This window comes from Lotus japonicus, chromosome 2 (genome assembly GCF_012489685.1).
Source record: "Lotus japonicus ecotype B-129 chromosome 2, LjGifu_v1.2".
NCBI lineage: Eukaryota > Viridiplantae > Streptophyta > Magnoliopsida > Fabales > Fabaceae > Lotus > Lotus japonicus.
In genome coordinates, this window is record NC_080042.1 from 67,655,943 (window position 1) to 67,728,031 (window position 72,089).

Sequence of the window (72,089 nt, forward strand, 5' to 3'; positions counted from 1 at the left end):
TTTTAGATATGTAACAATACATGAATATATAATTATTTTTTAAATTATTAAAAATACACTTAAGTTATAGAAAAAATGAATTTTTTTAACTCCTACAAATTTTCATTTTACATATAAAATGTTCCTCCCCGTGAGATCTCGTAACTCTAATTTGTTAGCACTAATAAATTTAGGTCATAATTTTATAGTACATATGTATTAATATTTTTTATTCCTCGTACTTTTCTTACTATCCAATTATTATAGTTATAAATATATATAAATATACACTCTTAAAATTTTGAAAACAATACTAAAATTAATTATATTAAATTTTTCTATTAAAATAATACCAATCAATTAGTTTAGAATATAATGATTGTATAAAAAAGTATAATGATACTTTTTATATAAAATAAAATCTCACGTAGGTAGCATTATAGTAGTTTAAAATTAAAACATATCAATTGAAAATTATACGCAAATACAAACAATAGCCGCTTTTAGGTTTCAGAAAGATAAGCAGTAGAAAATTGTGTGCATCTCAAGAACAAATATTTCTAGTGTTTTTACGGTGAAATTTGCTCTTGTGTTTGAGGCATGGATCAATACTTGGTTCATTTCTAGCTTTTTGCCCCGTAGAAGCTTTTTCTGTTAATTTTACATGAATTTTCATGTAAAATGTTCATACCCGTGAGAACTCTTAACCCTATAGTTTAACTTAAACAAAAATACACTATATATGTATTAATGTTTTCTAATCTCCGCACGACACATTTTAATCATCAAATTATCATGCCTTTATATTTATTTCTTTTTAAAATTTTCAAAAAGTTATGAAAAAAGTAATGACATCATATTGATTTTTTATTTACCACTCATAGGAATTAGATTTCGACCTATAAGTTCAAACAATCACTTTTTTATCTATGTGTTGCACGAAGAACTTTCTCTTGTGCTTAAGACATGTTCAATACCATACTTTAGCAATATTTTCAGATACTAAAGGACATACTTAATGAGAGATATATAATGCTACATAATGTGTTCCTCTAATTTGATTTCTCTCTATTTATAACTCATCTCGTTCTAGTACTAAGTAACTACTATAATAACATCTAACTAACTTAGCAGTCCCTCATTAATTTCCCCTTCTGTTACATCCTTACATGAGTTTGAAAATTTAAGTAAACACAGTTCTCTTAGGTGATAAATGGAAACAATATAGAAACAACAGCAGTCCGCAGCTAATGAGAAACTCTGCCAAATTCACCTAGCAACCATCAAATCTCTGTGTGTCCATGGTAGCTCTGTGGACCCTCAGCACCAAATCAGCTCCCTTTTCCTTGAATTAATATTTAATAAAAATAAGACAAATTAAGAAAAAAATCAAGAAATAAACAACATAAATCCTATTCAAATCTAAAATTTAAAAAGGTACTAATTAAAGATAGATAAAAACTATCAAAATCTAGCAAATCACAATAAAAACTTATAAAATTATAAATTAAATAAAAATCCGAAAATTCAATAAAGACACCATAAAAATTAATTAATAACCTCAAAATAAATCAAAAATAAAATAAAAGATCCAAGATATAATCAAGAAATAAACAATATAAATCCAAATCAAATCTAAAATTTAAAAAGGTACTAACTAAAGATAAATAAAAACTACCAAAATCTAGCAAATCACAATAAAAACTCATAAAATCCTGAATTAAATAAAAATCTGAAAATTCAATAAAAATACGATAAAAACTAATTAATACTCTCAAAATAAAATAAAATACCCAAGAAAAAATCAAGAAATAAACAACTTAAATCCTAATCAAATCTAAAATTTAAAAAGGTCAACATGTGCTTGGATAACTTGTTGAATTTTTCTTCATATTTTTTGTCAACATGTGATTTTTTTTATAAATGCCTTAAATTTTAATCGAGTTACCTATTTAAAAAATTAATTCAAACGGCTTTTTGTGTTTTCCAATATACAATTTTTTAAAAAAAATATACACTAACTATTTAGAATTATTCAATTTGTATATACTAGTGTTTTTTTACCTACGCGTTGCACGGGGAATACGTCTATTGTATTCGATACGTCAATTAATACCTTGATTATTAAAAATATTAAAGAACGGATGAAATAGAAGAGTCAGAAATAGTAAGCAAAGTGGACATAAAGACTTCTCTTCTAAGCCTGATTGAGATCAACCGGAACTCGCTTCACATTCTTTGTGAATATGAAGACAATAGCACAAATCATATAGATATAAAGAATTATCAACATATATAATCTTAAAAAAAAATGAATGTGATAGTAGCACAGATCAGGATTGTGTAAGATAAATCATAAAGTATGACATTATTGTGTTTATTCCAACTAAGTAGGGATGACAATGGGTAGGGTACTATAGTACTATCCTCATACCCGCGTTTTCAAAAATTACTTGTACCTGTCCCCATACTCGCGTGGGTAGCAACTCGAAGCTCTCCACCTTTAAACAATTCAATGTCATTACAGGAAGCTCTCCATCTTTGCCAAAATCTAAATCTATGGATGGCAATGGGTCTCGGACCCATAGGGTACCCGCAAAAAATTTCCACTATGGATAGGGTAAACAACCGCTAAATAGGTATGAGGTTGGGTATAGGTAAATTACTCGCAAAAAGTTGTGGGTATGGGTGCGGATAAGGGCACTATAGTACCCAACCGGCCCCGTACCTGCACACATATGTTATTATTATTATTATTATTATTATTATTATTATTATTATTATTTTATTTTTGGTAATATATATATTAACAAATTAACTTAAGCTATAGCTTTCAAACTCACTCTTTTTAAAAAAAAGTTAGGGATAAATTTTTCTTAGCCATAGCTATAAGAAAAGAAAAACACTCTAACAAATATATCAAAAGAGGATGATGAAAATAATCTAATTACTCAACAACATTTATGTGAAACACTTACACAATTATCAGCACCACATGAAGTAAGTTGCATACTTGAGTGATCTTCCTCATTTTTCCTCCATGCCAACATGGGAGGCATGTAGGGGAGGAAATGGCTGATATAGTATTAGTAAGGAGTAATCTAGGTAAATCTTAGATAATTAAGACAAATCTATTAAGATTATAATATTTTATGAAAAAATTTCTTAGATTTAAAATTACCTTTAAATAATCGGTTTCAAGATTTGTTATGGAAATAAATTTTAGGTGAAGAAAAAGTTTATTTTTGCAGTATTAATTAAACTAGTGTTTTTTACCCGCACGTTGCACGGGGAATACATCTATTATATTTGATAGGTCAATTAATACCTTGATCATTAAAAATATAATAAACAACTGATGAAATAGAAGAGTATGAAATGATGAGCAAAGTGGACAAAAAGTCTTAAATTAAAACCCTTGTTGCATAGATTGAACTTCGTACAATTGAATAACTAATAAAAAAAATTGGTTAACCAAATCTCAAATTATGCAAAACATATTAGGGGATGTGGTTTAATGATGGCTAATAAACAATAGCTGATTTAATCTACAATGAAAAAAAGAGAAAAGATTCTTTATGTACGTGATTATGCGAGTTCATTTTTTACACAATAAAATAAACTAAGTTTGACCCATATCAACATGAAGTCGTTTCACATTCTTCATGAGCCTAAAGACAATAACACAAATTATAGATATGAAGAATCACCAATAAAGCATTCAGAACACATTTTAATCTTAGAAAAAAAAGAATGTACCGCGAAATTTGTTATTGTATTTGATACATTAATTAATACTTAATGAAGGTACTTTCTTGTTAAAATATATTTCTTCCCGTAGGAGAATTTAACACCTATAATAATTTTTACAAAAAAATTAAAGTTGACTATATTATTATGTAGTAAAAAATTAACATCAAACTATATTATATTATGTTTTTCTTGTAACAAAAAAAAAATTCCGATGAAATCTTATTAACATTTATTTTTATGTAGAAGTATTTTCATGTAAAATATTCTTCCTATATATAAAAGCTTTTAGGCTCTTTCTAATACATTTAGATCCAGCTTCTCCTTACTCTCAGGATGCCTGAAAGTCTTTTCTCAAGTCTATCTGGTGGGTAATATCGATAAAGATGATGACACCCACCATACCTTGCTTGCTTCAAGGTCGATCTCTTGTATCCTCCTCCTGCCGAAGACTTTAAGAGTAAACCTTGCCATTCCAACTTTCATCGATCGAGTTTCAGTTGCTTTTTCTGTTGATCCAGGTGAGAAAGCTTACTAAGGCAACCTCTGCTTTTGTCTATCTCCCAATATAAGAAGCATGTTGCTTTGCTCTTATAGAACTACTAATGGGCGTACTTTAGAACAAATTTCTAGCGAAGGTCTTGACAGTTTGGAACTAAAAGGTTTGGTTCATTAATAATATCTAGTAGTTTCATCATGCTATGCTTCTTTTGAGCTTGTTGTACTTACCGGAGCATTTATACGATAAAAAAATTCAGAATAGTATAGCAGTCGTAGTATGCTCCCTTTACTTGCTCTAGTGCTCAAGTGATAGCTGAGTGCATACTGTTTGCATCTGAATTATATATAAAAGACTCTTAAAAACAACTACTTAATTCTTCATTACAAAGAATATACATTACATCAGAACCTAATTATTATTTGTTAGTGACATAAGTGTCGAAAATAATAGTAATGGAAATTTCGAATGGTGTGGATAAGGGTTAAAAGTCCAATCTCATAAGAAAGAAAAATCTCCATTTACATCAAAATCTCTCTCAGATTTCTCTACCTCACTATCACCACCGTTTTTCTTATAAATTATCCACAAACACACTCACAAATTCCACACAGTACCTAACATCATATGCAAATTTTGTTTTCACCGCAACCAGAGTCTATTCTCTGGCATAAAAAAGCACTTCATAAAGTAAGAAGGTATCACATTTTGAATTTAAATCATTAAAATATTTATTTCTAATTAAAAAATCAAATGAAACTTGCTTCCAAATCAGGAGCAATCCTAGGTGCTATTCCTGATTGTTGTCCAACTTTAACATGAATTAATATGAACTCATGCTAATTCAAATGAAACTTGATTCCAAATCAACAGCTTCCAGCCGTATCTGCATTCTAAGTAACAGAAAATCAAGAACTCATGAAGTGAGATTGATAGACATGTTAGAGTAGGATAGACTAAAGACCACCAAACATAATAGCAATATGTGCAACATCAATCTAGCTATGATAGTGCAAAGATAACAATCAAATTTGCAGACAGATATGAAAGCCAAAGAATGAATTGAAGCCACTTTTTGGCTATGACCTTCCAGTGGTTTCCATAACCAATCAGATATATTTGTAAGGGGAAACTAATCACATGCTACTAAAGAAGATGAATGGAAGAAAACCCCTCTAGAAATTTTAGACCCATTATATTTGTTGAACGGCTAAAACAACTATTTACTTTATGTAGCACTGTTGTTGAAAGTACAATAACCAAATTAAAAACATATGCTGATACTAAATCGTAATGTGATAATTACACACTCATGCAAGCAAGACTTCCAATCACACTAAAGTTTGATTAATTGAACCATAGTAGAACAATGATTAATTATAAAATCTAATATTGCCTTCGAAAAGTGACTTTTAATATATGTAATGATGATAGATAGATGTAGAATTGATGAACTAAGTCAGTAAAACTATATATGCATCACATTAGTGCAACACCAAACACACATCTCTATCTCTTATCTGGTGAATATATACATATAATGGACTGAGAAAAACCTCCATGAGTACTGGTCTCACATGTTTCGTGGCTTACTTGAAATGAGAGCAAGATAATATCTTGAGTCATCAATCATGTTTCATCTTCAGCTAGCTGAGAATCAGAGAGTGTAGTCAAAAAAAGGTATGCACCTCTCATTGTCGTTTTGTACCTACGGATAAATGCATGTCAAATGTTTCCAGGGAAGCCAAGGAAATCAATTTATTGTTAGAACATTGGTTTAGGCGTTTAGCATATTAGAAAGGATAACACCAGTTTTAAAAGTCTAACCTCAATAGTATAGCTTGAGCGAACAAAGATAAGCAGTAAAATCTCATCCATGATATGTAGTTCTGTAGTTGTAACGGCAAGCACCAACAATAATAATTAATTTCCTCGCTGCAAGAAGCAGGCAAAAAGAAAAAAATCACCAAATAAAAAAGTTGCAAGAAAAAAAATCTACAACTACTCCTTTCTCTCCCCTCAATTCTTTCACTCCCTCAATCCACTTCACTGACAATGATTAGGTTAATCAAAACATACACAGATCAACGTTTCACCTCCTATAACATAGGACACAAATTTTAGATGCAAATTAAGAAAAACGAATAAAATAGAATCACATACAAAGGAGAATCAGAAAACATAAAAATCAAATAAAAATATTGCAAAATTTCATATAGAATATAAAATGGCCTCACCATCCATGGCTTCCAAAGAATCTCTTTTGGTGGAATACATATAAAAAAAAAACCTGAAGAAAAGAATTTGAAATTAGCATGGCAAGTGATGAACGAAATTGACCTTGAAGTCAAACATGAGTGAATGAAAGTTAAAGGTAAAGTAAAATAAAATTGAAAAAAACCATAACATATTATGCAAGCAAAGGAAGAAAATAATTTGAAACCTCCATCTGCAACCTTTCCAATCAGTCCAAGGCAACAAATCGGAGGGATGCGATTGCAAGTCGATGGCAAAGTGGTTCCGTTGAGAGATGAGACGATTTTGTGGGGGTGGTTCCGTTCAGTGAAGAGATGAGATGAAAATTGCATGGAGGAGATGAATTCCATGGAGGAGATAGTGGAGGTAGGCAGGGTTTTAAGAGGGTTTTTGCTGATGGGATGTATTATTGATTTAAATCACTTATCACATATTTTATATTAAGATAAAATCATGAAATAAATAACATAAATCTTAATCAAATCTAAAATTTAAAAATGTACTAAATAAATATAGATAAAAATTATCAAAATCTAGCAAATCACAATAAAAATTCATAAAATCCGGAATTAATTAAAAATTCGAAAATTCAATAAAAATACCATAAAAATAATTAATACTCTAAAAATAAATAATAATATAAATTAAGATAAAATACAGAAATAAACAACATAAATCCTAATCAAATCTAAAATTTAAAAATGTATTAAATAAAAATAGATAAAAACTATCAAAATCTAGCAAATCACAATAAAAACTCATAAAATCCGGAATTAATTAAAAATCCGAAAATTCAATAAAATACCATAAAAATTAATTAATACTCTAAAAATAAATCAAAAATAAATTAAGATAAAATCAAGAAATAAAAAACCTAAATCCTAATCAAATCTAAAATTTAAAAATGTATTTTTTATTAAGGAGAAATAAGGTAAGGAAAAATCAGGGCACATGTGGCAAGTGGGGCCAAGGAGAAAGAGCTTACATGTAAAATATTAGGTGAGAATTAATCTGGGAGCGACACGTCACTAACTTGGCCTGTGAGAGCGACACGTCATGCTAGAAGTTGTTCTTTTCTAATATATATTGATTAAATTTTATGTTATTTTTAATGAATTTAATTAAATTAAATTTTATGTTATTTTTAATGAATTTTAGGATTTTTATTTAATTAAGGATTTTATGAGTTTTTATTAATTATTTTTATTGAATTTTTAGTTTTTTATTTAATCTAGGTAAATCTTAGATAATTAGAGCAAATATTTTAAAATTTTAATATTTTATGAAAAAGTTTCTCAGATTTAAATCCTAATCAAATCTAAAATTTAAAAAGGCACTAAATAAATATAGATAAAAACTACAAAAATCTAGCAAATCACAATAAAAACCCATAAAATCCTGAATTAATTAAAAATCCGAAAATTCAATAAAAACACCATAAAAATTAATTAATACTCTAAAAATGAATCAAAAATAAATTAAGATAAAATCAAGAAATAAAAAACCTAAATCCTAATCAAATCTAAAATTTAAAAATGTATTTTTTTATAAGAATTAACCAGAGAATGACACGTGAAATTTTTTTTATGAGAATTAACGTGAGAATGACACGTCACTAAGAATTAACGTGAGAATGACACGTCACTAAATCAGCCTGATATGAGTTCTTCTTTTCTAATATATATTGATTTTATTAAAAACAACATTCAATACGATGTTATAACTAATAAAATAGGGTCAGGAATAACAAAGTGAAGTATGCAACTTTAGATGACACTATGTCATTGAACTATATCACTGTTGATTAAACAACAAAACTACATGCATATGTATACAATAACAAACACTGAAGTTGTTAAATTCTAGAGTGCAGTCCACAATATAGAGGAGCCAAATCCAAGAACAGAAATGTGAGCAATAACAATGATCACAATTCAAATAACATATCAAAAACATAAAACACAAAACAGTTTCTATTTCTATGTTAGCTTACCTCTTCAATCAATTTATTCCTCATTCACGGTCTCTGAAACAGACAGCTTGAAGGTCATCCTTGAGAAGGATATGTGCGAACATAGCAATTTCAAAAATTCTCACATCGAACCTGAATCAAAACACGTTTACTCTTTGTCAGTCAGGAAAAAATTAAGTAAAAGTCAATCAAGAAGGTAGTCTCCATGGATTAAAGGTAGCATAAAGCAGCAGAAATAGAACAAAATATTGTCTATGAAAAGGAAACAAAGCAAGTTGTACGAATAGAGAAGATGGGGAAGAAGAAAGTCCTAAAAATGCAGAGAAGCCAAAGACATATAAGGACTGTATTGAATATCTGTTAAGATTTAGTTTATTATTAATCTAACAAAGAGATAAAAAGAAACTAAATCTATCTAAACATATATCTATTTAACTATTTAAGTAGATACTAATCTAAAATAGAGTAATAAATCTAAACTATATCTCAATGAGATAAGACTAATTATAATTAATCTAACAAATAACAATAAAAACAAAACAAAATCTTAAAAAAAAAAAATTATGTAGATACTAATCTAAAGTAGAGAAACAAATATAGATAAAAACTACCAAAATCTAGCAAATCACAATAAAAACTCATAAAATCCTGAATTAATTAAAAATCCGAAAATTCAATAAAAATATCATAAAAATTAATTAATACTCTAAAAATACCTGAGAATGACACGTGGATTTTTTTTATGAGAATGACACGTCACTAAGAATTAATCTGGTGCTGACACGTCATGCTAGAAGTTGTTCTTTTCTAATCTCAATGAGATGAGATAAGACTAATAATAAACTAATCTAACAAATAACAATAAAAACAAAACAAAATCTTAAAAAAATATTTTTTTATGTAGATACTAATCTAAAATAGAGAAACAAATATAGATAAAAACTACCAAAATCTAGCAAATCACAATAAAAACTCATAAAATCCTGAATTAATTAAAAATTCAAAAATTCAATAAAAATACCATAAAAATTAATTAATACTCTAAAAATACCTGAGAATGACACGTGGAATTTTTTATATGAGAATGACACGTCACTAAGAATGAATCTGGTGCTGACACGTCATGCTAGAAGTTGTTCTTTTCTAATATATATTGATATTGATATTGATTTCTTACGTGAAGTTATCGTATTAATTGGTTGTGCTCTAAATCAAATGATCTAAACCTAAATATGAAATTCAATAATTAAATGTGATATAAACATAATATAATTTTAATTGGTTCTTAAATGTGAATATATACTACTCTTACTTGTAACCAAATACTACTCTTACTCATATCATATGAACAGATCCTAAATCCACTTAGGCTTAATTGCAGTTTTGGTCCCTGATGTTTGACCTTTGTGCAATTTGAATCCCCTTTGTTTAAAACGAGCGATTTTGATCCACCAGAGATTAATTTGTGACAATTGAGTCCTTCTGTTAGTTGCCGTCCAATTCCAAACTGAATTTACACGCGTGACACTCATTAATGACATGGCCTGACATATTGTACCAATTAGATGCCATGTAGATAAAAAGAATTAAAACATTTTCTATCATAAAAAAATGTAAGAGAAAGGGAAGGCAACAGATTGAATCTTCATCTTCATCCTTATGCTTATCTCCATCTTCATAAACAAAACGCAAAAAATCATAACTCAAACCCAGAAAATTTAAACCACATTAAATCACCCAAACCCACAAAACTAAAGTCTCCATCTTCCACATATTATTAATAACCTCAACATTCCCAGCAAAAAACAAGAAAAAAAGGCAGGAGAGAACCCAAATCAAAACCCTTTTCCCTTGCAATCGAACCCAGTTGCTCACCCTTTTTTCGTTCAATCAAAACCCAGGTGCAATCGAACACTAATCTGTATCCTCTGGATATGAGGTGAAACCTAGGTGAAACCCTTCACCACCCTCATCCTCTTACTTTCCTATCTGAGTTTTGGCTTGGGTATTTTCTGGAAATGAGGTAACATTCATGGAAATGGGACGTGTTATGAAGAGATTGTCATGGTGACAGCGGTGAGGAGCTTGACGGAGAGTGCGGCGGCAACCAGGGGTTGTTCAATGGTTGCGAAGTCCCGGGACGGTGGTGCAGGTGTGACTTGATGTGGCGGGCAGAGTGGCGCATATGGCAGATCCGGTTGGAGCTTTGAAGGATTTCGACCCGGTTGGAGCTTTGAAGGATTTCGACGCCTTCGACACAGTGGATGACATCTCCGACGAGGTCACTTCCGCGATCGGGATTGATGACGACAGGGATCTGGGTTCGGTTACACTTCATGGGTTACGACAAAGATTGATTTTGGCTTGGCTGGTTGCGGCTGAGAAAAGGGGTTGAAGGTTACTGGGTGTTTGCAAAGTGAAGAGAAAGGGGTTGATGATGGGTTTAATTTCATTTTTAGTTAAATTATATTGTTTATGTTATTATTTATTTTATTTATTTGCTGATGTGTCATAATATATCTGGTGTAATTAGTAAAAAGGAATCAAAACAAGAATATTCTGTTTGGAATTGGACGGCAACTAACGGAAGGACTTAATTGTCACAAATTAATCTCTGGTGGATCAAAATCGCTCATTTTAAACAAAGGGGATTCAAATTGCACAAAGGTCAAACATTAGGGACCAAAACTGCAATTAAGCCATCAAATTAATAACAATTATCCAACTAATAATATTTTAATATTGATATGTTAATTTTAAATAAATCATTTATTGAAAATAATTTATTCTAATATATACATATAATTTTATTTATTATTATTTTTGTTTGACCAAGGTATCCTCACAAACTCACAGTTGAGAGTCGTAAGACTAATCTCTTGCCTCACAGTCAATGCACTAAGCGGTAAGGTGTTGGCCAATGAGTATCATATTTGAAATACTATTTATTATTAATTTTAGTAACTAAAAAAATATTTTTACCCTACATCATACGAGCTAAAATGCTAATTTTTAATATGTTCTGTGAAATTTTTATTAATAACTTTAAAATATACTACTCCTAAAAAATCTGGATTGCAAAATTTTCATTGAAAAATATAATATTTAATGCTGGAACAGAGAAGGAATGGAGAAATTACAATGTCATATTTCAAGGCCATCATCACAAGAGAACAACTAAAATTCCTAAAATTCTTAGCACAATTTAAAGCACATAACATAACTAACACTGATTTAGGGTCTTTAAGAGTTTGAGAACTCTCACAACTTCAGTCAGCACAATCAATGGTTCAGCAGTGGTGTCAACTCCAACCATGGCAGCCAATAGTTCAATTTTCTTCTTTGTTTTTCCATCAAACCGCAGCAACTCATCCAAACTCACCTCTTCATCTGATGCTTCATCACCACCAGCCTCACTTGAAGAATCTTCTTCACTTGGAGTGAAGGAATTGAAATTTTCTCTGTCTGCCTCAGCCCTTGCATTATTTATCTTAGTGTTAAATTCCATGGTAGAAAACATGGGGCTGAGTTTGTTGAAATTGGTGTGGTGATTTGGGGTGAAGAAGCTGAAGGAAGGGTAGTGAAAACATGGTGAAGTATATTGTTCTTGTTTCTCTCTAAATGGCTTTGAGATTTCTCTGCCATGATCCATTGCTATGATGCTAAGGAGGAATATTTGAAAAGAAGAAAGGTGTTGTTGATATATAAGCAAATCAGTTACTTCTTTCTTCCTGAAAGGCCATAATGACGACCGTTATCAAGTTAATTAGGAGGCCAAGTGAAGAAAACGTACAAGACAGTAAAAGTCATAAGGTAATTATGGCCATAATTCAATTGGGCCCTGGTTTTAGAAATTTGGGTGAGGCCTAATTCTTTTTAATCTTCTTTGAGTAATTATGGCCCATCTTTGCACAAAGCTGTTCTTCTATATTTGACTTATGTAGCTTGGTAAAATATATTGTATGTTCTCTTTTGTTTTGTTGTAAGCATGCGACTACTGTTTACAAATAAGATTTAATACAATTGGTAGATAGGTAAACTTTTTAAGCATCTAATGCAGGGTTCGGTTCCTGAGTGATAGATATGTATAAAGAATGATTTGTTGGAAGAGTCATATATGTACTTAATGTAATCACCGAGTCTCAAAAAAATTAACTGCCGTCATAGAAATACTTTAGAAAAAGTGTATACTATTGAAATTTTCCATGAGGAGTAATGTTGTGCAAATATATTCTTGTTTGCGTGGCTGACCCAATAGCATCGCAACCAAGTCAATGGTCTTGCAACCAAGCAAGCATCATAGTGTCGAACCATATGACTTAATAAAGGATTTCATTCCAGCATAGGCCAATCGGCGTGACTCAGACTTAATTTAATAACATTTACAGTGCTACCCAAGCTAAGATCCCGAACAACTTTCAACAGGTCTTCCTAAAGACTAAGACTTTGAGAGACAATTATGATGGACACGGAACCTATAAATACACTGGCAGTCATTTATTTATGTATGCATTACTATTACGCAAACTTTGAGATTTTCTAAGATTATTTTCTCTTTGCTCTCTCATTAACTTTAATATAAGAATGTATTCTGTAAGTACATTTCTATGAAACTCCATCGTAAAAGAAAAATAAAACAACCAAAACCACACACCGCCTTCAGAGACGAGAGATTGGATCGATCTCAATTCCATAAGATCGATTCTCAATATGTCTACCCTATAGGAGATCTTTAAAAAGTTGGAAGCTTTTATATTTAGTATACCAACTGCCATAAAAGTATTATATATTTAGTTCTAGACATGTGTATGTATGGCTTGCCATTAGAATGGTTTTCAATGCGTGTAAATGGAGAAGTATATCTCTTATAAGCAAATAAACTTTTGAGCTTTCCTATATCCTCCAAATATCTTTCTATAAAAAATCTTTCAAAGTTCATTCGTACAATTGATAGAAAGTGGAAAAATTAACATGAATAAATACTCCACAATAGAATAGTGGTAACATGTTAAAATTAAAAGGAATATAACATTCTTCCGACCCTCATGAATTTGACATGTTGTCACTGTTGTCTTGTGAAATATTAATTAATGTTAATTTTTTATTTTTTTATAAATTGTTTGAGGAATCTTTCGGTGAAGAATATTCCAAGAATATAGCAAAGCTCCTACTATTGTATTTACCATCGTGCGTTTAGAAGTGTTATTTACTTTACCGTTATTTTTGGTACATAAAATTTGATCAGTTATTGCAATGAAAATTAAAAAAAGTGAAAGAGGGGAGGGGGAAATACATAAATGCTGGGACCAGGTGAGGTTATTCACATTTATGAATCAGGGGACAAAAAGAATAATAACAATTGCCTGAAGAAGAGTCATGAATGGGAATCTAATATGTCATTTTCAGCTTTTTTGTCCACCCCAAAAATCAAACCAAAATGATGCACATAACAGTAACTAGGAAGGTAAAACATAACTTCAGTTTTGATTCAACATAATTGTTCCCTCTTCCCTCTCATTCACACTAATGAGGCTTAATCCTACTAGAAATCAAGTCAACTCCTCCATGGCCAACAATCTTTGCGCAATTTCAAGTTGTAGTGCGCTCAATTCTAAAGCTAAACGCATTCATTACTTCTAGCTGTTAATTTTCTGAGACATTATAGAGAATCATAGTGACATAAGTGAAAAGATATGGTATTTTCATTTTGAGTTAACTCAAGTAGGTCTGACCATCTTAAATTTAGAAGCATTGTCAAATTAGTCCCTTGGTCACTAATGGCACTCTTGTTTGAACTCTAGATATTCACATGATTGTGGATTTTTTTTTCTATACACAAGACTCAAACCCGACACTTTGAATAAGGAAATCAATCATGTATCACTTGAACCAACTACCTCGCTGAGAACCTCTCAAAGGTCTTAAATATCAACAAATTAGATTTTGGAGTTCAGCCTTTTAATTTGGGATTTGTATTGTCTAAATATATAACCAAATGTTTTTTTCTATGTCACCACTTTAGTCATTCATATTAGTCACTCATATTGACAAATATGGTGAGTGGTGACATTTTAGATTGTTGAGGGACTATCTAATGAAAAAAAATTAAAGATGAATGTGAAAGAAGTTCCTACAAAGTGAAAGAACACTTTAGACATTAGTTAATAGTTACTGTGTTAGTAGTCTTTAGAATTAAATATGCTTAGTTTAGTAATATGGCTGTTTTAGTCTTCTTTCAATGATACCAAATTATCAATCCTCTATCCAAATACTCATACATTTGGTCTATTTGGATAGGACTTTTTTTAGTTCTTATTTTTCTAAATCCAAAACATTTGTGGATAATGTCATTTGTTGTGATTGTGAATCCAAAACAATGTTTACTGTTGCAAAGATAAACAATATGTGCCATGATAAAACTCTGAAACAGTTGATAAAATTCTTACTATTCAACAAAAATCAGTGTCATGGTCAATATGAATAAAACTACAGAAATTTGCTGCAAAGGTCAATCTATTTAGGCATTATTTCATCATCTACAAAAATGGATTTGAGTATGATACATTCATTCCCGAAGCAAACAGCTACAACAAAGACTACCATTTCTTCACCAGAGCCCTGAAGTCAAGTCTCAAAAAATTGCCATGATCACCTATCCAACTCCTTAAGAAAATCAACATTATCTACAAACACCTGTACATTAGAGGTGGAGAGAACAAATTAGTCACAAACTTTCATTACCAGAACTGAATAAACAAACAAACTGAAAATGTCCACGGAGCCATACCGTCTTCCAACCATCGGGATCCTCGCAAACTGTAATATGCGTGTCCCTACCAGGTATCGGTCCAGGTTCCCGGGTAATCGTGCCTCCAGCAAGTTTAATTGCTTCTGCAGTTTTGTACACATTATCTGTGCCTATTGTTAACTGTAAAAGGGAGGAAGAGAAAAGAGAACAAGTATAAGAAATCATCTTAAATGAAAGACAAGAAACAATTAATAGAGAAACAAAAGGTAGCAAACATTTCAACAAAAATCTCATATGAAGACAATAGGCACATATAATCAAATTTTGTGGGATATTATTGACAATGAAATTGTGTTTAACAAAAAATATCATATGAAGACTCCACTATTTCTTTAATACAGAAAATAAGATTTAATATCATAATTGGAGTAATGGAAACCACTTTAAGAGATTCAAATAATATGAAAAGTAAAAAAAGAGAGGAGCTTCTGTCTACCTGCGCATAAGCATCTCCTAAATCATATTTTGTGACTCCATAGTTGTAAGTCAATGCCAGAACAGGAGATTTTTCTTCAGGACCATAACCCAGCACTGCAATGGTACACTGTCAAAAAGAGAAGAAAAGCCATCAAAATATGACATATGAAGCAGAGGCGATCACATGCCCAATATATCAAATAAGATCATGGTTAACAATTTCTGTGCCAACAAAGCAAGCAAGATTAAACCAGAGAATTTTAAACATGGCTTAAAGTTCGAAAGCACAATAGATGGTACATATAATAAAAAAGAACCATAAATTGGAATACTATACCCGCATAAGTCAGTTGAAGATGCAATTTTTTTCATAAAAATGAGTAAATAAATTGAAAGAAGATTGATAGGGCTACAAGTTCATAATTATATTAGAACACAGAAATTTCTTTATGCAAGGTGCTTCTCCTATTAGTTGAATACTCGTTTGCTGATCAAGCTATCCTATTCACAGATAACTTTGAAGGAAACAGGGTACATAGACAGTGCAGTGTAGTCTAAAAACTTAGGCATTAGAGCCCCCAATTTGAATATACACCCTAAATGCTGATTATCTTAATTGTTGAGAGTTTAGCATATTAGTTGCAAAAAATATTTCAGTGCTAAAATAGATAACAAGAAGGAAGCCCAGATACCTTTGATTCTGGATAATCTCGCTTACGATGTAGGTCCATACCAAAAGCCTAAACAGAAAGAAATCACACAAACAGTTTAATGTTGTGAAAGAAAATAAGAAGAGTGTAAAACAACATAAAATTGCATTGAACCTCACCTTCTCATAAAATTTTATAGACCGATCAAGATCACCAACCCGAAGCATTACTTGGCACAAGGGCTCACGAGAGGGAGACCTTTCCAAAAGTTGAAATTGATAACCATCAGGATCTTCAATAAATGCAATATTGGAGCTTCCTCCTTCGTCAGGACCAGGTTCTCTAATTACTTTGCCACCCCTTAATCTTGCAATATTGACTATTCTCTTAATCTAATAGATGATTAAAAAGACAACGAAATGTAAGATATAATTTTCAATAATCATCAAATCAGGTTTCAAGTTTCAAATCCTAATATTCATTTATAAAGATTAATATGGTTTTCCAAAATTTCGTAGTTATTGGTTATGCTGCATATCACACTAAAGTTAGATATCATAATTCCAACACACAGAACACCAACCGAACGAGAAAGAAAAAAAATCCTTAATTGCAACTTTGGAGTAAGAATTAGTTCTAAAATCATATATGAAAGCTTTGATACCAAATACAAGATATAATTTTCAATAATGATCAAACTGGGTTTCAAGTTTCAAAAATTCATAGCTCTTGGTTATGTAGATGACATTGAAATTAAATATCATAATCGCAACACACAGAACAACAACCGATTTCATGAAATTCCATCAAATACATTGGTTAATTAACAGTTTAGGAAATCCTATGTAATAACTAGAACTGCATCTCCAATCCATGCCTAAGAAAATAACAAGATACAACTAGAATAGTTCATAGACAAAAACAAATGTCACAAGTAAAGAATAAAGTTAGAGAAGGGAAATATGTTTATAAATGATTTATGCATAGAAGTTTGGCAAACTAACATCATCAAGTGCAAGACCAAAATGGCCGAATCCAGTTCCAATGTCATAGCTGTCAATCCCATAATCTGAAACATTGTGAAAACAAAATCAGTATTAGCAGAAGAGTTTCCACTGCTCAGGAATGTTGAAAAGACTAACTCAATTAAGAAATCAGAACATTTTTTAATAAGTGAGAGAAACATATTGATGTTTTTTAATTTTTAAATAGACCAATGATATAAAGTGTGTAAGAGAGTATGTGGCTAGCACTTCTCTTTAGTTAATGCAAAGGTCTGCAATTATCAGGAATGAAACAAGTTATTCAGACTCTTACTATATGTAAGTTCAATAGAAAAGTGTGAATGCTCATGCCCATATCCAAGAAATACATTAGTATATCTATCATCTGGATTGTCTTGTCTTCTGAGCACCTTCATTCCCAGGCACTCTCTATAAAATCTGAAATCACCAAAAAGAATTAATTTTTCCATGAGAATGACTATGGTAGGGATAAATTAATTTCTAATCCTAACCAATTGAATTTTAGTACTTTATGCTCTTGTCCAAGTCCCCAACACGATATACAACATGAAGCATTTTTCTCCTGTCCAGTTTGGCCCATTCTAGAGCATTTTCCTGTGTAGCAGCCAGGGAAAGGTTCCCAGATGCCGCCATCACCCTCATGCCGCGACCATCATTTCTCAACGACGACCTCGATGATTTCAGGCCAAAATTATGGGAATGTCTAATACCTGCATAACAAGTAACAACCCAGATCAGTTCATGAAATTGTCACATACCCCTTATTATGTAATGTCAATACATATTGGAAAAACTAGCACAATTCTATCATGGAAAATAATTAAAGTAAAACAATTTTTGAATTGGGAATGTCTAACAACTGCATTACAACCCAGAAACAATCTTAATTCATGACAATGCCAATACATGATGGAAAACAAATGCCAAAATAATGACAAATGCAATCTAATTGATAAACTAGCACAATTCTATTCTGGAAATAATTGAAAAAAAACAATATTTGAATTGGGTATAATGATCAAAAGGGTGCATGAAAAAGAAACAATTATGGGATTTTTTGCAAAAGGATCAGCGACAGAGAGAGGATGGATTCACTCACCGCTACCCAGATGAAAAAAAGAGAGCTTTTGAGAAGTGTTGCAGGAATGGAGAGAGGGTAACGTGAATGAAGAATAGGAGGGACGAATTGAAGAAGAAGCCATCGAAGGGTGTAATCAGTGTACACAGTGAAGGTGGTGGAAAAATAAAATGTAGAATAACAAACTTGAAGATGAAATTATATGGAATGATAACGATATAGATTTGTGATTTAGATGATTTAGATATGAAAAATCAAAATTCAGAAGATGTTGATCTAGTTTGTGTTTCTGTAAAACTATGTAGATGATTTAGATTTCAAAGTAAGAATTCAGATAAGTTGATCATGTTGATCTAGTTTGTATTTATCTTAAATTAAACTATCAAGTTATCATAAATTGCACCTGTATTTCAATATTTTAAATATAAAAATTAAATTAAATTTTTTATTTTAATTCAATATTTTTAATAAATATTATTATTGATAGATAGTTTTTTTTTGAAATTTTATTGATAGATAGTTATTTTAATTTATTTTTGTTACAATGTGACCTTTCTATTTTTGATAATCTTCAACCTAGATTGAGGACATACTAGTTATGGAATTGTTAGTTTTGTAGGTTTTTCTGTTTAGATTTTCTACTAAAAAAAACTGAGTCGGTCATTGATCTGAAGGCAAGTGGCTAGATCAAGAAGCAGAGTGAATCACTACAAATGTATATGCTCCATGTGACAAGGATGAAAACAGACGGTTGTGGGGGCATAGACATTCTAGGAGACTTTAATGCAGTAATATCTTTTAATGATAGGAGGGGAGCTATTGAGCTAGTGCTAATTCATATACACACAAGTGAGAAACTGGGGACTTTACCTATTTCATTGAAGACATGGAAGACTTAGATATGCTTTCGATTGGGAGAAAGTTCACTTGGTTAAGACCAAGCGTCCATGTAATGAGTAGATTGGAGGAGGTGTTGGTGTTTGTAACATGGTTGTCTAGCAAGGGCCAGGTTTCATCTAAGAGGTCCTAAATAGTGAATTTTCATATCACTTCCCCTCTTGCTTGGAATGTCAAACTTGAATAAGGTGTTGAGGCCATTCCGTGTCCTATATTGTTGGTTCCAAAATCCAAGGTTCACAGGCTTTGTGGAGGAAACTTGGCACGGTATTCAAATACAATGATAGAGAGCCTACGTGCTAAAGGAAAAGCTTCAGATTATGTAGTCAAAACTGAAGCAGTGGATTTGGGAGTTTTGGGGGGATCTGAATTGAAAATTGAAGGAATTGGTGATAAAATTAAATGATCTACACAAAGAAGGCCGTTGAGTTGCAAAATGGGAAATAATGGAGTGTTAGCAAGAGGAATTGAATGTTGTGAAGGAGGAGGTGAAGAATTATTTTGCCAAATAAGTTAAAAGGGGTGAATGCTCAAGTTGGTCCCTGAATGTGTCATGTTTTATCACCTTTGTCCTTAAACTTTTTAAAATGCTTTATGTAGTATGTGAAAGTGCCAAATGTCGGTCGAGTTAGTCCATCCGCCAATTTTGATCTACTAACAGAGGTGGCATGACTGTTAAATGTTGTTGTGGAAAACGCTAGTCAAGTTAGGGAGAGGATTCAAAGAACTTGGGGTGGCAAAATAAGCCCTTTTGTCAATTGAGTCAAACAACTAATTGGTAATAATGTGAATTGACTAATATTTAAACTATAACAACTAGATGACAATTCATTGTGCTGAAACAACTCTTGTTGGGGAGACACCATACTTGGATCGCATGGCTCAATATCAAGAAATTCTTGGACAACAAAACTCATTAAAGAGCCATGAAATCATATATCTTACTGCTGACAAGAATAATTTGTAATAGTGATTTGTAATATTGTAATATTACAATCTTGTTTATAATTTAAGGACAAATCAACATTCCAAGTCATTTTAGTTATGTTTAATAATTCTCACTTCTCAATCATCTGTTTGTATGACAGAACGTATTTTCAAGTGAGATACACACTTGAAAGTGCGTCATTTTTTCACTTGAAAGTGCGGCACAAACGCGAGACACTTTTAAAGTGGGAACCGAAAAAACACTAAAAATCTTTCAAATTTTACGAATTTAAAAGCGACATTAATGGAATTCGGGTGATGCTAGTACAATTAGAAAAGTAGTAATGAAAATGCAAAACAAATGCCCTAATCTATTTTACTGATAATATTTCCTAGTCCTATGCTATATACTATTTCTGAAACCAAAGAGTGACAACTCCGACGAGTGTCACCTCCCTCATTCTATGTCTTTCTCCATAAGCTTTCTCTCTCAACCTATAATTAGTAGGTAGATGATGTCATATTTATATTTTCTGATTTTTTAGTAATTTAAATATTAAATAATTCTATATTTTCGAAATTAATGAATGTATTAATATCGCATTTAATAGTTATTAATGACATTAGAATAATTAAAAAAAGTTGATTGTGAATTTTTGCAAAAATAACTACTGTATAAATTTAAAATTTAATAATTTTTAATGACATTAGAATGATTAATAAAAGTCAAATGTGTGTAATATCATTAAGATGTACGATGACAAAGGTTTTTTTTAATGATTATAGGTATTTTCTATATAACAAAATAAAAAAATTGTATGTAAAATCTTACGTTAAAAATGATATCAAATATGTCATCAATATACTGTCAAAAAAAATATGTCATCAATAAAATTGATATTAAATAGTTTTAAAAGATTGATTTGGAAATTAACTCACAATTTTTGTAGTTTATCTTTCCGATGTAAAAAAAAAAGAGAGAAATTTGTAATTCTAGTTTTTTTTTTATTTTTTTCCAAAAAATAAATATTATCCTTTTAAGCATTTACTCACTTTTCTTATTTGCTCATATCCTAGTCTCAATCTTCCACTGATCTCTGCAGAGAGATGACTTGACCTAGGGTTTGATCATTCCTTCCTCTTCCCAAATTCAGGTATCTCCTTCTCTTACCTATTGATCTTCATCACTCTCCAATCACTGCCATCTGAAACCCTAATTTTGTTTTTTTATTTGATATATCTTTTACATCATGTTTTCCCCCAATCATGCACCTCACAGATTAAGCCCTGAAACTCCGATCGGAGCTTTACCCATTTTTTCTTAATCTTCAAGCAACGAATTGAGATAGGAAAGTTTCAAAATTGATGAGAAATAGAGCATGCTCATGTTGCTACTGATTTGCTCTATCTTGTAGCTTTGGGCAACTCCAGACTGTGGTGGCAGTATAAAGTTGTTCAAATCAGTTGAGAGAGGGGGTGGGGAGATCTGGATCAGGAGTGAGGCCAGGTTTTGACCTGATTCACAGTTTCACACCCTAGCACCTTATAAATTTGCTGAATTTGTTGTTTTTCTGAGTCTATTTTGGTTATTTACTAGTTCTTCTAATCTGTAGTAAATTTCATAGTCTGTTATGTTATGTTCAATAAGGAAATAATTTTTTATTGGGTTTTGGTGGATTCTGGATTGTTGTTGTTATTATTATTATTATTTTAAGCAGACCCTGGATGGTGTATGATGCTCCAGGGAAGCCTTCAGCAACTGCAGTATTACTGCAGCCACAATTTCAAAACCATAATTTATTTTTAATGGAATCTGACCTGTGACCTGTCCTTGGGTATAGAGATTGCAACGAGTTATTCGTTTTTAATTTTTATGTCTGATATTTTAGATGAAAACCATGATGATGTTAATATTTTCCTTATATGAATCTGTGCTATACAATTGATATGGCTTGCCTTGCCTTGTTTGACATCAAACTGATTCACTGAATGCAGATTTTTGTGGATGGTTACTTATGGTAAATAGGTGGACTTATATAGCGAGTTGTATAGAGGATACGGCGATCAAGCTGTTTGATTTGTTTTGAATTTTGATAGTGGTCATTTTATTACAACATGGAAGATGATGGTGGGCTTGAGCTCAGTTTGGGTTTATCTTGTGGTAGCTCATCAGTCAAGCCGAAAAATAAGAATGGTAGCTCCTTGGATCTTAGAGCAGAAGAAGTTGGTAAAGGGAACAAGATGGCTGATGACTTTAAGAGCATATTTGATACCGATAAGCCAGATTCAATCACTGGCACTCGAAGAAATGAGTCTTCAAAGCCTGAGGAGAATTTCTTTAGTGACCTTTCAAAGGTTAAAGAAGATAATACCTCTTTGAATTTAAATGCGAGAGGATTTCTGGGTGCAAACAGTAGTAGACCTATTGAAATCGAGGAAGATAAACGGTTGGAAACAGTAAGTAAGCGGAAAATATCTTTCGATGAGATACGTAATCAAAAGAAGCATGACAGCGATGTTCATCATACTGATTTACATGACAGGACAAGAACATCTCACATTTCTGTAACAGAAGATGGCTCAACTGCAGAAAATGAAGATGTGGCTGATTCTGAAGCTGAGAACTCCACCTCCAGGCCTCTCTCACACCATAGTGATGGTTCCAAAGGATTCATCAGAGTTGGTGCTACTAGTGATGCTCCAAAAGAGGTTCGTGGAGTTGCTGACTCCAATGCCACTGATTTTAATGGGCAGAAGAGATTTATTGGGTCATCAGAAAAAGATTTTAAACATGCAAACATGACTTATGGTGCTTCCTTCTCTGTTCAACCTATTAATATGAATATGCCTTACCCTTCTCCAGTTAAAGAGTCCAACTCTGTCGGGGCACCAAGCCCTCAAATTCCTGGAATGATGCATATGATGTCTACAGCTACTGGTGACCGCACAGGAGCCCAATCTGTGAATAATGGGAACTTGCCAGCTATGTTTGGATATCCTCCTGTTCAGCTTCCCATGTTGGATAAGGATAGCTCATGGGGTTTGGGTTCTCGCCCTCAACAGTTACACCCTTCCTTTGTTGGGAGAGGTCCAACTAACCCAGGTAATTGTTATTTGGATGGAAGATATTCTTAAATAATCAATTTTCCTTGCTTGAACTTCCAAGATCTGTATGTCAGATTGATAAACTGTTCAAATGTCTTGGATTGTGTATACATTATACTATTCATCATAGCCACACCCACAAGATTGATAAATTGAACCAAATATTCTTAGACGGATGGAAGACTTGCATATCAATTTGAGTTGGAGCCATCTGTGTCAGAAAAGTTTATGTGTTACAAAAGTTTGTTTTTCAGTTCGATACATTATTGTAATAATTACAATGAACTCTATTTATAGTATGATGCTTACTGAATTTTGATCGGGAATGACATTATGCCGTTGTTATGTGGTTACAGCTTCTCTACACATGATGTCAAACAATATATCTGAGGCTGTGCCATATGAGGGAAGGCCGCTAGAACGACTCAAAGGAGATGGAAAACAGCGCGTCACTGAAGATGGCTCCTCTTCACAACATGAAGACGTAAAAGGAAGTAGCACCAACCTCAGGGCCAAAGATGTATCAGACCAGCCAAAAGGAGAAGGCTCCGCTGTTGATTTTTCAAATATTAAGCCAGGTCTTGCTGCAGATGTGAAATTTGGCGGAGGTGGTTCCTATCCAAATCTGCCTTGGGTATCCACCTCAGGTTCAGGCCCAAATGGAAGGACAATATCTGGTGTTACTTACAGATACAGCTCTAACCAAATCAGGATAGTCTGTGCATGCCATGGGACCCACCTGACCCCTGAGGAGTTTGTTCGCCATGCAAGTGATGACAAAGCCAATCAAGAGGGAAATGCAGTTTTGGGGTCGGTACCTAATGGTAATCCTGCTGCCTCTTCTCACAGCTAGATTCTTGTACCATTTTAAGTTGTACTTTACTATTATAGTTCTCAACAAAAGATTCAGGCAAAGGGCTTTAATTTTTCTTTAGATGAATGAGATTTGTACCATTTTTCTGTGTACAATTTAATGACCTATTTTGCTATTCCTCTTTAATTACTTGTAGCAGCTGCAATAGAGATTGCAGTTGTATTTGTATGTAATGATGGACCATCTTCATCTGTTTTCAAATAGTAATTAGAAACCTGCTTTTATTGCTAGCAGTCACAGTCACAGTCTTTCCCTTTTTAGTGTTAGGATCAATAGTAATGCTGTTTTCAGACTGCTAAGGGTGTGTTATGCATCAAATGGCAAGTGCTTATAGTTATTTATTTTTTTGTAAACCAAACAAGCCTTTAGAGACTTAAGCTCAACAAGTACAACATGAACTATCCGTAATCACAGTTTGCTGATGCACATACTTATTACAAAATTGTTTCCTAAGATACACAATCTTGAACTCAGGCCAACCTTTTACAAGATTCAGAGCAAAATTGTGACTACAAGTATAGCTGGATGAGTTCATCACTAACAACAGATGGAGTAAGAACACCTAAATCTGTGAAAAGCAGAGTCAGATATTGAGGTTTATTTATAATCTCTTCGAAGTTATTTAAACAAAATTCTCAAATAAGCTCACAAATAAGCATTTTTTATACAAGTGCCTATAAATTATTTATCTGAAGACACTCCCAAATTCCTTATGGCTGTTCTTTTTAAGCTTCTGGCTCCTCCAACATGTGTAGTTATTATCGTGCATAACCCTGCTAAAAGTATTGCATCCCTTTGCATCTTCAATCATCAAACTTCCAGTTTCAACAATACTTGCCTCTATTTTCCTCTTTCAAGTTGACCCTGTATTCCCAGTTTTGCACATTCTTGGCATGTGCCAAGGCCATTGAAAGAGGGAGTGGGCTGAAATCACTTTAAAACTTCTATATTTATGAACTAGTGGCCCTCATGAAAGAACTGCCATTTCCCTTGGTTCTCTCCATGGCCAAACAGAGTCTCATTTATTGCAAAGGATAATAAGTCCAAAGAGACAAAAGTTTGTGCCGACTTCTATTTTTAGGATATTACATTTTACACTGCCTCTTTCTTCTAATCACATAATCCTCCTAAGTTTCTATAAAATAATTTTCAGAAATTTTCAACTCTTAAAAACTTCAATGTTAGAATACATATGGGTGGTGTGATTAGAAAATAGGGGTGAAAATAGTAATAATAGTAAGGGTTTGTTTGATTTCCTTTTCAGTTTTTTGAATTTAGAAAATGTTTTGAGGAATAACTTTTTACATTTTTTCAGAAGAAGGAAAAAATTCGAGTGATATGCTTTGAAGCTGAAAAGGAAAACTGAAAACCACTGGGATTCTATTCAATTTTCGGTGGGCTGACATGTTCTTCTTTTTTTTTTTTTTATGAGGGGTTGCCTGTTCAAGAGAAGTCCATTGTTGCTTTGAAGGAGACATTGTTTTATCAAGTTGTAATTGGTAATGTGCTAGCAATTACATAGTTTTTAAAAAATTGAAAACTGAATACTAAAACCGAGATTTGTTTCTTAAATTTTCAAAACTTAAAACTCAACCATCCCACACAGGGTATAAGATGTTTGGTTTTTCAGTTTTAAAAACTTTAAATTAAAATTGTTTTGACGAACGGTTTTTTTTTTTAAAAAGAATTTTAACAACAAATTAAAATAGTTTCTTAAAAATAATAAAAACTGTTTTACAAAACAGTAATCAAACATGCCTTAATTCTCATATTTTTCTTTTCCTTTTGGTATGTTCATCTAGCTACCCACCCGTTGTGCCGACATGTAATTAATTTACAATATTATATGGAGATTTGGAAATGTTTTTTTTTTAAAATTAAGTTCAGCAAGTATAGTAATTTTTTTTTAGCAAAATGATATCTATAATCTATCTATAATCTATAATCTATCTATCTATAATCTATAATCTATCTATCTATAATCTATAATCTATCTATCTATCTATAATAATATATATAAAAGAGAAGTTCATGCAGCATAGAGGGTAATTTTGTAATTCACTTTATTATTACACATTGTTGTATTTTTTCATGGTCATTACTGTAATTATGTTTCTTATTGAATTAGAAATCAATCAGGACCGTTCGTTGGTTTTGATCTTAACATCCTCTTTCAATCTAGGCCACAAGTTTTGAACACTCTTCAAATTATTATATCTACACATAGGTGATTTTTAGCATTCCATCTCATTAAATTTATCATACTGCTTTAATGTAATACATGTTTATATTCCTAATAAATTTAACGTTTTTAATTTAAATATTAATTAATGTGTGAATATTAATAACATTGATTTTTCGTATTCCATTAGATTAATCAACAATGCTTTAACAAGCATGCATACTAATTTTAAAAAAATATTTTTAATTATTATGTGATTTTTGTTAGTAATACAAATATGTTATTTTATTAGCACATAGTTTTTTATTTATTCTAAATTTTTAGAATTTATGTATTTTTCCCTTCCAATTTCGCCATTTGTCTAGTTAAATATTTATTTATATTTTTATACATTTTCTAAAAAAATATATATTTTTAATTCATCTCTTATGAAATTGATTTTAAAATTTGCTAACACAAATGATTTTATGACTTTAAAAAAATTCTTGACCTTTCAATATTCTAATTGTTTCAACTTTTCTAAATGAATTATTCATGACTTTTCATTGTCCAAAACTCCTATTCCCAATTTCAATTAATTCTAAAATGAATAATATTCAATGAATGGAATGAGGAAGATGATTTTTTAGGCTTTTCATATCCTTCATGGTTTAGTCTTTAGGTATAAATACTCTTCATCTATTTGGTTTGTCTGCATCTTTTCTTTAACTTCATCTACATTTTTTAGCTCCAGAGTTGTCAGTGACAGAAAATCATAACACAATGCAGGGTTTGTTTTGCTGCTGTGAAATTGGTGAGCTACTAACTTATGTTTTAGGTTTCAAGTTTTGTAAATCATGTACAGAACATCAATGTGGTCTTTAGATAGTGTTCATGTTCTGTTTTGTTCTTTATTTTTTCTAGATTTTTCTATAAGGATGTAAGATGTCAATATTTTCTGAACAATGACTTAAATTTGGTTGAAACCTTGAAATCTTTAATGTTACGACCATAGAAAATATGAGAAGTTCATGTTTATCGATTTCATTTTTGTGTGATTTATTTTTCTATCTTCGTGTCAATATGTTTCTAATATGCATTCTTCTTGGTTCAAAAACTAGTCCAAGATGTTAAGTCAATATCTTCTTATCTGAGGTCAATTGTTGATGTCGATCTACTCTTGAAGGTATAATGTAACCAATGTGAAGTTTCTTATCCTAGGCTTGGTTAGAGCCATTAAAAAGTTGTACATCTCGAGGTAGCAAACTGATTAAAGTTTATGAACTCTCATCTTTTATATAGTTTTTTTATATCATTAATCTTAGTTTGATTCAATCTTTCCATTGTATATTTATCATCCTTAAGAAATTTGGTATATGGCATGGAGAAGCTTTTGTGAACATCCTCTAGAGGCTGGAAGCACCTGCAAAATTGCTTTTCAGTGACCCAATTATTCATCCATATCATTTAACATCTAAATTATCATCGGATAATTTTTTAAAGATTGTTTTGTAGGTTGACAGCCATTTTATTTGACTTTCTTTGTCAATTGTGAAGGTATGTTTCGTTCAGTGTGATAGATATATTTTTATGTCAAATTTTAGCTTTCTTTGTCAAATTAAGAAAAATTGTTCCTCAATTTTTATCTTCTTATTGAATAAAAATTTATGCTTTTGGAAAAAGTCCACTTAGAATGTAGATCTATCATGAAGGCATTTTTGTTTGAATGATTATATGACAAAAGAATTTCTAATTTCAAGTTAAATTTTCATAATAAGTGATTTATTATTTACAATTTTTTTATTAATGAAATTTTCTAGACCAAAAATTGAAGAATATTTGGCTTATTTTCTTTTTAGGGTTGAATTCTTATACTTACAAATAAAAATTGAATAAGATGATTGTGTTTAGTATTGAAAAATATTTCATTGAAATGCTTAGTCACTATCAGCAACTACTATCATTTTCAAAAAAAAAAGCAACTACTATCCAATAAAACATCAAAAAGTAAAATCATAAGCATATGGGAGAAAAACAAATGTGAATATGAAGAAAACTCATTAATATACTTTCGGAGTTATATAGGAGTTAGAAAATTCAAACTTTAAAAATTTAATTCAAATATCACTTTAATGTGTCTAATGATAACACAAAAATAGAGAATTTACTCTATCGACTTTTGTACTTCTATGATTCCATTCACATATTCTTACTATTATATAGATGTTGTTTAATTTTCTTTATATCGTACTTCATTTTTTTATAAATTAAAAAATATTAAATTCAAGAATAAAATAGTTTTAAAATAAAAATTTAATTCATAAATAAAACTAAAATTAATATTTAAAAATTCAATGCCTATTCACCTACATTTTTTTTAATATTAATTACACACTAAATAAAATAAGTTAATATTAGTTATAGAATTCCATGAGACATGGTAAATAAAAATTTATTTGTTGAATATTTTAATTAGTATTAATATTAATCTTTAATAATTAAAGGTAGGAGTTTTAACATTAAATTTGATATGAATGCCAAAATAAACATAGGAATAACCTTTTACTTTCACCAAACTTTGTTTGTAAGATCATAGTTAATATTAGTTACACACCAAATAAATATCAGTTATAGCTTTATTGAGACACACGTAAATTTGTTTTTTGGAAGTCCAAATATATTCATATTTAAAAAAGTGTGAAGAGATTAGGCTCGGAAAGACAGAGGGGATAACAAAAACAAAAAAACTGTAACCATCCACAAGACTACACAATTGCTTAATCACCCTAAAAAAGAAAACAAAAAAAAAGCCACCCTATATGAAAGAAAGAACCCAAGGAAGCAAAGCGGAAGACCTAGAACCAAAACCAAGAGCGACACATACACTCAGGGTGTCACATACACTGAGACACACATAATTAATTAGTTTTAATTTATATTATAATTAATTAAATAAAAATTAATATTAATATTAATCTTAAAAGTTGAAGAGGTGATTTTAATATTAAATATGATATCGTTTCAAAAAATAACCTTCTCACTATCACTTTCCATTGAAATTCTATTTGACAGTTTCAATCCTCTTATTAATGGCATGCTATATCCTTCTTCTATTTACTCAAAAATATAAAAAAAAAAGTGTTTATCATGATTTGGTTCATATGAGTTAGGAAATTCCATAGGGCACACAAAGTTAGTTTTAGGTTATAAAATTATTAGTTAAATAATAATTAATTTTAATATTAATTCATAAAAGATAAAGATGGTGGTGGGCTTAATATTATATCAAATGCAGAAGATAACCTTCTCATTATCCCTTTTCCCTACAACTATATAAGTAATAAAGTAAATAGTTTTTAATTCTATTAAAACTTTAATTATTTACCTCGAATTTTTTGCAAATGAGTTTATTATTTTTTAGCTCATTATTATTTAGTTAATATAATTTAGAGAATTCCATAGGACACAATTAATATGTTTTGATCTAGAGAATTTTTAATTAGTTATTAATTAATATTAATATTAAGACATAAAAGTTAAAGGTGGTGGTTTTAATATTAAATATGACCATCACTCCAAAAAGTAAATTTTCCACTAGCCATCCCTACAACTATATAAATTAGTAACACCGCTCATTCAAAATGTGCACGTCATATAGCGTGAGATGACGTATTTGCATTGAATTAAGGCTCAAACTCAGCTACATATACACTTGAGATTAGATGTTGATGTTTTAGCTTAGAATGTCTAAATGTGCTATAATTTTCTCTTTAATTTTGTCATGATTTCCTCTTGATTCAATCCTACTTTTTATACTGGACAACTTCCTTGGTCTACAAATTGGTTTTTTATTTCATGTTTTTTTTTTTCTCGGTAATTTTTTTTTCAAATTTATGATTTCTTCTATCTAGATTTAATTTTATGATTTTAATTCTTAAAATTTATTTTGATAAAAGTAACAAAAATAACAAATATTTTGAGAAATTATAGGCTATAAAAAGCGAATATTATCTTATGCTAAATATTACAGAAGGGCTCATTCATTTCCAGACATAAGAAAAGTATATGAAGTTACATATGACACATTCAAGGACGTGTGTTATACAATGAGTTTATTAAACGATGATAAATATGACATTGATGAAGTAATAGAAGCTTTGAATTGCAGTACTGCAAACAATCTTAGAAGACTTTTTGCTACTTTACTCTTATCATATCAGTTTTTAAAGGCATAATTTGTTTGGAAAGAAACTTGAGAGTATTTAAGTGGTGGTATTTTACATAAACAAAGACTTATTATGCAACGTAGTGGTGAGTACATTTTTAATCAAAGCTCATACAAAAATAAGTAAGTACAAAATTCATAAAAAATAAAATTATATTGCTTCTACAAAATAAAAACAATACATTCATCACTTGAAAAGATACAAATTTATGTTTGATGTTTAAAATTAATTTTATTCTTTTAATTCATAATAAATTATATTTTAATAAACATAAAAATAACACAAATTTAGAAAGAAAAAAATATACACGATAAACAAAAATGAATAACCCCCATGCATCGCACGGGTAAAAATACTAGTATATAGATAAAGAAGATGTTTTTAAAGATCGTAAAGTACAAAGGCCCTACAAGTCATAATGTACAATATAGATTGAACAAAATTTCAACCACTAAAGATAAATGAGAGAATCAATAATTTATATTCTTATGACTGAGTAATTAATTATATGTTTTATAACGTCTTTAAATTAAAAAATAAATAAATGTTTTCTTTTAAATTAGATTTATAATGAAAGTTATATGTACAATAGTGAAAATTGAAAGATCTTCAATGAAAGCTTACGACTAAACAAAATGGATGATGTGACCGAAACAAATACATACGTGACAACGCTACATATTACGTTTGAGTTTTAATATAGTGGAAATGAATGATTAACTCGGTAAAACTAACACTTTTTTGTTGGTTTAGCCATATACATCATTTATTAAGACAATCATGATCAACTCATGTTTGATAAAGGAAAATGTCCGCCTAAGAGTGTATCTCTTGACAATCGTACACTCGATCTTAAGGGTTCAAACAACTACTTTTAACCCCTCGTCAACCATTCAGTGTAAAACTAACTCTATTATTTAGTCATGTAACATGATTAGAAGAATTTGACATAACAATTGTTAAAGAGCAGCTACGCACGACTCAAACATAATATTAACGAAATTTTATCCAGCAATCTACAATAGTCGATGATGTTGACATTGGTAGAATACTAACCGATTATTTTGTGAATTTATTTTCTTCTTCAGGTCCGGTTCGGATTGAGGAGGCCACTTCCTTGGTAGCTGGCCGTTTAACTCAGGGCCATTTGGACATCTTAAATGATCCCTTTACGCGGGAGGAGATTGAGGAAGCTTTGTTTATGATGCAACCAACTAAGGCTCCCGGGGTGGATGGCCTTCCGGCTTTATTTTTTCAGAAGTATTGGAATATAATTGGAGATGATGTGGCACTTTTTTGCCTTCAAGTTTTGCATGGCGAGCTATCACCAGGTATCATTAACCAAACTCTTATTGTTTTGATCCCAAAAATTAAGAGACCTATGCATGCAAATCAATTTAGGCCAATCAGTTTGTGCAATGTGTTGTTTAAGATAATTACCAAAACTATGGCAAATAGGCTCAAATGTATATTGCCTGGTATTATATGTGGCACACAAAGTGCATTTGTTCCTGGTCGGTTGATTACGGACAATACATTGGTTGCCTTCGAATGTTTTCACTTTATGAAAAAGAAAATTTCTGGTCGAAAAGGTGTGATGGCTTTAAAATTAGATATGTCAAAAGCCTATGATATGGTCGAATGGCCTTTTTTGCAGAGTGTTGTGGTCCAAATGGGTTTCCCGCCAGCTTGGGTCTCTTTGATCATGGATTGTGTCACTTCGGTGCGCTTCCAAGTTATGCTGAATGAGAACCCACAGGTACCCTTTGACCCCGTGAGAGGCCTTCGGCAAGGCGATCCCCTTTCTCCGTACCTTTTTATTTTATGTGGTGAGGTTTTCTCCGCTCTTATAGAGAAGGAAATGGCTTCTTCTGCGTTGCATGGTATAAAAATTGCCCGTTCTGCTCCTGTTGTTTCTCATCTTCTTTTTGTAGATGACAGCATTGTTGCTCGGGCCAATCGTGAAGAGGCGGAATGTATAAGGAATATCCTTACAGTCTATGAACGAGTTTCTGGCCAAGTCATTAATTTGACAAGTCGATGCTCTCGTGTAGCCGCAATGTTCCTAGTACCTGTTTTAATGAGCTGAAAGAGTTGTTGGGCGTAAAGGCAGTAGAGAGCTACGATAAATATCTGGGTCTTCCGACGATCATTGGTAAGTCTAAGCGCCAGATATTTAATTTTGTTAAAGAAAGGGTTTGGAAGAAACTCAAGGGCTGGAAGGAGCGCTCTCTGTCTCGTGCAGGGAGAAAGGTCCTGATTAAGGCTGTAGCACAAGCCATTCCTTCTTATATTATGTCATGTTTTATTTTACCAGATGGTTTATGTGCAGATATTGAGCATATGATTAGCAGGTTTTTCTGGAGCGGGGATGCCTCCCGGAGAGGCATTCATTGGCTCAAGTGGGATGCTCTCTGTCGTTCCAAGATGGAGGGGGGTATCGGTTTTCGTGATTTTAAGGCCTTCAATTTGGCCTTGGTGGGGAAAAATTGGTGGCGCATATATCATAATCCTCACTCTCTTTTGAGTAAGGTTTTCAAAGCAGTGTATTTCCCTTGGTGCTCCTTACTTGAAGCTAAAAAGTGTAACATCCCGACTTGACGACTAGCCTCACGGTAACAACACGAGTCTTTTCACTGCGCTTTGTCCTCACTCGCACACTTCTTGGGAAAACTTCCCAGGAGGTCACCCATCCCAATATTGCTCTAAGTCAAGCACACTTAACTATGGAGTTTTTATGAGTTGGGCTCCCGAAAAGAAGATGCATCTTGTTGTTATGAGTAGTACCAATCAAATCCTTTATGCCCTCCTTGACTGTATAGTCCCATACCTATACAGCCTCGGAATACCTATTGTTCGGGTGCGAGATCGGTTCATTCATGTGCCCCTCCGCCTAGAAGCCTGCCAGGAGCCGCTCCTTGTCCGTGCCTCACTGCACCAACGATCACTCCCCGCCCTCGTCGGCCCCGGGCGTCACAAAAAGCATGGACGTCCTAGTTATACTTGGACGAGCATCTTCCGTTCAGGATGGATGTTTGAGGATGGAGCACGGTGGAGGGTGGGTGATGGGAAGAGTATTGAAATTTGGAAGCACTCTTGGTTACCAAGTGGTGTTCCTCTTATTTATAGGGAAAATATTGTTCATGAGACTAATATTTTACATGTTTCAGATTTGATCTCTCATGCACCTCAGGCTTGGAAGAGGGACCTTATTGAGGCTGCGTTTTGGCCACCAACAGCAAGGGAGATACTTCAGCTGCCTCTCCCTTTGGTGCCTAAGCAGGATGTTCTCATGTGGCCAATGACAACAGATGGGGTGTACACTTGCAAATCTGGGTATCCGTTTGTCAGGCAGAAGAGGGCCAGCAATTCACCTTCATCTTCGACGGGACACCCACCACCAGCTAGCTTCTGGAAAGCTCTTTGGAGAGCTGCCGCGTTGCCTAGGTGCAAAGAGCTCGCTTGGAGGGTGGCTGCCAACATTCTGCCCGTGAATGGGGCTCTTTGCAGGCGCGGTATAGAGGTTGATGATGCTTGTCCTTTTTGCAGGGATGGGGTTGAGACCGTTTGTCATGTTTTCTTCACTTGCCCGGTGGTGGCACGGTGGTGGTTGGCAAGCCCCTTTGGAGTGCGCTTCCGGGACGATGGTGGCGGAAACTGTGAGTTCCTTGCTCAGATTCTCCGGTGTGATGATGCTGATGCTGTGGGAGGTGCGTTCACGATGCTGTACACCATTTGGGAGTGGCGAAATCGTGTTATTTTTCAGGGACAGAGTGCGACCACCGAGGGGGTGCTTCAGCGGCTACAACAGTTGGTCGCTCCACCCATAGTGACGGTGCCACCGAGGGTCGCTGCGCATGGTGTGCGGTGGAGTCCACCAAGTGCGGATGTGATTAAGATCAATTTTGATGTGTCTTTTGTGACAGGTGTTGCGGGTCTTGGCTTGGTAGCAAGAAACCATGAGGGGTTGATCATGGCAGCGGCGTGCGCTCATCCGGTGGACACCACGACAGCGCTCTTGGCTGAAGTTTTGGCTTTCCGGTGGGCTATAACCATGGCTCTTGATCTTCATTTTCTGGATACTTGGTTTGAGACAGATTGTTTGCAGCTTTTTCAGTCTTGGAATAAAGGAAGAAATGACTCTTCCTATTTTATTTTTGTTCTTAGTGATTGTAGAGACTTGATGTCTTCTTTTAACAGCTTTCGTTTGTCGTTTGTTCATCGTTTCGGGAACTCTGTGGCTGATCGCTTAGCCAAGGACTCTTCTAAGTTTCCCAACTATGTTTGGATAGAAGAGGTTCCCCGGAGTATAAGGATTTAGTTCTTTCTGATGTAATTGCCACTTTGGCCACTTCGATTTCATTAATGGATTATGTTTCAAAAAAAAACGAAATTTAGCTGCAATTAACTTCGTACATTTTGGGCCACCTAGTTTAAACATGATCAGATGCCAAAGGACAATATTTCACGCATAACAATTTCGTATTTATCACGTATTATTATTAGCATTATCTTTTCTGCTTGTGTTGTTGTCACTTGTCACCTTCAATTCAAGCAATGGAATTTTTTTGCTTTGACCAAACGTGTTTAGCTAACCTTCTAACTCTTTGCTACGAAGTCTCGGAACATTACAGCTTTCATAAGGAAACAGCAAGACAAGCATGTCTTCTTTTCTTTCTTGACTAAGTGTCCCTATTTCCCACCGCCGATTGTTGTGAGATTATAATCTTTCATTCCACCATCAACATACTAAACTGTAGGGGTTAATTAAGTAAATTTTTATTCACAAGACATAAGAATCGAATTTTCAATCACTTGATTAAGTGTGGAACGGCTAAACTAGAACCCCTGGAAAAATCTACTTGATTTACAAGCATGTTCTTTATTGATGTGTGTATTATAATTGACACAATCAACTTCGAATTTGTGTATTGACATCATTTTTTAACATTTTATTTTTTAAGCTTATTTTAGCAGAGTCAGCGCAACAACTAATTCAATTCACTTGGTCATCGATTGTAAGATCCAAAACCTAACAGGAATATAACAGGTTGTCTGGGGAGGAGAGTGAAGATTCATGATCATGATCATTGAAAATACGCCAATTCCAAATAAAGCTACTAGATGCAGACAGATCACATTATTTCTTTCTCACTTAATTTAATTTTTCATGCACTTTTAGGTTGATTATTAGATCATAATCATAGCATCTTTTGAAAGCTTGTGGCCTTTTAGTTGAGTTAAGAACCATGCTTAGCTTTAAAAAAAAACCATGCCTTTATAGATTCCCTAAGATGCAAGAGTAGCCATAGAGATTGAGCTGAAAAAAAGCTTGTAAGTATATCATAAATTTATTTTATAAGCTTTTCAAACGGTTGCTTAAGTCGTTATCCTATAAGATAAACTTAAATAAAGCTTATTTAAACTTTGGTTTTAGTGTGTGTTTGGGTAAAGAACTTAATTAAGTGCTTATCATATAAGTGTTTATTCATAAGTTAATTTGAGAACTTCATTGAAATAAACTGAAGTTATATATAAATATAAACTCTTTTTCATAAGCTAATTTCAAACAAAAGGAAAAGCTAATTTGAAAAACTTATGAAAATAAGCTAAAAATAGATTATAGGTAGACCATAAGCTATTTTCAAAGCTCTCACAAACACTTACATGAGCGCTTATGCTATACAATAAACTCAACTAAAGTCTTCCAAAACTAAAACTCATTGACTTTGTGGAATTTGATGGGTAAACTACTTTTGACAATTTTGTTTTATTTTTGTGTTCCAAGGTACTGTACCATAATTTGTTTTGGTTTTCAATGGTATCTCTCACCCTTTATATTAATTTTCTTTGATCATGACGTGCTCGGTTAAACCCTTTTCATAAAAGTTACACCTAGAGCTAGGACTGTTTCTCATCAAAGGTTATATCTAGAACTAGAACTTCATGGTATAAACCTTTGACATTTATCTGGAAATACAATGCCTCATACACTCAATACAATCCTGTCACAGACAAACTAGAAAAATGGATTAAGTTCAAAATTCAACCTGAAAGTGAAAGAATGATAAATCTTCCATGTCTTATTAGCAGAAGAATGGCCTATAAATTAAACTAGTACAATTGGTGATTATGTCATGTCATGTGTCACTTATAATGCCTACCAAGTCAAAAACCAGAGTTCAATACAATCCTGTGCCACCCCACCTTGTCATTACTACTCAATATTTAACAATTTCATAACATATATTAAAAGGAAGAATCAAACTGAGACACAAAACTTAGTCCACGAAGAAACCAAGAAAACTGACAAAAACAAAGGTTATTGCTATTGGGGGAAGATGCTTATAATAATAATGTCCATGCACACAAACAATCCCAATTATATATAGAATTGCAAGCTTTCAAGCTTCAATCCACCAATTAGCTTTGTTATTTGCAGAATAGAATGCTTGCTTGAGGAGAAAGAACCATGAACATTCAACTAGGTGTTGTTAGAATTTTGGTTCTCTCTATCTTGTTCATCCATGTTAGAGCACAAAGTGCAAATTCATCACCAGATGATGCTGTATCCAATTTCCAACCTAGCCTTGCTGTTGTCATAGGAATCCTCGGCGTCATGTTCTCGGTAACATTCGTTCTTCTCATGTTGGCGAAACTATGCAACCGCAACAGGATTTCGCATCCTCTTCATCAAAATCAACAAGCAACACTTTTAAGGTCAAGGTCAAGATTCTCAGGAATTGACAAGACTGTCATAGAATCACTCCCTTTCTTCAGATTCTCTTCCCTAAGAGGCTCAAAGGAAGGACTCGAATGCGCAGTGTGCCTATCAAAGTTTGAAGATGTTGAAATTCTCAGGCTTTTGCCAAAGTGCAAGCATGCTTTTCATATTGATTGCATAGACCACTGGCTTGAGAAACACTCAACATGTCCAATTTGCAGGCACAAGGTGAATCCTGAGGATCAGGCAACCTTCACTTACTCAAATAGTTTAAGGATGCAGCTAGCAAACCAATCAGGGCTTGGTGAAGATCAATCTAACATAGATATCTTTGTACAAAGAGAACAAGAAAATCATGGTTCTTCATCATCAAGGTTCAGTATTGGAGGCAGTTTTAGGAAAATTGGATTTGGAAAGGATGTTAAGGAAGAAGAGTTTCCTATTCAGAAAGTAGCAGAAGAAAAAAGTGATGATAGTTATCATAAACATAACCACAAGATTACTATATCTGATGTTGTGTTCAAGCATCGTTGGAGTAACGTGAGCTCTTCAGACCTCATGTTCCTGAATTCAGAGATCCTTCATGATCAATCAAGCAACAGATTCAACAACTTGGAGTCAAATGCAATAGATAATGAGCAAATTATGAACATCAAGGAAGAGATGGAGAGGAAAATTTCCTTTGAGAGTAAGTTTGGTGCAGGAAACAAGAACAAGACTAAATCAGTTTCAGATAACGATCCTCTTTTTGCATCAGATTCTGCAAAGAGTTTCAGTCATCATGGACAAAAGTATGTGAATCATGGTGAGAACAGATCAATGTCAGAAATCACTGCTGTGTCTAGATTTGGAAACTCTTCTTTTCCTGAAAACAATCATAAAGAGGAAAGACTGAGACAGCTTTGGTTTCCAATTGCAAGAAGAACAGCTGAATGGTTTGTAAATAGAGAAAGAAGGTCTCAGCAATCCCAGAATAAAGAACAACCATTAGATGTATAATCCCTTAATCCTCACCTTCCTGAGGTACACGTGTTTGATTTTGGATAGATTCATGTAGACTTTTTAGGCGGTTTTTGTTGAAAATTATATAGTTAAGACAAGCATGTACACATTTATTGTTTTTGTTTCAGTTCCTATTTTCTTAATTCTTACCATCTATCTGCATAAAAGCTGTGTTAATAACTCCCTTGGAAATCCTTTTGGCTTTTAAAAATTGATTCTAAAATCAAAATCAATTTTTTGGAGAAGCTTTTGTTAGTAGCTTCTGAGTGTTAGAATTGATTAGGAATGTTAAGCTGACCTGAACATGCTAAAAGCTAGATTATTTGAATGCAACAATCCATTTTGTATTGATTTGCAACAATAAGGCAGCTTAATGCAGCTGTGCTCAATAATATTGCTATTAATATTGGTCATACTATGCTTTGCTATATAAAATTGCACATTATCAACAACCAAACTTAGGCAACAGTGGCAGTTGGTTCTAGGTTCATAAATATTGGTGGTTGGTTTTAGTGGTACATATTTGCTTTGCCCTAAACAATGTTGCATATTGAGTCTTGTGTATGAAAAAAACTCCACTGTGAAAGTTGGTCCAACCAGGATATGAATGCCTGTTAGTACATGACTTTGAGAATAAAACAAAATTGGCAATGTCATATCATGACTGAGACGCCTACCAAGTCCAAAACAAGAGTTAAATACAATCTTGAGCCACCCCACCTTGTTATCACTACAAAAGTTGTGTTGTGTTGTTCTTTAATTCCACCCTTGGCTCCTTCCTTAAATCAAGCGTGTTCGTTTTTATTCCCTTTGTTTTCTTTAACTCTTTTCTTAAGCAAGAGGCCAAAAAGCAGGATTAGAGACTCATTTATCTTCTCATAATAGTAATAAAATGGATCAAACCCAAAAGCTCTAGAAACTTCAAGAAACTAAAGTGGTAATATTCGATTAAGCGTGTTTGTTGTTGTCTTAATACTTAACCAATTCTGGAACTCCTTTCTCCTGATCTCCTTCAAAGTCTAGCTCCCTTTTTTATTCAATTTTTCCTCCAATGAACTAAATTGCAAAACCAAATAGCCAACTTGCTTCAAGTCAACCAATTGAAAAATAGAATGAAATCTATGATTAGTGTCATTAGTTTAAATGATAACTATAATATGTACAACATCATATGAAGCTTTCCTAACTACAAACGCGTAGATTAATTGGTTTTGGGTTGTTATTGCTTAAGCACAAGTCTCGGGGTTGAGTCCTTGTTCTTACTTAAGCAGTTGGGTTAAATACTTGGCAGAAAGAGCTTTGCCGTTTATAGTGTTTTTACCTGACTCGAACAAAATTGTATCAGTGGAGGATACATGTGGTTTTTGGGTCTAAACAACCCGGAATCCAGTCACATTTTAAATGTCAATCATTTCAGATTCAAGATTTAATCACAATTAAGACTCTTCATCCCTATCTTCGAGTGTATTGTACAAGAATCAAACTTAAGAACTTTTTCCACACGTTGTTTGCCAACTGGGCACCCTTATGAGTAAGATACATCTGGCTTAAAAAAATATATTAAGCTTTCCTAACTAGAGTAGTTTTTTTTTTTTTTTTTTTTATAATAAACTAGAGTAGTTTTTTATGGTTAGAATGTAATGAAACTTAATATATGTGTTCTACTTCTATTCTATGCATGGCCCACATAAGGCTGAAAAATTGACATATATTCACCAAAAAGAGTGAAACTAAATGAAATTAAATAAAAAATTGTTGTATTATATATATGCTTTCTGCGCAATGAATACTTGGAAGTTGGTAGCCAATTTCTTATTTCTTGTGTCCAAAGTATGCATTAATTCATGGCGTAAGAGATGCAATTAAATACGCAACAAATAGGCTATATCTGATTGTCTTAATGTCTGAATGAATGATTCCAATCCAAGTGTGACCCCTGAGGTATTCTATCCACCACGTTTTACAACCTTACTTGCCTACTCTATCAGTTGTTTTATATTATGTTAATCAAGAATCATCAACTACTATATAGTAAGACAGAGTGCTTACATAACATCTGAAACTATTTTAAGAGTTTTTTTTATTCAAGAAACAGGCTTTTTGATCTTTCATTTTTTTTTTAAGATATTCTTTATGGGGTAATTTTATTCGAGCCCAAAACATCCACATTTTGATAGAACTAACTCTCTTAGCGGAGGTTTTTCTATCCATAAACCTCAAACTCGAAACCTTAAGAGATATCAATTAGGTAATTAGGTACTGCTTGAACTAATCACCGGTTGGTTGTTTGATCTTCCATTTGTCATTATAGCTTAATTCTTAATATTGCTATATAAATATGATTAATATTACAATTGTCAATGCAGTACTATAGTATATTAGTATTAGTTACATTTCTTTCAGGGGTAGGTTTATTCTTGTCGTTATCAGGTTGATATGGTTTGATTGATGTGTGGGGAAGGCGGTGAAATAATAAACAAATTTGAAACAGATAATGATGTTAATACATGTGTGCCCATCATAAAGCATATGAGAACATGATTATGTTATATAGCCATCTTCATATTTGAGGTCACTCACTGTGGATTACAACCATGAAATAGTTCTTTCTTATTTAGAAAAAGAAGAAGCAAGAATTCCCAAATCAAACATGCATTTTTCTGGAAGGGAGAAACAAAAGCAATGTTAACAATTTGTTAGATACTTAAATTGGTTGAATTTCAATTGAAAATTAAGACAAATTCAATCATGTACCTCTATATAATATTTACAGAGGAGTGTAATTACCAATCAAAATTAGTAAATAAAAAATGTGAAGGGATAAAGAACATTTACATCTACCTTTGAACACCTAAAAGATTGAACAAAGGGGAATGTTCAGGATCTATTGCTCTCTTTGCATTCTCTGGTCAATTGCATTCTTGGATTGCAATTTGTCCATAAAAGCAAAGGTAAATATTGGTGTAGAGCCAAACTTCAAAAATTTGACAAACTAGAACTTTCATTCTTCTACCAGTCCTCAAGCCATTCAGGCACATTAAGTTCTTCTACCTCTACCTCCTGCAATGGGGGCCCCAGAGAACCAGTACAGTCGTCAGAACGAACTTCCAAGTACTGCGCTATACGAGAAACAATTTCTTGCGGAACAGGAAAAGTGTGGTGTCTAATCCCTTCCCATTCAATACCATTAAACCATGGGTGACTCTTGACAGAATCAGGACCTTGGCTACCAAGTCTGTTGCTTTCATCTACTTCAAGTAACTGAAGAAATAAGTCGAATAAAAAGAATAAGTAACACAGAAATTTTCATGTATAATATTTTAAGCATGCTAATACCACATACTGTCCAAGAGTAGTTCTTGCAATGTACCTTGGAGATGAGATCCACAGCTTCAGGACTAAAAGTCTCTGGAAGATGTAGCTTCCTTTTTGCAATTTTGGCAACTGTATCAAGTTCGTTTTCTCTCCATGATCCGAATGGCATCTCACCCCGTAACATAAAATATATTAAAACTCCCAACGCCCACCTGCAATATAACCATCAATGAAGTTTGTCAGCTTGAAATCCACACATAATGCTGTCAAGGAACATAGGACCATATATGTTAACCAGTAACCACCACGCACTCCAATTTGATGTAATGTCAAATGTGTGTCAGGTCTAATTGAAATGTATTGGTAACAGTTCAAATGAATTTACATTTAGCAAATGGAATATTAACTTAGGTTACATTTATGTTTAAAGAAAAATAAAGAGTGTGCTACTGAAGAAGGAATTATGAAGTTTGCAGGGAATCAATAGTTTTATACAAGTTTTACTTATACCAGTCAGCAGGGAAACCGTGTCCTTTTCCCAAAACAATCTCAGGAGCTAGCGAATCTGCCATTCCACAAACTGTGAATGTTCTCTCATCAGAAAGCTTCTTTCCAAATCTGAAGTCCACCAGCTGCAACAGTGACACATATTTTAGAATAATTAGTAACATTGTGCTAAAATATGAAAAGTTATATGTAGATATCCTTTTCTACTGGTTTGTTTTAAGACAATAAAGAAAATCAGTCCATAGCAGCATAAGTCAAATGAACATCAGGGTTATAAAATTGCTGCTTGTGTATGGTATGGCAGGTCTTACAGTATGGTCAGCGCGTTATCTATATGAGGAAGTATAAGTATAAGTACAACTTCATTAGCTGGGTCAGCGTGTCATCTATATGAGGAAGTATAAGTACAACTTCATTAGCTACGCATAGGAATTCATTCTTACTGTAGCCACACAGACAAAAAAAAAATGCAATTGAGAGTACAAGAGCGACGATCGAGCGAAGGGTTTTTCGGGTGGCTGCAACATGGCTATGGGCTATTGTAGTGTGGTAGTATAGTAGATCTATGATCCACATGGTGGATGAGATGACTACCCTCTTTTAAGGCTTTAACTTTTGGACCAAAAATTACCCACTTAATGATGCTAATGACGATTTTCAGTACTCAAATTTTGGCTTTAGTCCCTCTCAGGGCTCAAACATGTGTATTTCAAAAATTTGGGGATATATTTCAAAGAAAAATTTAAGGGATCAAAACCAATAATTTGCTATTTTATATGGGTCAAAAACATTCTTAACCAAAATAAAATTAGACTGGGGAGGGTGATTATATTTTCAATTCATGGTCCTCATGAGTCATGACTTGATTTGTTGTAATTGTCGCTACTTGCTAGTTTCTAGTGACATCAAGACAAATATTTTGGTATTTGTCTTGGTATTCTGTTTTTCTTTCTATTGCAGTCAGAGGCGGAGGCAGTGGGGAAATGATCTTTAATATTTTAAGCACATACACATAGTATATTTACCACTGATATGACAATTGATGGTCCACCTCAGTATAAATATTCCTACCACCTACAATATTTAGCATAGATATGGCAATAATTACTTTTACACCCTGAAACAGTACTGTACATTGCAAGGAGTGAAGGTTTGTATTTTTAGTTATCTTATATTCAATTACATTTACAGTGCTTTTGCTTTTTGTCAATAAGAAATCATCACATAAGTACTTAATACTTATTCACAAGCTTATTGAAATAAATTTAAAAGAAAGATCATAGCTATAAGAAGTTTTTAATAAGCGAGTCGGAGAAGTTTATCATAATAAGCTAAAACGATGTAAATCATAAACTATTTTTATAAGGTTAACCAAACACATGCTTGAGTGTTTATGCTATAGTATAAACTCAAATAAGCTTTCTCGAAATGCAACCTTAGTATTTCCTAAGAAAGTTACTAATTCATAGCATGTTGATTTAGAAATTGTTAGAACCAATCTACAGTGAACAACTGAATTGACTGTTATTGCTCAAGAACCCTAATCCCTAATTGGGAATTAGGCAACAGATACAGGTTGTTGGGGAATTCAAGAGTCCCAACCCTCTCCACAATTTCTTAGTCCAGAACTAACTAACTCCCTAGCAAAACCAACCCAACTATTTATAACCACCTCTAACTCTGTTTTCCCCCCAAACAGTTAGAAAATCCTAACTGCGCACATGGCATGACTGACTGACTCTCTCCTTTCCCCTCCTCTGATAGACTTTTGTTTCTACTGGCCTTCCTCTATGACTAACAGAATTGAATGTATTTCAAATTTATGCTTATATTGCATGATAGATAGGTTTTCTTTTAACTTGAATGTTTGAAGACATGTAGCCTTTACTCTCAATGTCCTTCGCACTAAATCTCGGCTCTGCCCTTGATTGCATTTATACTTGAGTTTGTGAATTTTGATACTTTTAGTAAGTTTGATATTTTAGAAAACGTTTTAATTATCTTCATTATTCTTGATATAAGTAGTTAGATTTGTATCATTTTATACTATGCTTATTATATAGTTCTCTAATATGGCTGCCATGCGTCCATTGTTTGCTTCATCGCCATCTGGCATTACTCCATGACTGATTCACTATCAATAACACTAATAAACATGAATATGGTGAAAAACAATAAAATCAAAATTTCCAAACCTGTATCTGTCCTGTTTGCTCCAACATCAAAACATCAGGTGACACACCTCTGTAGAGAACACCTTTCTGAAATCCAAAGATGAAAGCATGAAAGAAGAAAAGTAAGATAACCTGAGTCACTAGCCAAAGGAGGCAAATTAAACACGGAAAAAGAATGATTCTAGATACCGAACCTTGTGCAAGTCTTCTAAGGCAGTAACAACAGAAGCAGCACAAAACTGTGCTGCTGATTCACTAAAAGGACTTGAGAGTATGGAAGACAAAGGGCAAGCGAGGTGTGTATTTAGCACTATTCCAGCATATATGCGGTCAGCAAAAGTGCATAAAACCTGTGGTACACAGACTGAAGAGCTCATGCCCATGATCAAATCTTTCTCTTTCAAAACTTGTGATTCCTTTCCTAGCCTTTCCACCTTTGGCTTAGAAAACCTCTTCATGGTAAGCAAATTATCTGCTAGCACAATGCATCCATGCAGCAAATTGATCAGCAAAAACATACTCCAACATACACTATTTTTATCACTCTCAACTACATTAAATGCTATCAATTGATGTGGGAAAAAGACACCAAGATATCAAAGAACAAAAAAAAAATCAGAATTTTTTTAAGAATATATTGATATTTTAAAAAAGAATGGGAGCCTTGATGCAACAATTGAAGGTCACAGGTTCAACTTTTGAAATAAGCCTTTTGCAAATGCAAGCTAAGACTACCTACAATATACGCATAATGGGTCCAGCCCTTCTCAGAACCTCGTCGTGGTTGAAGCTTATAGCACCAGGTTTCTTTTTCTTTTGGTGTTTTTGCTACTAAAAGATTAGGTTTCCAAAGTTTTTTCACATCCACATCCACTAATATCATCCCTCAAATTTTATTAATTAAGAAGGAATCGAAAATATTCATAGGTATTTTAAGCAAGAAATTGGAGAAATATTTATCTACCTGAGTCTCTTAAACTTGCAAGCCCAATCTCAGAGCAATCAGTTGAATATAGGGTCTTTCTCCACTCCTACCAAAATGAAGTCTATTAGCTAATTTGAGGAACTCAAGACCAATGAAATGGAAAGCAACAGAATACCTCTTACCAAATCTGAGAGCTGGGCATTCTCAAGGGATGAAAATTCAATTTTTCTAGTCAACTCGAAATCATCCCTCAACCTATGGTCAAATTAATGGTGCCAATGATATGAAGCTTTGTTTTTAAGTGCAGCATATAAGCAAATAAGCAGAAACCACAAAGTTGTTGTCTGATACATGCACATATTAAAACATACTTGAGATCTTCCTGAGAAATCTTTTGCACGGAGCCAACAATTGATTCAAATTTGTCCTTTGTTAGTAAAGCACATACAACATCACCCACCGCAACAGCAGTCAAGGAGCCAATATTTTCACCAAGAAGTGCCCATTCGCCAAAATAGCTTCCCTCTGGCTTCTCTATTGACAGTTCTCCAATGCTCTGTACATCACCATCCTCATTTTGGATGTCAGGCTTGAGGCTGGACGCATTTGGACTTGTCAATAAATCAGAATCAAAAGTGATTTTCACTTGTCCCTTCTGGATAATGTATAATGCAAGGACTTCATTCTGCAAAGACATACTGAATGACTATAAGAATAGAACAGAGGAACAAATGGACACAAGTAACCAAGTGAAAGCTTACTTTATCAATTATTGTTTGCCCACTTGAGAAAGGAACTTCAGAGAGGGAGTCCGAAATCTGACTCAGTTGCAAAATTGACAACCTTGAGAGGAGATCTACAGACCGAAGCAACTTTAACGAAGATAAGTTAGAGAATTCTGACATTAAAATCCCTCGAAAATCTTCTCGCTTTAAAGCCCAAAGAGTTCCTTCTGTTACAGCACGTACAGAAGCCTGGAGTGGTTTATTATACCTGTAAATGCCAAAAGTTGCAAATTTACTATGCGAAAAACTAATATTGTCTTAGAAGGAAACTTGAGTGGCCTCATACTCAGATATTTTTCATGCTAAAAACAACTACTTCAATTTAGTAAAAGGACCACAAGAAGGAAAAAAAATGGTTGTGTGACTCACATTAAAGCAAGTTCTCCAAAGCATGATAGTTTTTCAGCTGTGTAGCGCTGCAAAACCCTAGGTACCTCACCATCCTTTTCCTCCTGCCATTGAGAAAAATGTTGAATTAGAATTGTAAGTTTGTAACAAATCTCATTGACAATACAAAAAAAATATAATTTGAGAATCGACCAGGTCCAAGCAGCATTCATGATATGACCCCAGACCTTGAAAATATGATTTCATGTTTTGACTATACCAAGGGCAAAGCCAATTATAAGAGCTGGAGTTCGGAACTGGGCTTTAAAAATAACAAAAAGATGGTTTTCAAAAGAGGTTACATCTGCGCTTCAACTTTATCATGAATGAAAAATTGCTGACTTGAAAACAGAAATATCTAGAAATCCTGCAGGTGCAACAGCAGGATTTTGTCTCTGGCTAGGAATATTTACAAATTTGCCTATAAGAATGTGTTCACCCATCACTACTGCAATCAAATGACAATGTTATAAACCTGAGTTGCCAAGACGTCAAATTCTCCACTGCCAACAACATAAAAACAGTCACCTTCACCACCCTGCAAGTATAGTTTTTGTCACACTTTGTGCAATTATAAAATCCAATTGAGGCAAGAATAAAGAGAAGTGTAACACATTCTTTTCAACAAACTCTCTCATTGGTTAGAACTCATGCGGGATCCACTAAATCATACGGGTCTCACCCCTACTTTGGTGGGTCCCAGACACAATTTGGAAGGACCCACATGAATTTTTCCCGATAAAAGAGATAATGCTGAAACGAGTGCATTGGAGAGTGTTTCTGTGTTTGCTAGCACTACTCCACAAGAGAAATTTTAATAAGATCCAGTGTAAGTTTCAGTCAAGAATAGTAAACTCCATTCAGCCAGAAAAATATACAAAAGGTAACAATGGCACTCAAGAATTTTCAAGTTTCAACTAGAAAACTGACCTGTTTGACAATAATATCCCCAGGTTGTACCTCAACTCTTTGCATGCAATCCAATAAAACATGACACTGAGAATCAGTAAGCTTCCGGAAGAGAAAATGATCATGCAATGCCTGTTCTATGTGTGCCTGTGGCAGATGAAGATGAAGCACAATCAAGGTTCACAATTCATGAACTTCTCAATGGGAGAAATTAAATTTACGAATTTATACTAACATAACAATGTTATTATCAATGTCAAGTAAAAAGGAAAAATTGAGGAGCTAACTCAATTGTAAAGGCAAAGTTAAATTAGGGTTTACTTCTTCCTCCCATGTCTTTCGGTGGGCTGAAGATGGAGGAATCCATGTTTGTCCATTCTCTAGGGAACTTTCAATTGCTCTGATGCGTGCCCTTGACAAGTCATGCCTTACACGAGGGTTCCTAGCATTCCAGCCAAAGGTGGAAGGGGATTCAGATCCTGTCACCTCTACAACTTGAGGCATGGTGGTTGCGAAAACATTACCATAACTTGCTGACTGACCAACAGCAGGCTGAATTAAATAAATAAAAAACTAGGTTATTTACTAAAAATGAAAAAGGGGAATGAATATTTCTAGGAAATAGAATACAAGAATAGAAGCGGGATCATACTTCAGTCAGCCCATTTACGTGCACAATGATGACTGTAATATCATCTGTACGAGTTTCATACTGTAGCCAAAGTCGATAAGATTCTGCCACTATTGCAGCACAAGCATCACGGGGATCTTTGAACTTTGCAACCTGAAAGCATAATGGCAAATTAAGAGATGAAACATTTGACTCAAATTGAATGGCAGATGAAATCTAGGTTCATTTAGATGCTTTGCATTAAATTTACAGAACTTAGTTGTTCTACAGCCAAATGCACATGGTCATCCATATGTATCATTATCTGAACCATAAGGTTAGCCTTATGCTTAAATTTGAATTTCGGAAAGATGGGTTGGAAGTAACTGATGTCTCCATCTAGTCTGTATCCAACCTTTTATGAACAAAGCATCTCACTAGAGAGAAAATACCCGTACACCAACATAGTGGTAGGGCTTATGTTTTATTTCCTTATACATCCTACATGAATGAGAATGATTTGCTAGATAAAAAAATCCTCATATAGTCATATAGCTCTGAATTACCAAAAGCAAAACATTAAGTTTACAATTAATTCTTACACGTTTCAATTATTAGATGTACAGGCTAAATTTAGAGCATAACCCATGAATTGTGATTAGTTGGGAACAAAAGTAAAAATTATAAAATTCAACAATTTAGAGACTAAAATCAATGAAATTCCAATTCTTGTCGGGTTGTTGCATAATTGCACCCTCCCAAAAAATCACTAGTTTCGCTTCAAAACAACTTTGATCACTAAATGGTAACCTTGGACTCATTTGGACAGTACCTTCAATTCGGAAAATCCCAATTGTGCTTAAAACAGAAATGGCTTCAATTGCTTTCCCTCATTTTGTAAAATAAAATAAAATAAACATGATTAATTTTGTAAATTATGACCAAAAAGTGATAATTCTGAACAATGCCCCCACATAAACAGTTTCATTCACTCATGGTTTTGCACATAGGAGGGATACTAAAATGTTTTAGCACTGTGCTCCTTAAGCTTCAGTCTAGTGTACTTCACTGGAGCACAATTCCAGAAATGTTAGCAGTGAATTTCCTTTAACATTCCTTTTATGGGACAATCTTGTTTCCCTTAGTTTCCTAGAAGATTTATTATGCTCATGGGTGACTTTTCTATTAAAAAAGTCACTCATTGCATAATTGTTTGTAAGAGAGAATTCCTAATTCCTTATTTCAAGTATGTCAATTATTCCCATTAGTGATTGCTACTGAAATGTGATAATAATAACGTTGCCACTAACTTGCCTTTTCAGCAGACCCAAAAGCAAATCTAACAATAGAAAGAGTAAAAGGCAAGAATATATGCTCTTGCATAATACTAATCCTGATTTAAAAGGAAGGGAGAGAAAGGAAGAAGCATAATAAAGACTTTACCATTTCAACCACTGTCTGGCTAGAGAGAAACTCAAACACCCCATCACTGGCAAGCACAAAAAAAGGGTGGTTCTGTGTGAGCTCAAAGACAACAATCTCAGGGTTAGCAACAACCCCAATAGTCTCAGCAATAGAATCCCCTATGCTCCTTGTAAAAGCGGTACCCGGGTACATTCCATTAGGCACCCACAACCTAGGAGGATCACCATCATCATCCTCTTCAGTCCCCCAACACTGAACATCAGGGTCCTTCAGCCCTTCAATCTGATCCAATGTAAGCACTCTAGCTCCACAAAGCTTCACCCTCTCAAGCTCATCATTCCTAAAAGGAGTCTGATCAACAGACAAATCAACCGCCACAATATCCTTCCCTCTCCTCTCAGCAATCACAGCCCTCGAATCCCCGCAATTCGCAACATACATCGTCTTCCCCCTCACCAACACCGTGATCGCCGTAGTACCACTCATACTATCATCCAAAACATCAGCATGAAGCTGCGAATTCGTGGTCAAGAAAGCAGCATGACAAGCCTCCACAGCATCAACATGAAGCTTAGAATTCCTCAGCAAATTCTCACACACCTTCTGCTTCACAAACTGCGAACACAACGCTCCGAATTCACCATGCCCATCAAAAACACCAAAGAAATTGTCCTCAGGGTTAGTCCCAAATGGGGTATGAATGCAGAAACTGTCCTGGTTAGCCTTATCAAGGGCATCAGGGTAGTAACCACGCTGAGACAAGAAAGAGTAACGCAATTCAAAGTTGTTTGAAGGAACCTTCACTACTCTTGAACCATCAGGGGGAAGAAACTGAGCTGAAACCCTAGCAAGCCTTCTGATTCCAGCTTCAGGGTCTCTGGTCAAGCTCAATTGGTTCAACTGGTCTCTGATTTCACCTTCCTGAACATCAGAAGAAGCTTCTGAGAACTCAGCAGCTTCACCTATGGCAGTTCTCACAACTGGGTCACCATTGACGCTTGAGCCTCTGCAAGTGTCACCAATGCATACCCTTGAATAAATGCAACCCATTTCGAAAAATTTGAACTTGGACAATACCCAGATTCCAGAATTGGCATCAAGCTTTGTTCTTCTGGTTCTTGTTCTTGTTCTTGCTCAACTGTGAAGTTTGAAGTTTTATGGGGTGTGACTCAATCTTCAATTATTGGGAGAAAAATGAGGTATTGGATGAGGGATAGCCACGGATTCTTGAAAAGAAATGAGCTTTTTCACTTGGGTTGGAGACTAATGGTGAAAGAAGAAAAAGTGATTTTTTTGAAGAAAAAGTGATTTTTTTTGAAAGTTAAGTAGTTAAATGTGATGTAAAGTGATGTTGTTTTTGGTGGCGGCTAGAAAGGTGGAATGAATTGACGAGAGAAGCAATTTTGGAAAGGGGGTAAAGATGATGGTGATGAGGGTGAGAAGTGCGCATAGAAAAGGAGGTGGGGTGGTGGGACTAGGAAGAAGAGAAGGGAAGGTGCATTGTGTGTTGTGTGTGATGGTGTGTTGTGTGGAGACGTATCAGTGCATGTGTGTGAGGTCAGAGTCTCAGCTTTTGTTTGCTTTGGTGTTGAGTGTGGGTGGACGGATGTGTTATAGAGTTTTCACACCCAAAGGCTTGTCGTGTGTCGTGGAAGCATGTTAGGTCGGTAAGACTTGAGAGTGTGTATAAAAGTACTTTATAAAAAGGTTCTTGACACGATTCTTTGTGAAAAGTATTCTCTTTAAGATGAGGTTTATCCATGTTGCTTTAAACTTCGGGATTGTGATCTTCATCTTCACAGTTTTAAAGATATAAAAAATCTTTAAAATGATAACATTTGCACGCGCCTAAGAGTATATGCAACGGTAAGAAGTTGAAAGTTGATCTCTGACACTCTTCATATCTAGAGTTGCTCTCACTGTTGAAGGTTATTGGTTGCTCCACTGTGGCATTTCAGAGTTGCTACAGAGAGCAACTCAAAATTGTTGAAAAAAGGATCAAATATTAATATTATAATTTGGTTAGAATTGTAAATTTAATTGTAGGGTTAATAGAGAAACTTTTTAGAATTGCTTAATTGAAGTGAAAACTTTTAGTAAAGTTGGTTAAAATGATGTAGATGATGTGGTTCTATGAAAAATTGTAACGAATGATATAAAATTTAAATTAGAAACTCTAGTGGGTTGCTTGGATGATGATGCTCTAACATTATACTAGTTGCTTGCTTCAGCCACTAATGCTTTGATGTGGGTTTGAAATTCTATAAATTTTTATATTTATGACCAAATACACTACTATTAAGCATATTATTTGGAAGGATCATGGTTATAAGGGCATTCATCTTGCTTAATTGGATCAAGTGGCAAGGCCAAACCCTATTGCTATGTTTGCTTGAATGTATTTTGGAAGGATGGAAGTTGGTAGGATGAATCATGTGTAGAAAATATCTTTTTTATGTGTTTGGAATACTAAAAAAAATGACGGGGTAAGTAAAACCTTACAACTACAGTATATATTCAGTTTTCCCTGCAGAGTCTATGAAAAAACAAGTTGAACCTATTAAAGTTGGCTTGATATGCGTAAATGTTAACATTACTTATTATTTTTCAATTCTTATTAAACTGAGGTCACCTTTTATGTTTAGAAATTTATATATGGCAAGGTAATAATTATCTCAATATTACATTTATTTTTCATTTCATTCTCTCTTCTTTTTCTATCAATTTAAACAACTTCAAAACCATTTGATTTTTTACTTATATTATTTCCTCTTACATTCATTTCTCTCATATTCTCTCCTCTCATTTTTAATTTTACCTCTACATCCAAACAAAACATATGAGTGGAATGAGTTTCCATACATTTCGGCTTCACAATGTTGCCTTGTTAGGGAAAAATGTTTATAATCTTATATTCATACTACTAACAAAATGTTCTGAGATCAGTTCCAAGATCCCATACTAAATAATTTTACCCCCTCTCGACATTTAATATCTCTCGTCATTGGCTATGTCAAGTATATGTCTTATAATTAGGGATTGATGAAGCAATTCATGACGTTAATTAATGCATTCAACATACACAAAATTGTTGTTAATTTGTTCAAATAATCATTAGAAAGAATATCTCATAACCACAATGTACGACGTGATGGTAAGTTCACCCCATTTCTTAACCATGAGGTTGGGAGTCTAATCCTCACTTATAGATTTGGAGTGCATTTTGTGGCTAGTCATTTATTTTTTAGGATGAGCACCCGCGACAAATTGATTAATAACGGCTGTCACGGTGATACCCTCCCCTAAAAAAAATCCCTTCAGTTTAAAGAAAGAACCCTCATACAAGATCCTCATTCTGCAGTGCACACACGCCATCATTCATCCTGCTCCGTGGATTGGACCTACTACTATTCCGAGTACATTAGCATAGGAAAGGAGGTTGAATGTTGATGTTCAAATAGTAAAAAAGCCATATCCACATCCACATTTATTAATTCTCACACCCCTTTCCTTTTCTAGTTTCCTAGTGGCTAATGGTCCCTCCCAATCCTGAATGCTCACATACCTTGACTAGTTTGGAATTTGGCTACTAATCACGTGAATTATATAGCAGGGATTCATCAATCTTAAATTAATTAGATTTACCAGGCAATGATAATGATAACGACTTTGATGTGTGGCCTACAAAATTATCTATGATAAATGCATATGTAACATGAATTGATGATGAGCATTGGTAAGTGGTAACTACCAGAAAAATCCATGGGCATATATGATTATGTTGTTAATCGGTTCTGATCGACCGATAAATTTGATTGTCCAAACAAAACCAATGAAATTGATTAGAATTTGTTTAGTACTTTAAAGAAAAGATTCGAATTTGTTTCGTTAATTAAATTTTTTTTTGAAACATGTTAACTAGCTAATTTACTTTATGCTGAACCTGGAGTAGTCAATTGTCATTGGTCCGATTCTGAAACTTATTATTTAACCCAAATCAACTCGATATATTTTTTTTCAAATTTAATATTTACATTTATACCTTTTAAACTCGCAGTGATATTTTTTTTATTTTTTTAACGTTATATTTATATATCTTTCTTATTCATTTTTTGTTTTGTTATCAAATGTCGTTAATTATATTTAGTTATTTACTATCCAATTTTGTCATCATATTTTAAACTAGCATGACTAGCCATTAGAGGGAGGTTTTTTTTACAGAGAAAAAAAGAAACGAAGGTGGGCATGTGTTGGTTTGCGTAAAAAATGTTATTTTTTAAATAGTTCCTAAAAAATATCAAAACAAAAAATAAATAATAAACATTTTCATTTCCGGTGAAAATGAAATGAGCTGCTGCTACCACGCACTGCCACTACTCCATCATTGTTGCCACCATCATTGTCATCGCCGTTACCATTAGCATTGTTGTTGTTGCTCCCACCACCACCACTAACCAATGAGATGAAAAGCGACGATGGTGGAGGTTGGTGGTAGTAGCGACAATAAGAATAGTAGAGACATATGGTGGCAGGGGCAGCGAGGATGGTGATAGGTACGTTAACGGTCGCATGTGCCTTGAGATTACATGAAGTGAGTAGATTTCTCTCAACAAATCATTATTCATGCCCGTTTAGAAATTGAACTCTTAACTATATGTTCAAAAAATCTAACTATCTACAGGTTGGATTATACATCGTGGGTGCTATGTATATATATATGCATTGACCTTTACTCCTCTTATCAATTAATCTATAAGATGGCCATAACAAAATGACAAACCAATTGGAAACAAGTGCTAAGAGACATAGATCCAACCAAGTAGAGGTTGATGGGTGTTACTACACGCCAGCCACAATAAAAGAAGAGAGGGAAGCAGATTAAGCCAAAGCCAATACCAGCCTTAACAAGCAGCAATGCGTGTCATTCTGTGCTATACATTACCTTACGTACCATACCTACTTCCCCCCTATTCCTTTTGCCTTTTTAAACATTCATTCACCAAAGTCACATCACCTTTACTCAAACCTCATCTTCACATACCCTCCTACATTAATTAGGCACCGCCACTCATAAGCTTGGCATTTTCTGCCTTGTAGAGCCTAAAATGATAATTTTAGTGTATATATGTATATATGTATATAAGTATAGGCTTAATTGCACTTTTGGTCCCCCAACTATGGCTTTCTTGCGAAAATCGTCTCTAAACTTCAAAATTAGCAAAAAAAACGTCCACAACGTTTACACTCAGTTGCAAAATTGGTTTTCCGTTAAATTCCGTCTAAAAACTAACATAATATTCCATTAAAAATGAATTAAAAAATAAAATTGAGAAAAAATAGTATTTTAATTGAAAAAATAAAGAAGCTCATGAACAAACTCATCAGACCAACATCTTCACCTCCATGATTCGTCCACCATCATCTTCCCCCTCCCTTTCCACGAAACCCTCTCCCTCTTCCCTTACCTCCTCCTCGATTCCCCTTCCAATGGTGGTTCCGAACGAGATCTGGGTTAGTGCGACGCAGATCTGGTGTTGCGGTGGTGCATCGGTTCTCGTATGGAGAGCCAAACACGATGGGGAAGATGAATAAGGGTAGCTCCAGCGAAAAAGATTCCGATCTCAGGTGGTGGTGTCGCGGGATCGAGAGGGAGAGCGTCGAGGTTGTGTTCTTCTTCAGTTTCTCCCTCCCACTTGCTTGTTCATCTTCCATCTTCTTCATGTTGATTTTTTATTGAGTTTTGGGGGATTTGTTTATGTGCTGGTTGCGGTTGTTGTCGGGGGAGCACTGGTGTTTCTGGGTTTGGATCGGTGGAGGTTGGCGTTTCTGGGCTTGGATCGGTGGAGGACGTGGTGGTCGGGGTTCAGACCCCAAGAACAGAAGGGCAGATGGCAGAGATGATTGAAACCCCTTTCTCTCCAGCAATCCGCTCCAATTCAATTTCAATATGGAGTGTTTGTGTTGATGGTTGAGGGAGGTAGTGGTGAAGAGGAATGAAAGGAAAAGGGAGGGGAGGATGAGGGATTGAGGTTGATGAAGATGGAGAAAGTGAGGAATGAGGAGGGGGAGGATGAGTGGTGGTTATAGAGTGTGGGGGACTAAAAATGCAACTGACTAAATGTTATTTAATTAAAAAATTATTTTTTTTAGTTAAAATTAATTTAGAAATGCCATGTCATCATTTTCAGTTAGATTTAGACAGAATTTAACGGAAAACCAATTTTACAACCGGGTGTAAACTTCAGGGTTGTTTTTTGCTAATTTTGAAATTTGGGGACGATTTTCGCAGAAAGGCCAAAGTTGAGGGACCAAAAGTGCAATTAAGCCATAAGTATACAAAGGTTGTCATTCTGATTATATCAGTATACAAATTTGGCTAGAGGAAGGAGTCTTTCTAGAATTCTTATTGGATCTCATTCAGAGCTAGCTAGCTATAATTTTTTTATGGCTTAAATAAGTTTTTGGTCCCTATCCTTTACAAAATGCATGCTTTTCGTCCCTCGCCGGAGCAAAGGTGGGTTTTAGTCCCTAACCTTTGTCAAATGGTTTTGTTTTCATCCCTCCGGAGCTCTGGGTCAACGCCGGAGCTCCGGTGGCCTATGTGGCATGGCCACGTGGGATTAATGAAGACATGTGTTATTTTTATTTTCATTTAAATTAAAAAAAATAATTAACCTAAGTAATCTTTCACCTAATCAAACCATTCACCTAATTATCAATTACAAATCTCTTTATCTTCATGATTTCTTCATCAAAAACCCAGATTTTGCTCTTCATCATTAATCTTCATATTCATCTCCATCAAGCCAGAAAAAAAAATCAGTGCTTCTTCATCCTCATCTTCAACAAACCTAGAAAAAAAAACCTTCTATCAAGCCACCAGTAGCACTATAAATCACCTTCTACTTCAAGCCCAAATAATAAATCGAATGAGGCAAATAGCAAGAAGATAGCTGTAACACCCAGATTTCGGTGGCGTCACTTTAGTAACCAAAGAAATAACTTAAGCGGAAAAACGTGAATTATTTTTTTTCGATAATGTAAGTAAAGACAGAAAGAGATGAAACTCTAAAACGAAGATAACAGAACTAATATACAATATGATTACAGCCCCCACTGTAAGTTGTAAACCACGTCACGAGTAAACCTCCAGTGACGGAAAGTAAAAGAGAGTAACGCCCGTAGGCAAAAGTACAAACCAAGGTAAAAATACTGTGTCCGCAACACTAAACCTCAAAATCTGAGAACAAGTTGGCCCAGCGGCCTAAGAAAAGACCCCCTAAATCCAACCAGCTCTCTGTGATCTCCATAGGAAACCACACAAAAAGCTACCGGTAGGAAACTACCCTGTCCCCAAAACTGAAGCATGACGGTCAGAGCATCGACACTACTCCTACACTAATCCCATCTCGAGTAAGTTGCTCGGTGGCCAGCGGGGTCGACCACCCCTGAACCGTAGTCCTCCTGATCAAGCTTCTTCAACCTAGTTTCCCCTGAAGGGTGAACCATCGTGAACCGGTCCGCCATACTCAACTGACAATGGCGTAGTCCGCCCAAACACACACAGAAGACGCGAGGGTCAACTCCAAAGAATTATATAAATAATAAAACCAGATATATAGGGTAATAATTATTTAGCCTCTCAGGCTTATACGTTTAGGGATAACATCCTAGGGTTGCATATATCACAATGAATATAAAGATCATGATAACAATTAGCATGCCTCAAGTAGGATAAACAAGTACCAATCACACTCAGCAACTAAGTCAGTATGTATGTTGCATGAAATGCAATGCTGGGTAACAAAATGCATTCCGGAAGAAGGATGGACACCATCGAGTCAGCCCTAACACCGGCCAAAGTGGGACCATTCCGCTCGGGCGTCTCTTACACCACACAAAAGTAGTCAGATCAGCAGTGAACCCGTAGGTCTGCCATTCCGTCTGCTACTGAGGACCACCGTAGTGTCCTAAATATGGAAATCCGGGTCTTATGACCATTTTGGAATCCACCGAGGTCCGGTAATCCGCCGTGTATTAACCTCAAAATGAGTGCATGAATGCAAGTGATTAGCCAAACAACGTCTCCGACCTCACTCGACACGTCGTCACGTGTTCTAGCTAACTTATTGTCTCTAAAAAGCCTACCCTAAGGCAAATGTCGATTCTGCGACAAAATGAATTAATCAAAAGAAGAAGAATGTACTTGGGAACTCATGGTTCCCGGCTAAACTTTAGATAGCCAAACATTACACTGCTCATCGAGCGAAAGAGTACGATTTGTACTTGGGCTAAACTTTAGATAGCCAAATAATAACCTGCTCATCGGGCAAAAGAGTTTCAACGTACTCGAAGACTTGTATATTTCCTCAAAACGTGGACTCGACGACACTTCTCATATTTCCCAAACTAATATTCAGGCTCTAAGCTCTTATCTAAGGGTATTATTATTGTTCAAAGGATTTAGAAATTGATTAATGTCTTATGAGTTTTCCGAGATAAAATAGTTTTCATTTTAATCTTAAAATACTTCCTAAGAGTTTTCAGAGATCCCATAATCTCAAATAATTCCCTGAGAAGGTCTCGATCCATTAAAACATAACAAGGTCCGAACTTCGTTCGTCCTTTAAAACTCTCTCAAAATCTCATAAAAATTTGGCATGACCTGCCCGTAATCCTCACTCCTCAGAATCTCAGGTACAAGTGGAATAGCATAAATAAAACAGCTCAGTCAAAAGCATAAACAACATATTCCAACACATCCTAAGTTAACCATGTAGCACATAGCATGTGAATCATTTAGCACACAATATCATGGCATCAAGTACTCAACAAGTTCGGTCGAAGCCTCAGAAATCATTTCAGACATTTAGCAATTAGGTGCATAACACATAAATCAAGTCGAATTTCATCGACACCTAAAGCATTATCTAGTAATTCAGAGAGTAGCCCTCACCTGTTGGTTTTCCAGCTCGCTCCTTGGTCTTTCCTTCACGATCTTCCTCCTCAAGTCCTCCGAATTCCTCAAACGAACCTTAAAGCAATTTCACAGAAATCAATCACAATGAGTCAGAAACTCAGCAAACAATAAGTCCTAGGGTCACACGGAACACTACAACTCCGTGGTACGACAATCTAACGCGTTAAGACAAGTTTTCGAAAAAGTCGGATTTCCTCCCCCCTTGGTATAGCTCTCGGCCACTTTCCTTAATTGGGAGGGTCGATTTTTCTTCGATCAAACTTGGTTCCTAGGTTAACATAAGCCATAACTAAGACGGTTCTAGGCTCGGAAAAATTTTCGGATCGAAAACTGATATAGGGGCAGTTTGGTCATTATTTTTAGCTCAGAATTTCAAAATTGGATTTTTGAAAAACAAATTGGATGGGGACGTCCACAACGACGTTTATGACGACAAATCCTACTAGCACTAAGCCAAGTCGATAGATTAGAGCGTAAAGGTTGCGACTTTGCCGAAAAATGGGTATTTAAGGTAGAAATTGATCCCGGCGGCATTTCGTCGACATTTGACAAAATCTAATCCGCAGAACACGCTCAGGAGCATGCAGGGAAGAAGTTTAGACGCTGAAATCAGCTGATTTGAACAGTTTTTCAAAAACCTCAAAATTTTGAACTCAGAAAGTCGCAAGAGAAATGGACAGAAACGACGATTCGAAGGAGAGTATAGATTACCTACCTCGAGGTCTTCGATTAGTGACGAACGGTGAAGCAAACGGGCAAGAAACGACGAAGATCCGGATCTCTCTCTCTCTCTAGGAACTCGCGGTTTTGGGGGGTGGGGAAAATGGGTTTTTGCAAAAAATCTAATTTTTCAAGCTATTTATAGGTTTTGGAAAAAAACGGAAAAATGATTTTTTTGCGATTCCGATTTTTCCTGCGCGTTCCTCTGCGCATTCTAAGATAGGTTCTGGCGACAGAATTCCAAAACTCAAAACAGGATTCTTGGAATTAACCCAAAAGATCCAAAATCGGCATAAGTCGGTGTAAGTCGGTTTATCCCGAAAAACTACGTTTTGCAGTGATCGTCGGATGAGAAAACTTCCTTCTGAAGAAAGATTAGGAATGACGAGAGAAATAGGAGAACGCGGGTGGAATCTTCATTTGCAGCTCCGAATAGAAAAAGTCTTCATCGTCTGTCGATCTTAGGTTTCTCGAACTATCAGGGATTCCGTTTCGGCAAACTTCCGAGAATTGGAATTTGACGTTCGTACTTTCCAGGATTTCGCATCGAAATAATTGTTTAAGGACGGAAAAGAGAAGTTCTAACATTTCCCTGAGGATTTTTGGAATTAGTTTCCATCGTGTCCTAAAGCGTAAATTAACTATTCACTAATACCTTTGACCTAGGATTAAGCGTATGTTAGTCGTGCTATAACTCTTATCGGTTTTTCGATAAATTCTTGGACTTTTCCTGAACCTTTTTCCTTCACAAATTTATCTTAATCAAATAAACTCTTTTATTTTATTCACTTATCCAAAGCGTTAAAACTTGGGCCTTACATTACTACCCTCCAAAAAGAAAGTTTCGACCTCGAAACTTATGGTTCAGTAAAAAGTTCTGGGTACTGTTCCTTGATCTTTTCCTTCAGCTCCCACGTCGCATCGCCGGTGTCCTTGTTCCAAATAACCTTCACTAACTCGATCTCTTTACCCCTCAACTGCTTTATCCTTGTGTCACCAATGCTGATTGGCGGTGTCTCGAAAGACAAGTTATCCTTCAACTCAATGTCATCCAGCTCGATAACATGTGTCGGATCAGCAATATACTTCCTCAGTTGTGTCGCATGGAATACATCGTGAATGTTTGATAGAAAAGGCGGTAGTGCGATCTGATAAACTACCGGTCCTACACGACGAGTAATCTGATAAGGTCCAATGAACTTTGGCGTCAGCTTTCTTGACTTGATTGCTCGACCAACTCCTGTAGTCTGGGTAACTCGCAGAAACACCTGATCTCCTTCTTCGAATTCCAGGGTTCTGCGCCTTTGATCTGCATAGCTCTTCTGTCTACTCTGAGAAGCCTTCATCTTCTCTCTGATCTGTTTAATCTTCTCAGTTGTCTGTTGCAGAAGTTCCGGTCCTACTAACAAATTCTCTCCATCTTGATACCAACATAAAGGTGTTCTACACTTGCGGCCATACAAAGCCTCATACGGTGCCATACCTATGGTCGTATGAAAACTGTTGTTGTATGTGAACTCAATCAGTGGCAATAGGGTATCCCAACTGCCCTTGTTGTCTAACACGCAAGCTCGTAGCAAATCCTCCAATGATTGGATAGTTCTCTCAGTTTGCCCATCAGTCTGTGGATGATAAGCAGAACTTAATCTCAGCCTCGTTCCCAAAGCATTATGAAGAGCTCCCCACAAATGTGAAGTAAACTTCGGGTCTCTATCGGAAACGATACTTGTTGGCACTCCATGACGTCGCACAATCTCAGCTATATAAATCTCTGATAGCTTATCCACGTTGTACGTAGTTCTCACAGGTATGAAATGAGCTGACTTAGTCAATCGGTCCACGATTACCCAAATCGAATCATATCCCTTTTGAGTTCTTGGCAACGCCACGACAAAATCCATCGATATGCTATCTCATTTCCATTGAGGTACATCCAAACTTTGTAGCATACCCGAAGATTTCTGATGTTCCACCTTCGCCTTTTGACAGATTAAACATGCAGCTACATATTCTGCCACTTGTCTCTTCATCCCTGGCCACCAAAATTCACCTTCAAGTCCTGATACATCTTTTTCATTCCAGGGTGAATGCTCAACTTGCTTTTGTGACCTTCGTCCATAATCAACCTCCTTAAGTCAGGGTTGTTAGGTACGCACACTCTATCCTTGCATCGCAGGATATTGTCACTCCCTACCTTGAATTCCGGGTCCTTACCCTGAATTACTAAATTCTTATTTTCCGAGTAAAAATTCATCTTGTAACTGTTGGTCTCGGATTTCTTCCATCAATCCATTGGTGATCTTGATCATCCCAAACTTCAGTTCTCCCTCAGATGCTCTCACATCTAAGCTCAAATCCCAAAATTGTTCCAGCAGTTGCAGCTCCTTAACCATCATTGATGAGATATGCATCTTCCTGCTCAATGCATCAGTAACGACATTAGCCTTTCCAGGATGGTATTGTAAGGTAAAATCGTAATCCTTGAGAAATTCCATCCAGCGTCGTTGTCTCATGTTCAACTCCTTCTGGTCAAACAAGTACTTTAAGCTCTATGTCGTCCTGCTCGACCACTCGTGTCGGTTCTATGTTGGAAATAACATTGGTTGACGCTACGTGCAATTGCACAACCTTAACCACTTGATCCTTTACTTTTGTTCGTCCAAAAATTCTGCTTAAAATCAGTACACCTCTGGCATTCCAGAGTGAATGTTCAACCTGTCCTCGTGATCTCCACTCATGATTCAAAACTTAACTCGATCGCTCTATAACTCATAGACGAACTATTCCCTTGGAATCTACTAGTCCATTAACGTCGATTCCAACTTCGTAACTATCCTCATTCGCACCATGAAATCAATCTTCTACTTAGTCATCACTCAGAGTAAAACTCGACGTGAGTCTTAATACCTTGTGCATCGCTAGACCCAATCCCTTTTAACATCCATTCATCAGCAACTTATAAGCTAATCGCCATCTTAATATCTTACAATCCATTATTGTCATCTCCCCTTTTTCGAGACTTCCCTTACTTGAACCATAAAACCAACCTTCACTTATTCACAACCCACTTTACAATCACCTAAAATCCTTAACACTTCCCCCAAATCCGAACTTATTCCCTAGAAGATCAAACCAGAGTTGTACCTCAGGAAACTTAACTAGTCATTTTATCATCCGATCCCTCAACATTCGGAGGTTTAACTACAATCATTAATGCCAACACCACTAAATCTCTGATTCGAACATGATTTTCACCTCCCAAGGTCAATCTTAACCCTTAAATCCTCACTTAACTTAGTGAAATTCACTTGCTAACCCCAGCATGCAATATCGGACTCCATAACAAAGTTCCATTCACTCTTAGACTCTAAGAAATTTGTCCACATATAACAACCTCAAGTATTAATCTTAATACTGACTCTTTATTTCCGTAACTAGATCGTCCTCCCATCAATCCGATACTTAGTCTCTCGATCAAAACCTGACAAACCTTGAGTCCTACGCACTTAAGACAAAAATTCATAGACTTAAAACCTAAACTTTCACCACGTTTGGACCTCAAATGTCCTTTAATTCTTCAATACTTCTTAAATGAATATCCATTTCTTAAACTATAACTCCTCCCCAAAGGAAATCAATTACTTAACAAAAACTTTACTTCCCGACTCCACTAATCCTCGATCCAATCAAATTAATCTTACCAATCCATCTATCAAAGTCCATTGCCAGTTCTGATTCCGAATATCACCCCCTCAATATTAAGTTGATCAGGCCTAATACATCGAAGGTGAAGATTTAGAAAAACCCACTGGAACAGTCGATGAGTTCCTAACATCCAGTAGTCACAGAGATCTTGATATTAAATCCTCAATGATGCCGCTACGGAACTACACACTCTCGACACCATACATATACTATCCATACGGAATCTCCCTGAGATTCATCCTTCAGCTTCTAGCTTCTTGTTAAACGCATCGGTGCAAGACTACTTTCTAGGCTTAACGTGTTATTCTGAACCTCGTGTAACTTCTATAGTTTAAACACGAGCAACGGTCAAATAAAGTATTATTAGGCGTAATAACTATAAAGTCAATGCTTAAACAATTTAAGTAAAATTGGTGCGTGGCATGTGCTACGAGAGTAATGGAGCGTATTATACTAGAATGAGAAGGAATAGTTAGAAGGTTACCATCGTTTGTGCGCTCTCCTCTGACTAGTCCGTCAGCTCCCTCGCCGCACGAGACATAGACTCCTCCCCGTGCAGCAGGATGTCTTCCTCTTACCGTAGGCACAGATGGCTCAACCCTGGTTACATTGCAATCCTTGGCTTGATGCCCCGGGCGATTGCAGTTAAAACATAGAGGTCCCCCGTCTGGACACTTGTTAGAGTGGTGCCCCACCTTCTTGCACCTGTAACACGTTACTTGCTTCCTCGCCCCTTTAGATTTGGCAGGAAGTTTACCCTTCATCTTGTTGTCAGACGGTCCCGCTTGGAACGTTCTACAGTTCACGGCCAAGTGCCCTATCTGGTTGCAATTAAAACATCGAGGCCCTTGGTCCAGACATGCATTAGCATAGTGTCCATTCTTTCCACACCTGAAACATGTCACCTCAGGATGTGCCGATTGGCTTCCTGCCCCTGGAGTGGCAGTAGTCGAAGGCTTAAAAGAGCTTGGGGTAAAACCCCTCTCCTTCGGATGCTGATACGGCCCCAACTGACGGTACTCCTGAGAACCTGACCTCACTGGTCCTCCAGTTCCAGCTCGGTCCAACCTACTTTGCTGATACTTGGACGCCTCGATTAGCGGTTGAGTTCGTTCACGTGCCGCCTCCTCAGCGCGTCTGTAAGCATCCTCAGTAGCCTGATTCATCATTGCCTCAATCATGGTAGCTATTGCCTTCGCCATACGGTCAGGGCTTACCATCCTATGCTTAGTCAAACAAACAGTTAGTACTCATCATCGGATAGCATCTAACATACTATACAATATGATTAAGCAATAACTTCAATCAATTCTAAGCGACAAATCGCTTGGCAGACAATCAATTTTTTACTCTTTGCAGAGTCACACAACCTAGCACAGAAGACCTATTCCCCAAAGACTCCCGAAAGACTCGACAAGCTCTGATACCACAATGTAACACCCAGATTTCGGTGGCGTCACTTTAGTAACCAAAGAAATAACTTAAGCGGAAAAACGTGAATTATTTTTTTTCGATAATGTAAGTAAAGACAGAAAGAGATGAAACTCTAAAACGAAGATAACAGAACTAATATACAATATGATTACAGCCCCCACTGTAAGTTGTAAACCACGTCACGAGTAAACCTCCAGTGACGGAAAGTAAAAGAGAGTAACGCCCGTAGGCAAAAGTACAAACCAAGGTAAAAATACTGTGTCCGCAACACTAAACCTCAAAATCTGAGAACAAGTTGGCCCAGCGGCCTAAGAAAAGACCCCCTAAATCCAACCAGCTCTCTGTGATCTCCATAGGAAACCACACAAAAAGCTACCGGTAGGAAACTACCCTGTCCCCAAAACTGAAGCATGACGGTCAGAGCATCGACACTACTCCTACACTAATCCCATCTCGAGTAAGTTGCTCGGTGGCCAGCGGGGTCGACCACCCCTGAACCGTAGTCCTCCTGATCAAGCTTCTTCAACCTAGTTTCCCCTGAAGGGTGAACCATCGTGAACCGGTCCGCCATACTCAACTGACAATGGCGTAGTCCGCCCAAACACACACAGAAGACGCGAGGGTCAACTCCAAAGAATTATATAAATAATAAAACCAGATATATAGGGTAATAATTATTTAGCCTCTCAGGCTTATACGTTTAGGGATAACATCCTAGGGTTGCATATATCACAATGAATATAAAGATCATGATAACAATTAGCATGCCTCAAGTAGGATAAACAAGTACCAATCACACTCAGCAACTAAGTCAGTATGTATGTTGCATGAAATGCAATGCTGGGTAACAAAATGCATTCCGGAAGAAGGATGGACACCATCGAGTCAGCCCTAACACCGGCCAAAGTGGGACCATTCCGCTCGGGCGTCTCTTACACCACACAAAAGTAGTCAGATCAGCAGTGAACCCGTAGGTCTGCCATTCCGTCTGCTACTGAGGACCACCGTAGTGTCCTAAATATGGAAATCCGGGTCTTATGACCATTTTGGAATCCACCGAGGTCCGGTAATCCGCCGTGTATTAACCTCAAAATGAGTGCATGAATGCAAGTGATTAGCCAAACAACGTCTCCGACCTCACTCGACACGTCGTCACGTGTTCTAGCTAACTTATTGTCTCTAAAAAGCCTACCCTAAGGCAAATGTCGATTCTGCGACAAAATGAATTAATCAAAAGAAGAAGAATGTACTTGGGAACTCATGGTTCCCGGCTAAACTTTAGATAGCCAAACATTACACTGCTCATCGAGCGAAAGAGTACGATTTGTACTTGGGCTAAACTTTAGATAGCCAAATAATAACCTGCTCATCGGGCAAAAGAGTTTCAACGTACTCGAAGACTTGTATATTTCCTCAAAACGTGGACTCGACGACACTTCTCATATTTCCCAAACTAATATTCAGGCTCTAAGCTCTTATCTAAGGGTATTATTATTGTTCAAAGGATTTAGAAATTGATTAATGTCTTATGAGTTTTCCGAGATAAAATAGTTTTCATTTTAATCTTAAAATACTTCCTAAGAGTTTTCAGAGATCCCATAATCTCAAATAATTCCCTGAGAAGGTCTCGATCCATTAAAACATAACAAGGTCCGAACTTCGTTCGTCCTTTAAAACTCTCTCAAAATCTCATAAAAATTTGGCATGACCTGCCCGTAATCCTCACTCCTCAGAATCTCAGGTACAAGTGGAATAGCATAAATAAAACAGCTCAGTCAAAAGCATAAACAGCATATTCCAACACATCCTAAGTTAACCATGTAGCACATAGCATGTGAATCATTTAGCACACAATATCATGGCATCAAGTACTCAACAAGTTCGGCCGAAGCCTCAGAAATCATTTCAGACATTTAGCAATTAGGTGCATAACACATAAATCAAGTCGAATTTCATCGACACCTAAAGCATTATCTAGTAATTCAGAGAGTAGCCCTCACCTGTTGGTTTTCCAGCTCGCTCCTTGGTCTTTCCTTCACGATCTTCCTCCTCAAGTCCTCCGAATTCCTCAAACGAACCTTAAAGCAATTTCACAGAAATCAATCACAATGAGTCAGAAACTCAGCAAACAATAAGTCCTAGGGTCACACGGAACACTACAACTCCGTGGTACGACAATCTAACGCGTTAAGACAAGTTTTCGAAAAAGTCGGATTTCCTCCCCCCTTGGTATAGCTCTCGGCCACTTTCCTTAATTGGGAGGGTCGATTTTTCTTCGATCAAACTTGGTTCCTAGGTTAACATAAGCCATAACTAAGACGGTTCTAGGCTCGGAAAAATTTTCGGATCGAAAACTGATATAGGGGCAGTTTGGTCATTATTTTTAGCTCAGAATTTCAAAATTGGATTTTTGAAAAACAAATTGGATGGGGACGTCCACAACGACGTTTATGACGACAAATCCTACTAGCACTAAGCCAAGTCGATAGATTAGAGCGTAAAGGTTGCGACTTTGCCGAAAAATGGGTATTTAAGGTAGAAATTGATCCCGGCGGCATTTCGTCGACATTTGACAAAATCTAATCCGCAGAACACGCTCAGGAGCATGCAGGGAAGAAGTTTAGACGCTGAAATCAGCTGATTTGAACAGTTTTTCAAAAACCTCAAAATTTTGAACTCAGAAAGTCGCAAGAGAAATGGACAGAAACGACGATTCGAAGGAGAGTATAGATTACCTACCTCGAGGTCTTCGATTAGTGACGAACGGTGAAGCAAACGGGCAAGAAACGACGAAGATCCGGATCTCTGTCTCTCTCTAGGAACTCGCGGTTTTGGGGGGTGGGGAAAATGGGTTTTTGCAAAAAATCTAATTTTTCAAGCTATTTATAGGTTTTGGAAAAAAACGGAAAAATGATTTTTTTGCGATTCCGATTTTTCCTGCGCGTTCCTCTGCGCATTCTAAGATAGGTTCTGGCGACAGAATTCCAGAACTCAAAACAGGATTCTTGGAATTAACCCAAAAGATCCAAAATCGGCATAAGTCGGTTTATCCCGAAAAACTACGTTTTGCAGTGATCGTCGGATGAGAAAACTTCCTTCTGAAGAAAGATTAGGAATGACGAGAGAAATAGGAGAACGCGGGTGGAATCTTCATTTGCAGCTCCGAATAGAAAAAGTCTTCATCGTCTGTCGATCTTAGGTTTCTCGAACTATCAGGGATTCCGTTTCGGCAAACTTCCGAGAATTGGAATTTGACGTTCGTACTTTCCAGGATTTCGCATCGAAATAATTGTTTAAGGACGGAAAAGAGAAGTTCTAACATTTCTCTGAGGATTTTTGGAATTAGTTTCCATCGTGTCCTAAAGCGTAAATTAACTATTCACTAATACCTTTGACCTAGGATTAAGCGTATGTTAGTCGTGCTATAACTCTTATCGGTTTTTCGATAAATTCTTGGACTTTTCCTGAACCTTTTTCCTTCACAAATTTATCTTAATCAAATAAACTCTTTTATTTTATTCACTTATCCAAAGCGTTAAAACTTGGGCCTTACAATAGCAGGAACATATTTTTACATTGTATCAATACAGAGGAGTTAGGATACATGGAAAAAAAATCAGACTTGAACTTGAAGAAGCAAAGGGATAAGCATCGGTATCTCCTAACAAACAGAAAACATTAACATTTAAACTTCTATCTTATGAGATACCAACAAATCAAATATGTTATTAATAAGATATTAACATCTATTTACCAAACCTCTCAAAGATACCCATAGGACATAGCAGTAACCATTGCATATGTGCAAATCCCATAATAAAACCCAACAACTCCAGCCCTTACAAAAAAATCAAAGCCACCACACATACGGATCCACCACCCCCAACCACACCCACACTGAGCCAACCCCAAAACCCCAACCCAGATATGTTCTTCAGTGCCTTTGTGGGTTTGGAATAATGCAGAGAAATTAAGAAGGCGAACGATAATAGCGGTGAAGCAAGGTGTCTGACGGTTGATAGCAATTCCGCAAGTGTACGGATTGATCGAAGTAATAAAAAGATATCGAACCACGATGATAGTTGTTCATCAATTGCTTCTTAGAGTTTAGTGTTCAGAATGTGAAAAAAAAACAATATAAGGTTGAGGTTTTGTTGTGTTTAACACACTTTTGATGAAAAGCAAGAATTGTAATTTAGATAAAGAAGTACCTTGGGTAAAGTTTCACTTAATCCAATTATGTTTCTTACAACCAAATCCTTATATGAACTTTAGAACCCCTTCTATGATGCTAAAGCCTTTACCTTTACTTGTTAATACCTTAATCAAGTAAATCATTCAATTTCAGTTGCTAAGCCTAATGCCTTAGAACCTAGTCAATTCAATTAAAGAATGAAGCTTCTATGTTCAGGCAAACACAATAAGTTCCCACCCTTATACCTAAGTGGTAGTAAAAAAATCAATCTAATCTCATGGCCTCTTAATCCTTACCAACTACCGTTGTGCAAGAAGAAAGCCAAACACTTGCATGCATTTAAGAGAATATTGAAATAGAGAAAAGATACATAGAAAGGAAACTTTATTCATATGAGAAACTCAGAAGTTCAAAACATAATCAAAGCTAAGGTTCACTTCACCCAAAGTACAAAGAAAACTAGCCAAGCATGGCTAGGGAATTCATAATGCAAACTAAAGGAACAAAAACCTGAAAGAAGAGGGCCAAGAAGCCTCCCACAAGCTCCAAGAACCTAAACCTCTAAGTTTTGTTCAAAAAGTTACAAGATCCCTAAAAGAAATAACAAAATCCCTATTTATAGAGTTTACAGCGATAATCCACGCATGTGTGTGGCCTCCTCCACGCACATGCGTGGGCAAAACGCTCAAAATCGCACAATTCGCAGCCACGCACATGCGTGGGCATCAGGTTTTTCCAGCAGGAGCTCCACGCATGTGCGTGGGATACATGGCGCACATGCGTGGCTCATCTGAATTTTCTTCAATTTTGTAACTCCTTCTTCATCTATCATCATGACTCATTACTTAGCTTTCAATCAACATCATTAGCCATCAAAAACACCTGAAACCTTCAAAGAATCTCAACAAACCATCATTTCACCAATGTAACTCATGGAAACACTCATTTAATCACAAGAATTCAGCAACCATCCCTTCAATTCATCAAATAAAACTTCCAATATGCAATTAACACTCATGAATTCATAGGATTCCAGCTCAAACCTGACCATAGGAATTACTCTCTAACCAAAACTATTAAAAACTAATAAAAAGATCAACTAAATAAATTAAAAACACCTAAACTAATGCAGATGCAAATATGAATTAAAAAGGGACAGAACTTGACTTAAAACTCAATAAAAGACTAACAAAGGAAAAGAAAGACACAAGAAGGACTCGATAAACATAGAATAAACCTCGGGTCATCAATGGTGATAGGAGGATCGGTTGTTGCACGGTGGCTCCAGGCTGCGAAGAGGTCGACGTCACTGTGGTTCCCCGCAGTAGTGTGAGCGCATATCATAGGTGGTGCCAAAGGAGTAGAAAGCCATGGAGAAGATCCGAGAGGTTGAGGCTCGGCTCACCGTCAACGATGTGGTGATGGAAGGATATGGAGGCTCGGATGGCGTGATGGAGCTGTTGGTGGAGGGGATTTACAGGGTCTTCTTCCTCTTGGAGCAGCAGGAAGGGTGGGAGAATGCTTCATAGATCCAGATCTAAAATCCCAATCTTCTTGCATCATCAGATCCCTAATCTTCTCTCATTTTCCCCTTTTTAATGTTTTTATTTAATTTAGTTATGAAATTAATTAGGGATTAATTATATAGGTTAATTAGGTTTTTTTTATTATTTAAATGAAAAAAATTCCACGTCATCTCATTAATCTCACGTGGCCATGCCACATGGGCTACCTGAGCTCCGGCGTTGACCTAGAGCTCCGGAGGGATGAAAACCAAACATTTTGGCAAAGGTTAGGGACTAAAACCCACATTTGCTCCGACGAGGGACGAAAACCATGCATTTTGTAAAGGATAGGGACCAAAAACTTATTTAAGTCTTTTTTTATAAAGGTTGTTATCCTTTTAATCCAAGTGGACCTTTGGTTTTTTTTTTTTTAGATAAACCAAAGAATTGTATTCAAAATTAGCACAAAGGGTGCTAAACCCAAATACAAAGAGATAAAGAAAGAGATAAAAACAAAGCAATACAAAAATAAACCCAACTATTTTGTGCCCAACCACTAAACAGAAACTAAAACAACCCCAAACCCAACATAACAAACCCCTCTGAAAACAACTATTCCAGTAGCCATGAAAACCATGTCAGTCCCCACTCAAAATCAACCCACTCGCAGCAGGTCCAGCACAGAGACAAACAACAAGGAAAAAAGAAACCAACAAAACAGCTACACGTCCAAGCACACCAAGACATCCAAATTCCACACCAGCAATAAACTCACAAGGACGAGAGACACATTAGCGGACTCGATTTCCATTCAAAAAAAAGAATATTGAAAATCTCTCACTTTCTCCTTTATCCAGTGCCATGATCTGAGCTGAATTAAGTCAAGTACAAGAGCAGCATCCCACACTCCTTCCTTGAAAATAATACTATTGCGTGATAACCACAAGGACCAGCAAGAAGCCATCCACACCGTCACCTCAGCCATCCTTTGCTTCTTATTTCTGCCAAAGTAAAAGAATTGGCAAAAAAGAGAATTTACTGATGAAGGTAAAACCGCGTCAAACCCGAACCACCGTTGAACAGCATGCCAAACACTCAACGACCGCGAGCAAGTACAAAAAAGATGATCACCACATTCCTCTTCCCGATTACACAGGGGACACAACACATCCACAATAGTAGGAATCGCATTTCATCGTCGTAAGTTCACCTTGGTTGATAACCGATTAAGCAACATACGCCAGACAAAGGCTTTCACCTTGGAAGGAGCAAACCCTGACCAAATTGACATAAAATCAATGTCAGAATCCACTAAAGCACCAACCTGCAAAAAAGAATAAGCTGAGTTAACTGAATGTAAACCCTCCTCCCCTGGCTCCCACAACCACCTATCCGGCTTGCCCTCCCGCAACCCACCACCATTTATCACAGTCAACAACTCATCAAACCACCCAATCTCTCTCCCCCGCAACCTCCTTCTCCATTTGAATTCCCACTCCCATACTTCGTTCCTCCACTTCCCCAAGTGGACCTTTGGTGAGGGAAATTAACTCACTCGTTGAGAACAGACCCCACATCTATTAGAAGCATATTTTTAGGGAGATAAACTCAGTTGCGGATGCTTTTCAGTTTGATGAAGATTTATGATTCTCTACCTGATTTTAGTGTTGTACTTTTAATATTTTTTTTAGTACATTGTACATGAAGGTTAGTTTCTATAGTTTTGGGCTTGTAGAACATGGGAGCCCAAAAGGCCCATTGATAGGCACGAAGTTCGCTTACTGTTTACAAACTAAAGTTAAACTTAAGAAAAATAAACTAAAATTAACCTAAACATTTTGATGAAATGTGGAATTTAACCCACCCAAACCTGGTACGAGTTGGGTTGGCCCGCAGGCTCTAACCCAAATTCACAGCTCTAAATAATAATCACCCCAAGTCTAAATTCAACAAAACCAAGTTCTGTTATGACACTTCTTCGTGATGCATATTCCTAGGGTACATATTTGAGTTTCTACTCTCATGCTACTTAGAATGACCACTCTTGATTGTTCTATACCCAATCTGAACACAAGTTTGTTATTCTTGCATAGCTTAGCCATTTGGTTAGCACTTCGCACTTTAAATTGACATTCTTTCGACATTTAGTTTAGTGACAGTTTT

At 35.2% G+C, this 72,089-nt stretch overlaps 4 protein-coding genes across 6 annotated transcripts; 2 read left to right on the forward strand and 2 right to left on the reverse strand.

Annotated features, from left to right (window-relative positions):
• Nucleotides 1–14,932: 14,932 nt before the first annotated feature.
• On the reverse strand, nucleotides 14,933–18,058 carry LOC130735582 (probable lactoylglutathione lyase, chloroplastic). The gene is made up of 8 exons (XM_057587518.1): nucleotides 17,865–18,058; nucleotides 17,649–17,773; nucleotides 17,336–17,400; nucleotides 16,511–16,723; nucleotides 16,374–16,421; nucleotides 15,701–15,808; nucleotides 15,244–15,384; nucleotides 14,933–15,149 (listed from the first exon to the last, which is right to left on the reverse strand). Exons 1-8 carry the CDS (start codon nucleotides 17,996–17,998, stop codon nucleotides 15,105–15,107), a joined length of 879 nt encoding a protein of 292 aa, XP_057443501.1. The 5' UTR covers nucleotides 17,999–18,058; the 3' UTR covers nucleotides 14,933–15,104.
• Nucleotides 18,059–21,302: 3,244 nt separating this feature from the next.
• Nucleotides 21,303–24,470, forward strand: LOC130739001 (ninja-family protein mc410). Of its 2 annotated transcripts, XM_057591198.1 has the most exons (4): nucleotides 21,323–21,412; nucleotides 21,674–21,765; nucleotides 22,254–23,361; nucleotides 23,720–24,470. In XM_057591198.1, exons 3-4 carry the CDS (start codon nucleotides 22,374–22,376, stop codon nucleotides 24,214–24,216), a joined length of 1,485 nt encoding a protein of 494 aa, XP_057447181.1. In that variant the 5' UTR covers nucleotides 21,323–21,412; nucleotides 21,674–21,765; nucleotides 22,254–22,373; the 3' UTR covers nucleotides 24,217–24,470. The 2 variants fall into 2 exon arrangements, with proteins under 2 accessions (XP_057447182.1, XP_057447181.1); XM_057591199.1 differs by lacking the exon at nucleotides 21,674–21,765 and having other exon boundaries at nucleotides 21,303–21,412.
• Nucleotides 24,471–36,904: 12,434 nt separating this feature from the next.
• LOC130739002 (E3 ubiquitin-protein ligase ATL42) lies at nucleotides 36,905–38,493 on the forward strand. The gene has a single exon (XM_057591200.1). The coding sequence runs from the start codon at nucleotides 37,097–37,099 to the stop codon at nucleotides 38,345–38,347; it is 1,251 nt and encodes a 416-aa protein (XP_057447183.1). The 5' UTR covers nucleotides 36,905–37,096; the 3' UTR covers nucleotides 38,348–38,493.
• A 2,542-nt stretch (nucleotides 38,494–41,035) lies between these two features.
• On the reverse strand, nucleotides 41,036–50,931 carry LOC130739003 (protein phosphatase 2C and cyclic nucleotide-binding/kinase domain-containing protein). Of its 2 annotated transcripts, XM_057591201.1 has the most exons (15): nucleotides 49,406–50,925; nucleotides 48,005–48,136; nucleotides 47,674–47,904; nucleotides 47,374–47,499; nucleotides 46,919–46,981; nucleotides 46,426–46,508; nucleotides 46,033–46,264; nucleotides 45,643–45,956; nucleotides 45,454–45,526; nucleotides 45,311–45,377; nucleotides 44,541–44,818; nucleotides 44,368–44,433; nucleotides 42,176–42,297; nucleotides 41,721–41,877; nucleotides 41,036–41,611 (listed from the first exon to the last, which is right to left on the reverse strand). In XM_057591201.1, the coding sequence occupies exons 1-15, from the start codon at nucleotides 50,435–50,437 to the stop codon at nucleotides 41,360–41,362; spliced, it is 3,228 nt and encodes a 1,075-aa protein (XP_057447184.1). In that variant the 5' UTR covers nucleotides 50,438–50,925; the 3' UTR covers nucleotides 41,036–41,359. The 2 variants fall into 2 exon arrangements, with proteins under 2 accessions (XP_057447184.1, XP_057447185.1); XM_057591202.1 differs by lacking the exons at nucleotides 41,036–41,611; nucleotides 41,721–41,877; nucleotides 42,176–42,297; ... (2 more) ...; nucleotides 45,311–45,377; nucleotides 45,454–45,526 and having other exon boundaries at nucleotides 45,830–45,969; nucleotides 49,406–50,931.
• Between the last annotated feature and the right edge of the window lie 21,158 nt (nucleotides 50,932–72,089).

What these genes read in the sequence shown, in the direction of transcription:
- LOC130735582 (XM_057587518.1), bottom strand. Translation starts at nt 17,998, where the DNA reads ATGAGGGTGATGGCGGCATCTGGGAACCTTTCCCTGGCTGCTACACAG. An exon ending in TTGGTCTTGCACTTGATGAT is followed by an intron (nt 16,724 to 17,335) that starts GTTAGTTTGCCA and finishes ATCATCTATTAG; the next exon opens with ATTAAGAGAATAGTCAATAT. An exon ending in TAGGAGATGCTTATGCGCAG is followed by an intron (nt 15,385 to 15,700) that starts GTAGACAGAAGC and finishes TCCCTTTTACAG; the next exon opens with TTAACAATAGGCACAGATAA.
- LOC130739001 (XM_057591199.1), top strand. Translation starts at nt 22,374, where the DNA reads ATGGAAGATGATGGTGGGCTTGAGCTCAGTTTGGGTTTATCTTGTGGT. An exon ending in GAGAGGTCCAACTAACCCAG is followed by an intron (nt 23,362 to 23,719) that starts GTAATTGTTATT and finishes ATGTGGTTACAG; the next exon opens with CTTCTCTACACATGATGTCA.
- LOC130739002 (XM_057591200.1), top strand. Translation starts at nt 37,097, where the DNA reads ATGAACATTCAACTAGGTGTTGTTAGAATTTTGGTTCTCTCTATCTTG.
- LOC130739003 (XM_057591201.1), bottom strand. Translation starts at nt 50,437, where the DNA reads ATGGGTTGCATTTATTCAAGGGTATGCATTGGTGACACTTGCAGAGGC. An exon ending in GGCAAACAATAATTGATAAA is followed by an intron (nt 45,957 to 46,032) that starts GTAAGCTTTCAC and finishes ATGTCTTTGCAG; the next exon opens with AATGAAGTCCTTGCATTATA. An exon ending in ATGCCCAGCTCTCAGATTTG is followed by an intron (nt 45,378 to 45,453) that starts GTAAGAGGTATT and finishes TCATTTTGGTAG; the next exon opens with GAGTGGAGAAAGACCCTATA.